This window comes from Haliotis rubra, unplaced genomic scaffold (genome assembly GCF_003918875.1).
Source record: "Haliotis rubra isolate DU_JTF1 unplaced genomic scaffold, ASM391887v1 Scf1399, whole genome shotgun sequence".
Lineage (NCBI taxonomy): Eukaryota > Metazoa > Mollusca > Gastropoda > Lepetellida > Haliotidae > Haliotis > Haliotis rubra.
In genome coordinates, this window is record NW_025765335.1 from 110,837 (window position 1) to 182,925 (window position 72,089).

At 39.1% G+C, this 72,089-nt stretch overlaps 3 protein-coding genes across 3 annotated transcripts; 1 reads left to right on the forward strand and 2 right to left on the reverse strand.

Moving 5' to 3' along the window:
* Nucleotides 1-16,547: 16,547 nt before the first annotated feature.
* LOC124268673 lies at nt 16,548-20,293 on the forward strand. Its single transcript, XM_046703644.1, has 5 exons — nt 16,548-16,667; nt 17,930-17,957; nt 18,232-18,435; nt 18,815-18,933; nt 19,993-20,293. Exons 1-5 carry the CDS (start codon nt 16,548-16,550, stop codon nt 20,122-20,124), a joined length of 603 nt encoding a protein of 200 aa, XP_046559600.1. The 3' UTR covers nt 20,125-20,293.
* A 13,690-nt stretch (nt 20,294-33,983) lies between these two features.
* On the reverse strand, nt 33,984-39,090 carry LOC124268672. The gene is made up of 6 exons (XM_046703643.1): nt 39,048-39,090; nt 38,019-38,279; nt 36,100-36,127; nt 35,633-35,836; nt 34,941-35,059; nt 33,984-34,173 (listed from the first exon to the last, which is right to left on the reverse strand). The coding sequence occupies exons 2-6, from the start codon at nt 38,220-38,222 to the stop codon at nt 34,042-34,044; spliced, it is 687 nt and encodes a 228-aa protein (XP_046559599.1). The 5' UTR covers nt 38,223-38,279; nt 39,048-39,090; the 3' UTR covers nt 33,984-34,041.
* Nucleotides 39,091-49,000: 9,910 nt separating this feature from the next.
* Nucleotides 49,001-62,224, reverse strand: LOC124268668. The gene is made up of 5 exons (XM_046703641.1): nt 61,737-62,224; nt 52,894-52,921; nt 51,228-51,431; nt 50,669-50,787; nt 49,001-49,277 (listed from the first exon to the last, which is right to left on the reverse strand). Exons 1-5 carry the CDS (start codon nt 61,938-61,940, stop codon nt 49,146-49,148), a joined length of 687 nt encoding a protein of 228 aa, XP_046559597.1. The 5' UTR covers nt 61,941-62,224; the 3' UTR covers nt 49,001-49,145.
* Between the last annotated feature and the right edge of the window lie 9,865 nt (nt 62,225-72,089).

Below are 72,089 nucleotides of genomic sequence, written 5' to 3' on the forward strand. Positions count from 1 at the left end.
CGCTGGTGATGTTGTGTCAATGAAAAGGATGCGATCTGGCTGTATCTTACTAGAATGTAAATCAGCCTTCAATCAGCTACACTATTGGCTGTCAAACATATTGTTCTCGCATACCAGTTACTGTGTCACCACACAAAACTCTCAACAGTTCCAAGGGCATTGTCAGAGATAGAGACCGTTGTCTTGCAGACATGTCTGAGGATGAGATAGCTTCTGAACTGAACGACCAGGGTGTAACGTTTGTGAAACGTTTTTACAAGCAGGCAGAATGGTCAAACTATTAAGTTGAATACTTATCTGTTTACCTTTTCTGTTCCAGTTCCACCACCATCCATCAAAGCAGGTTACTGTAATATTGGTGTTGACAAGTACATACCAAATCCACTTCGGTGTTACTCATGTCAAAGTTTGGTCATGGTGCCCAATCATGTACCAATAGCAAGAAATGTCACCGTTGTGGAGAACCTGCGCATGACACTTTAGACTGCCCAAACAGCCCTAAATGTGCTAATTGTTCTGGGGACCACGCTGCTTCATCAAAATCCTGCCCAGTCTGGCAACTACAACATCAAATTGTTAAACTGAAGCATGAAAAGAACATCTCTTTGCAGAGGCTAAACGTTTGGTAACATCTGCTAACACTCCAACTGCATCTGTATCATACTCTGCAGTAGTTACCCGTCAGCCTACTAAGACTGTTAAATCTGTAGAGTGCCAGACCGATATCACCTGGGTGAAGACTGTCAAATATTCAATACGTGAAACGAAAAATGTTGCATCTACGCAAACAAAATCACCATCGCGTCAACAATCTCGTTCACCGTCACCTGTAATAGTAAATGCCAGCAAGTCAGTCAACTATTCCAAAAATCGGATCGAGTACCGAAAGGTCAACGGGATCCGGTACAAATATTTAACAAATATCAACTTCTGGAGGACATGGATGTCACTCCACATCACCGTGTGCGTCACAATAGTCATTCGCCACGGTCCAGATCCCCCTGTACTACCACCTAATATAACATGAGTCAGGGTAATACCCTTATCCAGTGGAACTGCAGAGGACTTAGAGCCAATTTAAATGAACTACAATTATTAGTACAAGATTTTCAGCCATCAATTTTCTGTCTCCAAGAAACATACCTTAAACAGACAGATACATTTGACTTACGTCAATACAAGTCTCATCATTCTTTTCACCCCGGGTGGCAAAGCCAATGGGGCTCCTCTATCTTAGTGAGGCAGGGCATAATACACAGCCCTGTTCAACTTACAACGAATCTTCAGGCTGTTGCAGTCCGACTAACTTTACACATTGCATTTACTGTATGCTCTTTATATATCCCACCATCTTCAAACCTCCAGAAATCTGAACTTCAATCTCTATATGACCAGCTCCCTCAGCCCTGCATACTCATGGGGATTTGAATGGACATAATCCTTTATGGGGAGGTAATGGTATTAATACCAAGGGCAAAGTATTGGAGGATTTCATTTCTGACAATAGTGTTTGTATTTTTAATGATGGTACTCATACATATTTACACCCTGCAACGGGTAGCTATTCTGCCTTGGACCTTACACTCACAGATGCGACCCTTCTACATGAATTTTCGTGGTCAGTTCATGATGATTTATGTGGAAGTGACCACTTTCCTACATTTCTAACAGTAAGTAACCCGTCTGACGTTCCACCCTTATCGAGGTGGAATTTTTCAAAGGCTAACTGGTCTCACTTCAGTTCATTATGTACTGAGAAATTGAAACATGAAAAGTTCCAGAATATTGCTGACCCCATTCAGTTGTTTTCAGATGAACTGAATGCTATAGCTACCGATTCCATTCCTAAGTCCTCTGCAAATCCACACATTCGTAAGCCATGGTTTGATGGCGACTGCAAACAGGCTAGGAAAAATAGGAAAAAGCGGAAAAAAATATTTCCGCAAGCATCCAACTGTACATAATTTGAATAACGTTAAGGTAACCAGAGCTAAAGCTCGCCGTACCTTCAAACAAAATAAACGTCAATCATGGAGAACCTACGTCTCCAAGATTAATTCCCGTACACCTATATCAAAGGTGTGGAATATGGTCCAAAGGATCAAAGGCAAAGGTTCCAAACCGAGTGTTAAACATATTAAGGAAGGAGATCACTTTCTTGAAGATGCTTCTGACATTGCAAACAAACTTGGCGAAACATTAGCTCAACACTCGGCTTCATCAAACTATCTTCCCGAATTTCAGAAATATCAGAAAACTGAGGAAAAGAAAAAAATTAATTTCCACTCCGAAAACGGAGAAGATTACAACGAAGTATTTTCACTACATGAGCTACAAGCTGCCCTCTTTGGGCAGGCTCATGATACAGCAACAGGGGCTGATAATATTCATTATCAGCTCCTGAAACATTTGCCTGCATCATGTCTTGAAGTGCTTTTAGACATTTTGATGAAATTTGGACTTCAGGGAAATTCTCCTTCTTGGCGAAATGCTATTGTTGTTCCTATACCTAAGCCTGGCAAAGACCATTCAGATGCATCTAATTATCGACCTATATCCTTGACTAGCTGTGTTTGCAAAACTATGGAACGAATGGTAAATAATCGTTTAGTGTGGTATTTGGAAACCAATAATCTCATTACTAATATTCAATGTGGTTTCCGGAAAAACCGAAGTACTATCGACCATTTGGTACGATTAGAATCCTATGTAAAAAATGCAATTATAAATAAACAACACGTAGTATCAATTTTCTTCGATCTAGAGAAAGCATATGACACTACTTGGAAGCATGGCATTTTGAAAGATTTGCATGATTTCGGTTTAAGAGGTCGTTTGCCTCAATTTATCTCACAATTTTTAAAAGACAGGCACTTTCAAGTCCGAGTGGGTTCAACCCTGTCTGACCATTACAATCAGGATCAGGGTGTCCCTCAAGGCAGTATTTTGTCTGTCACTTTATTTAGCGTAAAGATCAACAGTTTATCCAAGGTTTTAAACGATTCAATTGATGGATCACTTTTTTGTGGATGATTTTAATATTTCATGTCGCGGTAAGAAAATGCATACTATTGAACGGCAACTGCAGTTGTGTTTAAACAAGATAAATAAATGGTGTCTTGAAAACGGTTTTAAATTTTCTAAATCCAAAACCAATTGTATACATTTCTGCCGTAAATACAAACCGCATAAAGACCCTGAACTCTCTCTAAATGGCACACCCATTAAAGTTGTGAAGGAGGCCAAGTTCTTGGGTATTATTTTTGACTCGCACTTAACGTTTCTGCCACATATTAAATCACTAAAAAACTAAATGCCTGAAGGCACTTGACTTGTTGAAAGTTGTTTCCAACACAAAGTGGGGAGGGGATCAAGCTACCCTCCTCCATCTATATCGCTCATTGGTCCGCTCGAAACTTGATTATGGCTCCATCGTATATGGTGGAGCTTGCAAAAGCAATCTAAAACTACTTGATTCTGTCCACCACCAAGGTCTTGGATCTTTTAGAACTTCTCCTGTTGACAGTCTCTACGTCGAAGCAGACGAGCCTTCTCTTGCCCATCGACGTATAAAATTATCTTTACAATATCTTACAAAACTATATTCTAACGAATCGAATCCTGCATTTCATTGTATCTTTAATCCTCTTTATGAGGATTTGTACAACAAGAAATCTTCTCTTGTTCCGCCCTTGGGGCTCAGAATGAAGCCACTCATTACTGCTGCCGGCATTGAGCTGGAGAATATAGCTCCTTCTCGTCTTCTTTCTTCTCCTCCTTGGCAACTGGTGAGGCCTGAAGTTGACCTAACTCTGACAAAATTTAAGAAATCTGAAACTAATGAATTACAATATAAACAAGAATATAATCAACTAAAAAACTAAATATAATACATACAAATCCTTATTTACAGATGGGTCCAAGGATGGTGGCGCGGTGGCATGTGCCACTGTCATTGGATCCAGAACAATATCTTCTAGGATACCAGATAACAGCTCCATTTTTACAGCAGAAGCAAACGCCATATTAACGGCTCTTAAATATATTCAACGACATCCTAAACATAGACAGTACATAATCTTTTCAGATTCTCTTTCGTGTCTTCAGGCTATTACAAATATTTCTTGTAAACATCCACTTTTATTGGAAATTATTGAATTGTACAATCAACTTGCCACTGGCCAATGCGACATCGTCTTTTGTTGGTTACCCAGCCACGTTGGCATTTCTGGGAACACAATGGCCGATCTTGCTGCCAAGGCAGCACTCAACAAATCTGTGACACCACTTCTTATTCCTTACTCTGACTACAAAGCGTGCATTAGAACCTACATCCGTGATCTGATGCAGAAGAAGTGGGACACCCAAGTAGGTATCAATAAATTACATGAAATAAAACCCTATATCGGTTACACTTACTTGGGTTGTCAGTCCAGATTTGAAGAGGTCATCATGCGACGATGTCGTATTGGCCATACAAGGTATACTCACAAATATTTGTTAAATGGTGAAGATCCTCCGTTTTGTATCCCTTGTGATGAGAGTCACAGTCAAGCATCTCCTGCTTGACTGTGTTGAATTCTCCATCATAAGGGATAAATATTTCAATGTTAAAACTGTTAAGGATCTTTTTAATTCTGTTCATCTTCATTTAATTCTTGGTTTTTTAAAAGAAATTGATTTCATTAATGAATTTTGATTAATATATTCTGTATAAAGCTGTGTTTTAATGATTGGTAGTTTGATTAGTAACTTAGGTTGTTAGTGGCTGTACTCTCAAGGGGGGTTGAAGTATTGTAAAATTATTGTCCCCCTGAAAGGGTACGTAAGTCCCAAAACTTCGACAGTCAATTTGAACTTACCAGGATTTTTAAACGTAGCATTTTTGTCATTTTAATTGTAGCTAACATTTCTTACAATCGCCAGCAGCTGAAGGGATGGTGTAAATCCACCTTGGGTCCATGCAGGTAGCCAAGGTACTGTAAGTCCCCATGGTCCCTAGTATGGTGATCGACCTTCAGTTGTTGGCGATCTATAGCCTGTTTTTATCTTGTATTGTCCTAATAGTGCTATTAGTTTTAACCTTCCACACTAGTTTTAAATCTAATTGTGATATTCTAGTTGTTTTACTGTCCTTCGATGACAGGTTTTATAATATATACATATTCCATTACAATGTAAGATGTTCTCGTCACGATATGGCTGAAATATTGCCGATGTGACGTTAAATTGTAACTCACTCACTCACTCACTTTTTGTGGATGATTTTAATATTTCTTGTCGCGGTAAGAATATGCATACTATTGAACGGCAACTACAGTTGTGTTTAAACAAAATAAATAAATGGTGTCTTGAAAACGGCTTTAAATTTTCTAAATCAAAAACTAATTGCATACATTTCTGCCGTAAATATAAACCACATAAAGACCCGGAACTGTTTTTAAATGGCACTCCCATCAAGGTTGTAAAAGAGGCCAAGTTCTTAGGTCTCATTTTCGACTCTCATTTAACTTTTCTTCCGCATATTAAATCTCTAAAATTAAATGCCTGAAGGCACTCGATTTATTGAAAGTCGTGTCTAATTCAAGGTGGGAGGGATCAAGCTACGCTCCTACACCTTTACAGATCACTTATCCGCTCGAAGCTTGATTATGGCTCCATCGTATATGGTGGAGCCTGTAAAGCAACCTAAAATTGCTGGATTCTATCCATCACCAAGGCCTAAGACTTTGTCTTGGTTCCTTCAGAACATCTCCTGTTGACAGTCTCTACGTCGAGGCAGATGAGCCTCCTCTTACCCAACGCCATGTATAAAACTATCATTACAGTATATTACTGAAGCTATATTCTAACGATTCTAATCCTGCGTTTCACTGCATCTTCACTCCTCTTTATGAAGATTTGTATAACAAAAAGCCTTCTCTTGTTCCGCCTCTTGGGCACAGAATTAAACCAACCCTTTCTGCTGCCGGCATTGAGCTGGAGAATATATCTCCTTCTCGTCTTCTTTCTTCTCCTCCTTGGCAATTGGTGAGGCCAGACGTTGACTTAACATTAACCACATTTAAAAAATCCGAAACTAATGATTTACGGTATAAACAAGAATTTAGTCAATTAAGAAATAAATATAATACCTATAAATCCTTATATACAGATGGATCCAAGGATGGTGGCGCGGTTGCTTGTGCCACTGTCATTGGGTCCAAAACAATATCTTCCAGACTACCCAATGACAGTTCAATTTTCACAGCAGAAGCAAACGCAATACTAACAGCTCTTAAATATATTAATAAACACCGTAAATATAAACAATATATCATCTTTTCAGATTCTCTTTCTTGTCTTCAGGCTATTAAAAATCTTTCTTGCAAACATCCACTTTTATTAGAAATTATTGAATTGTATAATGAGCTTACTACTGGCCAATGCGACATCGTCTTTGTTGGTTACCCAGCCACGTTGGCATTTCTGGGAACACAATGGCCGATATTGCTGCTAAGGCAGCACTCAACAAATCTGTGACACCACTTCTGATCCCATACTCTGATTACAAAGCTGCTATACGATCTTATATCCGTGATCTGATGCAAAAGAAGTGGGACACCCAAGTAGGTATCAATAAATTAAATGAAATAAAACCCTATATCGGTTACACTTACTTGGGTTGTCAGTCCAGATTTGAAGAGGTCATTATGCGACGATGTCGTATTGGCCACACTAGATATACGCATGAATACCTATTGAAAGGTGAGGATCCCTCGTTTTGTATCCCTTTGTGATGAACGAATCACGGTTAAGCATGTCTTGCTTGACTGTGTTGAGTACTCCATCACAAGGGATAAGTATTTTAATGTCAAAACATTGAAGGATCTTTTTTATACTGTTAATTATCATTTAATAGTTGAATTTTTAAAAGAATTAGATTTGTTAACAGATTTGTAAATAGATAAATATTTTATTATTGGTAATTTAAATTAGTCACTGAGATTGTTAGTGGCTATACCCTCAAAGGGGGTTGACGTAGCGTAAAATTATTGTCCTCCTGAGAGGGTACGTAAGACCCAAAACTTCGAAAGTCAATTTAAAATTACCAGGATTTTTAAACGTAGCATTTTTGTCATTTTAATTGTAGCTAACATTTCTTACAATCGCCAGCAGCTGAAGGGATGGTGTAAATCCAACTAGGGTCCATGCAGGTAGCCAAGGTACTGTAAGTCCCCATGGTCCCTAGTATGGTGATCGACCTTCAGTTGTTGGCGATCTATAGCCTGTTTTTATCTTGTATTGTCCTAATAGTGCTATAAGTTTTAACCTTCCACACTAGTTTTAAATCTAATTGTGATATTCTAGTTGTTTTACTGCCCTTCGTTGGCAGGTGTTTTATATTATACATATATTACATTTCAATATCAAATGTTCTCGTCACGATATGGCTGAAATATTGCCGATGTGACGTTAAATAATAACTCACTCACTCACTCACTCAAGGGGTCTTATATGTAAAGCGTTTTACAACAAGTAAAAACCCGGAAACCATTTCAACAAACACGTATCTGTTTTCACTTTCTTCTCCAACTGCTCCCAGATCACTAAAGGCAGGGTACTGTAACATTAATGTCGACACCTACATACCAAACCCACTGAGATGTTTTAAATGCCAAAAGTTTGGTCATGGTGTTCGTACTTGCACATTGTCTGTTGTGTGTGCTCACTGTAGTGAGAAGACACATACAACAGCAGATTGTGTCAGTACCTTTAAGAAGTGTACCAATTGTGCAGGTGATCACTCATCGTTCTCAAAAGACTGTCCCATTTTGAAACAGCAGATGGAGATAAATATGATAAAGTTTACTCAAAATATCAGTTTTTCTGATGCCAAAAAGCTTGTCTTGAGATCAGAAATTAAGGAAACGTATGCTTGCAAAGCCAAATCATCTTCAGAAACAAACCCAACAATAACTAAATCATTTGTAACCTGTCAGACGAATTTCACTTGGATCAAGACAGATTCTCCTTGTCACCTGCAATATCTACACACACTGCAGAACCACTTCCTGGTACGCCCCAAATCCAATCAGAACCATCTTATGACCGCGACACATCTTAGTCAACTCAAAGGTCTCAATCAATGTCAAACGTTCAACAAATCGTTAAAAACAAAGGCAAACCGAAGCCAGATTCTTTGAAGAAACAAAGTGGCACATCCCCAAAGGAGTCAGATGATAAAATCCAATTATTTAACAAATACGGATCACTTGAGGACATGGACGTATCCGAAAACGTCCATTCTAGGGCACATAGCTTGTCGCCCTCGAAAAGGTGCGGGGTAGATTCCCTATTAATCCACCTAAAAGATAGGTCTTTCTAAGCATATCATGCAGTGGAACTGTAGAGGACTACGGACAACTTCCCTCAGGTAGTTCACTATCAGATGAGCGCTCACGCGGGAGAACAGATCTTTTAGGTTTGTTGCATCATAATGTGAGTCCCTTGCAGACGATAAGTCCACGCATTCAAGCAGAATATGCTTGATGGTGAAAACCTCATCGCAAGAGACACACATGGGGGGTCCATCCCCATCCGTTTTCAGTCATGATTAAATCGACTGTGGCCAATACGACATCGTCGTAAAATTACCTCATCACGTCTTGACTGACAACCCATGTAGGTATAACCAATTGTTGGTTTCAATTCATACAGTTTATTTCTTCCTACTTGAGTGTCCCATCATTTTTGCATGAGGTCCCGAGTATAGCTTTTGACAGTGGGTTTGAAATCGCTGTACGGGATCAGCAGTGGAGATAAGGGCTTGTCAAGAGGTGCTTTTGCTGCAGCATCAGCTTTTGTGTTACCTGCTATGCCTACGTGACCCGGCAACCAGCAGAGGACGATGTCACATTGGCCAGTAGAAAGGTCGTTGTAAAGTGCTTGAAGGCAAGATAATGAATCTGTGAAAACGATGAAGTTTTTGGAATGATTCTGCTGTTTAATATAGGTCAAAGCTGAAAAGATAGCTTTGGCCTCGGCATTGAAATTGAAACTGTTGTCGGGAATCCTAGAGGAGACAGTCTTAGATCCAATGAATGCAGCACTGGCGACGTGGCCCTCATCCTTGGATCCGTCTGTGAAAATGGATCTATGGGTGTCATACTTGGAACATAACTGGATGTATTCCTGCTGGAACATCAAGGGATTTGTTTCAGACTTTTTTGAATTTAGTGAGGGTAAGATCAACCTGTGGTTACACCATCTGCCAGGGTGGTGAAGACAGGAGTCGGTAAGGTGCTATGCTATTGAGATCAATTTTAGCTGCAGATATGTGTGGTTGAATTCTGATTCCAAGTGGTGGAACCAGGCTTGGCAGTTTAGGAAACAAGTTTTCATAGAGAGGGTTGAAAACACAATTGTATGCTGGATTGGACTGATTTGAACGTAGTTTAGTGATATACTGCAGTGAAAGTTTAATGCGGCGTTGTTCAAGGGAAGGTTCGTTAGCCTCTGCATATAGACTGTCTACCGAAGAGGTCCTAAAAGCTCCCAGGCAGAGCCTCAGGCCTTGGTGGTGGATAGAATCTAATTTTTCTAAATTGCTTTTGCAGGCTCCACCATAAACAATGGAGCCGTAGTCTAGTTTAGAGCGAACCAAAGATCTGTACAAGTGAAGGAGGGTAATCCCCCCACCAAGGAGTTTATTGGTCTCCAGGTTCCAGATTTATCGATTGTTGACCATGCGCTCCATGGTTTTACAAACACAGCTAGTTAGTTATATAGGACGGTAGTTTGAGGGATCGGTATGATCCCGGCCAGGTTTTGGTATAGGGATGATAATGGCGTTGTGCCACGAAAGAGGAAAGTTGCCGGTTGTCCAAATGTCATCAAATATATTGAGTACAGTTTCCAAACTTGAATCAGGAAGGTGTTTCAGAAGCTGATAATGAATATCATCAGCACCTGCTGTAGTGTCGTGAGCCTGCCCCGGGGCAGTACGTTGTTCATGGAGAGAGAACATTTCATTGTAATCCTCACCATTATCAGAGTTAAAATTGACAGTTTTCTTTTCTTGTTGGATTTGGTAATTCTGGAACTTGGGGTTATAGTTTGACGAGGAGGAGTGGTTTGCCAAAGTTTCGCCAAGTTTGTTTGCTATTTCAACTTTATTGGTTAAAAGGGTGTCCCAACTTTGAGATGGCGAACACCAGATTTGGATCCTTTGCCCTTAATCTTTTGAATCATGTTCCACACCTTGGACATGGGTGTGTGTGAGTTGATTTTGGACTCATATTTCCTCCATGACCGGCGTTTGGTTTGTTTAAATGTACGTCTTGCCCTGGCATTTGTCATTTTAACGGCATTCAGGTTATGCACAGTAGGATGTTGACGGAAGTATTTTTCCGCCTTCTTCCTATTTTTCCTAGCTTGTTTGCAGTTTGTATCAAACCATGGTTTGCGTATGTGCGGGTTAGCAGAGGACTTAGGATAGGTTTCGTCTCCAATCGTATTTAGGATATCAGAAAATAGTTCCATGGGATCAGGAACATTCCTGAAGTTGTCCGGTATAAGCTTTTCAGAGCAGAGATTTTGGAATAATGGCCAATTGGCCTTAGTAAAATTCCAACTTGTTGAAGGTGGTTCATCCGCGGGAGTGATAGGAGTAAGAATAGTTGGGAAGTGGTCACTTCCACAAAGGTCATCGTGGACCGACCATTCAAACTCGTTTAAGACTTTAGAATCCGTAAGTGATAGATCAAGTGCAGTGTATGTTCCAGTGGCAGGATGGAGATAGGTGTTTGATCCATCGTTGAAGATGCATAGATCATTATTGGAGAGAAATTCTTCAAGGACCTTTCCCTTATTATTTGTATCAGTACTCCCCCATAGAGGGTTATGGCCGTTCAGGTCGCCCATGATTATGCAGGGCTTTGGGAGTTGATTATACAAGTTCTGAATATCTGATAGGCGGACAGTTGAGGTGGGAGGGAGATAGAGGGAACATAGTGTAAACCCTATGTTCAGAGTCATGCGGACAGCAACAGTTTGTAGGTTGGTGTTAAGTGGAACAGGGCTATGGAGGATGCCCTGCCTCACCAGGATAGAAGTGCCTCCTGTAGCTTTTACACTGGGAGGAGAAAAGGAGTGGTAGGAACTGTACCGACGGATGTCAAATTTATCAGTCCTTTTTAGGTAGGTTTCTTGGAGACAAAACGCGGATGGTTTGAAGTCTTGAATCAATAACTGTAATTCATTATAATTATTCTTAAGTCCTCTGCAATTCCAGTGGATCATGTTTTGTGGATTCATGGTGCTTCCACTGGTGACATGTCACGTGAACGTGAGAAAGCGTTTGATGAACTCCTATTGGTGTCTGGTGGAGATGGAGTTACCTCCATATCCAGAGGGCCAAAGGCGTTATGGACCTCGACGGGGACCTCTGAAGGAGAGGTGGCCTTTGGTGTTGTGTTTGGCAGTTGCTCAAGTTGCTTTAGTCTCTCTAGCCTCTTTTTTCCCTTTTTTTGCGCGCAGTTTCTGTTTCTGGTCTTGGCATTTGTTCTGGTGTTTGTGATTCAGAAGTTTTGACTTTTGGCGTTGGAGATGGAGTGGCTGAGATGGGTTGAGTTGTGTTGAGTTCAGTTGGCTGAGAAGACATGACCCATGTTAGGTCGGTCTGACATGAGATAGTTGCAGGAGTGATAGAAGGACGGGAGACAGCAGAAGAGTAAGTGATGGTTGAAGGGGCTGCAGTTAAACTTGCAACCCTCTTCTTAGCTTCATGAAAGGAGATATTTTCTTTGTGCTTGATCTTTAGGATCTCGGATTCGCGTTGCCATACTGGACAAAACTTGGAAGAGGCCATATGGTTACCACCGCAGTTTGTGCACTTCACTTCCTTAGTACAGTCATTGCCCTCATGCTTGTCACCACAGCCGTAACAAACAGCAGAGGAACGACAGGACTTGGATCCATGTCCAAACTTTTGGCAGTTGTAGCACCGGACTGGATTGGGGACATACACCTCCACACCAATGCTACAATAACCAGCTCGAATCTTTGCTCGCGCGAACGTAAAGAGATAGGTGTTTGTTGGTTGAACAACACCGTCCTTTTTGAAAGTGAATCGTTTTACGGCTGTGACGGACTGCTGAGAGAGTTCCTCGACAATTTGTTCTTCAGTCATGTCAGACAGGCATCGAGCTCTGTCCCGTACAATGCCTCTACACGAGTTAAGTGTTTTGTGCGCTGAGACAGCGACCTTGATGTTGACAAATTCTTGTATTTTGAGGAGATTCAAGGATTGTTGTTTCCGAGTACATTCTATCAGGAAAGAACCAGATCAGAGCTTTGTAACATTGGCAACCTCTCCGCAGATACCAGCGATACCTTTGGAGATTGCAAATGGGTTCAGTTGCAGAGGTTGCTTGTCACAAGCTTCAATGATCAGGAAGCGTGGCCAGTAGTCAGGTCGGAAGGGCGTACTCTCGTCAGACGAGGAGTTGTCAGAATCCATGTGTCTTCGTTTTGAACCGGGGTATTGGGAAGCCATGTCGTAGGTAATGTGGTTCGGCATCCCCTCTCCCCACCCACCGTGGAGTGAAAACAAGGACGATTAGATTTGTTAAATGATTTGTAAATAGATACATATTTCATTATTGGTAATTTGGACTAGTAACTGAGATTGTTAGTGGCTGTTCCCTCAAAAGGGGTTGAAGTATTGTAAAATTATTGTCCTCCTGAGAGGGTACGTAAGTCCTAAAACATTCAAAGTCAATTTAAATCTATCCAACCTTTTTAATCGTAGGATATGTGGGGTTTTGTAATGTATGGCTAAATGTGTCTAAACTGCTAACGGCTCAGGGATGGTGTAAATCCAGCTAGGGTCCATGCAGGACGCAAATGTACTGTAAGTCCCCATGGTCCCTAATATGGTGATCTACCTACAGTTGTTGGCAATCTTTAGCCTGTTTTTACATTGTCTTGTCATTTCTAGCTAACATGTTTTAGATTTCATCACTAGTTTCTGTGATACACTAGTAGTTTTACTTTTCTCTCGTCAACAGGTTTTAATTTTAATTTCTAATTTTACTGATATATGATATAATCATTAATTGTCCTCGTCACGATCTGGCTGAAATATTTCCGATGTGACGATAAATATTAACTCACTCACTCCTTAAATGATAAACTAACCATGAACAAGCTAAAGTGAGAAGCTATAATATAACGTTCTCGCACCGGCTGCAGAGATCACTTTGCTGATATACCAAATACATTGACAATATTCCATAACACTGTTCGAGCTGAGGGGTGGTGAAATGGTCGCGTGATTACTGGAGTTGCTTAGCCACGTACACATCGCTGTGTGTGCGCTTGTGTGTTTGTAATTGGATGATTCGGTCATTTTTATGCACAAACCCAAATAGACATCTTCCAGGGATTGGAAAATCTCGATTGTAAACACAGAGATGACATTATATTGCAAAAAAAGCTGTAATAATGATATAGATCAGTATCATATATTTGTAATTCACACTTATGAATTACCAAATGATACATTGCCTAGGATCCCAGTGTCGTTGGCTGCAGTTCGTATTTTGTGAAGGAAACAAGTCATACCGTTTTGACTTTCATTTTCGTAACATCAGTTCCTGAAATCCATGGCGTAGTGGTTTCCTTTGGGTACACGATAGATGCCATGTCTGAATCCCACTGCCCACAGTGGACATTTCACAGCTATTATACTTGTGATTGAGGATACAAAGAAAATGAAGCATGTCTATGATGAGTGAAGCAAGAATCAACTCGAATATCAATTTCCATGCCATGTGACCTTGAACAATATTGGAAAAGAGCAAAACTACTTACGAACCATAGTTAGCAGGACTTAATACATTCGAATAATGTTTTAAATAGGATCCCATCTGAGTTCAAAAGCGAAACGGGGATAGACAATTGCAACCCACTAATTTTGATCTAGCTGAAAAAAAAAGATTGAAACATGACTTGAGATATCCTTATGGCGAGGCACAGCTCTCAAATTCACTCATAAGGAAATGTAATAAATTAGGAGATAAGCGTATTTCACGTTGCCATGGTAGAATTGGTAATACATGCAGTTCCATCTGATATCACAAGACATAGAAGCGACAAAACCCTTCCACATCCATAAGAAGTTACTACTAAAAGCAGAGTCGATTGTAAAATTCTCACTATATCATGAACACAGAACACACACAATGGTTATTTGTATGTTCACTGAAACATATGTCTCATTTCCTCAAAACAATCATGCTGGCTTATATGCTACATACAATCATCATCAGATTATTTAAGATATGGTTCCTAACACATCCCCCACTAACAGAAATGTACTGGGGAATGCACCAACATATTAAACATATTTAGTCATGTCAAAGATCTTTATCGTTATTTTATTGGAGATACATATATCACTTTACTCTCTGTATGCATCAGTTAAGTTGATACCTGATGTCAGTTCAGTGCAGTGCGTCGATGAAGTCTCGGTTACCAAGTACTCAGCGTGCACAGGAAAATGCTCGTATTCAAGTGGGCCACCATATGCATTTATATTACCGAACTCTTGAATAAAATTTACCTAATATCAATATCATTTATGAGATTATGAAAGAAATGATAAATCTGAATCTGGTCATACATGCTTTCAAGGGTACGAAAACATGTGTCATTAGTGAAAAGCATTTACAATTATTGTCAGCTTTATAACTATGTGAAAATGGTGGCCATATTTACACACCTTTGTCACATTTACACATCTTTGTCATATTAACACATCTTTGTCATATTTACACACCTTTGTCATATATGCTCATTTCTATATTTCATGACGTAATGTTACATACATTTCAAACGTCGGTCATATGGGCCTCGGATGATACGTTTATTTCCTCACATGGTAAATTTGAGAATTATTGTAGGCAGGTTACATGGAGTTGAGAACCCTGCAGCTTGATGCAACTAAATAATTACAAGAACAGAACACACATCACTCCTCCTAATCAAAACCTTGCACTGGCTTCCCGTCTCCCTTCGAATTATCTTCTCCTTGAGGTAGTGCCTAGAGAGTCCGCCTGGAGAACAGAAGGTCGCTGGTTCGATCCCCTGCTGCGTCATACCAGAAAATATGGTACTTGTTCCCTGCGCTCGGCATTAATGGGTATCTTATGGATAACAATTTCTTTGTTTGTTTACCACGACGTCCATGGACTAGTTCTTGCCCCTTCTTCAAGTGGATGAAGAACCTTCTTCAAGTGGATGAAGAGAGGGGCAAGAACTCGCCCAGAAACGTCGGGGCACACAAATAAAGAAGCTGTTATTCATAAGATATTGATGCTTATCAACTGTGTGATATGAATGTTCCTTTGCACAAGAAAGCCTCTCTTATCTTATCAACATGGAGAAGAGAAGGTGTATATTGCAGGCTATGAACTTTGTTCTGTGTATCCAGCTTAGTGACGATACGTAACTACGTGCACTACGTGATGTACATGTTCACTCTGGGACGTAGATACTGCATTAGGGTTCAGCATGTCAACGCTACGTAGTGCAGAGTCTCAACTTTCCATCAGGAGTGCAATAAGTGCATGCCATAGTTTAGATCGATGCAATTTACATGGAAATAACCCTGCATTGCACCCTACTAATGGCTCTGCATTGCAAATGTATCTCATAAATATTCATATATGCATAGAATATAGGTGAACGGGTGTTCATTTGTCCTCCGCCATTATGCTGTCATGCGCAGTGGGAACTTTGATTAGAAAGACGTGTATATATTTCGCGCCAGTGAACCCACATACAATCGTCAGCAGCCAGTGTTGAGCATCACCACTGTTGAAAAGGTAACATTTCGAATATTGAATAGATATATTTTCTATGTAATATTAAACATACCCCTTGATGTAATTCATGGGAGATAATTTTACTTAACATATGGGATCCTTGTCGTTACAAACTAGATAAAGAACAGTATTATGTTGATCAATATTTTAAGCATTACAAATATATATGAATATGCCTCTTGGTGTGATTAATGGTGGGTGATTTTCTTCTCCTGCCAGGATGTTGATATTGTTTTATGATACCTGGAAGTCTTTCCTTGACGACGATATTTAATCAAAGGCCGACATGCAGTTTATGTTTCCCTGGAAACCTGAAATCAAATCACACAATATTAATAAGCAAAAGCTCTGAAATGCCTAGCAGTGTACCAGCTGTAAATCGCCTTTAGGTTGGATAACACCCAAGGCACAATACTCTTACTGCCAAATGAATTTAAGTTCGCTTCTTACGTATTAACGGTTCCCCCACAAATTTAAAGCATAATGTTCTGAAACACAGATTTCAGCATAATTTTCACAATGTTCTAAAACGTATACGCTAACACGAAGATATTCTTTTTGCAGCCAAAAGTGCAAGGATTAGTCCCTTTCTCTGTGTGGAAGGATTAGTCCCTTTCTCTGTTGTCGGTGTCTCCCCTGTCGGTGCTCTGCGCGCCTGAAGATAGAGATGCCCGTATGTACAGAGTGGACATCACCCTTCCACCGAAGGAAGGGAGGGACGAGAAGGCCGACATACTGAAGATTAAAACAACAGTGGCGGGGCTAAGTGACATCAAGGTTCTGTTTTCATTTAAGGTAAGTGAAGGCATTGCATCAATGAATCGCTGCGAAGACTTAATGATATTTGTTTCTTTTGTTTAATACCACAGTGAGCAATATCCCAGCTATATGGGGGCGGTCTGTAAATATTCGAGTCTGGGCCGGACAGCCCTGTAATAACAGCGTTAGCATTGATCTACGCAATGGGGTAGAGCCAAATGTCAGCCAAGTCGGCGAGCCTAACAACCCAATCCCGCTAGTCGCCTCTTATGACAAGCACGGGCTCCCGAAGACGAATTTTAACTCGGATCTTCACGGGTAGCTGAAAGTGATCCTGCTCTGATGCTTTTAATCCTTGATCCTCATTTGTTTGTATACTTAACAAAATTAGAAACTAGACACAGACAATATTGGCGATGATTGCGAGGAGCGTGATTCATTTTAGTTGCTTGTGCCATGCACACACCAGTGGCAAGAAGGCTGTTTGAGCATGGTTAGGGCGTCCGACGTGACACAGTTGGTAAAAAATCGTGAAACAAGTGAAAAGCTGCATTGTAATAGAAGCACCAATCAGAGACTGCTAAACAGTAAAATGCATTGAATTCCAAATTTAATCAAAACGCGAATATGTTGCGAGTCACAAATCAACAGCGTAAGCTTGGGTGGTTGTGCTTCTTAAAGCTGAACAATCTGTGGAAGCAGTTGCTCGAGACCTGGGCTGTAGTTGGGACAGAAATACATGGTTTGAGGACACATCTGCAACATGTGTCAACACAGGCCTTGGGGAATGGACTAGGCACCGCAGGTATCCGAGATACACGACCTATCATGATGCAGCTTCCTAGGACGCTCAAGCATTCGTTAGTGATGAGTCTCGTTTCCCATTGCGTTATGTCAGTGTCAAGGTATGGGTGTGGCAGAATAGGTGGGAACGTCAATCAGAAATTTGTGTTGGACAGATTTGGAGGGTTCAGGACAATGGTTTTAAGAGCAATGCCTGCCAACAATTGATTTAGATTGCCGCCAAATCATCCAGGGAAATCTCACCGCCAAACAGTGTCGGGACCAACTTTTGATGCCAGTCCTTCTGCCATTCATGCATCTACATGGCCCTGAGCAGACATTTCAACATGCGACGTAGTTCTTGTAATGCAGTTCTGACGAGCAAGTTGTTACGTAACACGGGTGGTGATTTCAACCACCAATATTAGTGTGACCATGCTATTTGTTTCAGCAGATCTTCATGGATCTTTGCCCATGGCCTTTCAGGCACTAACGAATTAATGTTTCTTTAACAGGAAATCGGGAATTCAATGGTAATTCTTGGTAAGTTCAAATACGAAACCAGTTCTGCTTTGTTCTGTCTAACAAACTAGACATTCATCTAATTGTTGCTTAACATATATTCGCTTAATACAATATGTTACCACATTACAAAACAAGGTGACTGAAAAAAAGGAAATTGAGTAAAGTGTGACTTAATGCCTAAACTTCTGGTTGTTTAAATGAGACATAAGTTTTCACGGCTTTTCAGAGTAGGACCATAAAGCTCAGTAAGAAAGTACATGTTGCTTGACAAGAAACAATATTTATCTTGCAGTTCTACGGGTTGACAAAGCGTGCAGCTGGCCACAGTTGACGAGCTTCCTGGCACGCAAGGGCTATGAGGTCAAGGTGACCCCAGTGTATTACTGCAGTGACTTCGCCCGGGAACTTGGTATGAACATGACCAGAGACTTTTATGATACGTCTCTCGCGGATGATGAGGACATACTTCTGGGCAAACAGATATTTCCTGTGAAAGGTATGCCAGGCAGAGTTTTTGTGTGTTCAGTTTTACATCTATGATTGGAACATCACTAAATGCTCCTACAGCATGATGTAATACCCGGACGGTAGACATATCCCAAGATGTTGATATGGGGTTCGAGTAAACACGGCAATCGTGACAAGGACTGTAGTCTAAATGCACCAAAGAACTGAAATTCCTCCTGCCAGAAATATACCATAGCACCTGCTCATCGTTTCTTAATTGCTTCTCAAGCGATACTTCTACCTTGATGTAACATACTAAGATTGACATAATAATTTCTCTATGATGCGGTTGACAGTAGAAGGTACACACTACAGTCAAAGGTATTATATATCTGATCAAACACTTTTCGTTCAAATATATATTTCAGGTTTGACAACAGCTCAGTATTACGAGAAGCTGAGACAAATGTTCGTGAGAGACATGGGAATTCTGAACGCAGGTCAACGGGCGGTATGTTTCAGAACTCTAGCAAGTCTTCCAGTTGAGGTAAACCTTGCACAGTTCATTACTCCCATTCTTATGTTTCTAGGTTTGTTTCTGAGTGTCTAAGTTCCCCATCATCATCGTTCCTCCCACATCCAATGTACATGCCGTTCTATGAAGGGAATCAAAGTTGAGTAAAATACATTTCACTTTACTTACTCACTCACTCACGGTGAGTTCATTGTTTAAGTTACCGTCTTTTCATTTAATTGTTGAATTCTACCACTTCTTGGATCTGCAAATAACCCAAAACGTGTAACGTCTCGTATACTAGAGCAATGTAAGTTGTACACTATGGATGCGCCAGCACATTGTGATTGTTCAATAGCACTCATGGTACATTATGATACCAGAATTCCATATACACCTGAGAATTTCCTGTAAGGGTTAAATAATTCCAAGTGTGTAATGCTTACATTGCGATCGCTTACAAACATTTGTAGAGACTGTATTTTGTCAATATTATCTTGGAACAAAGCTCTTTGAAAGAGTAATACAATCCCCCCAAACACAATTACAGTCAACTCTCGTTAATCCGACACTTGTGGTTGCAGAGAAATATGTCGGATTAACGAAAATGTCGGATTAATGAAAATGTCGGATTAATGTATTTGTGTGAAAATATCAATGTTTACTAAATGTCATGATCGTCATACTGTTGCATGCATATCAGAAATGGTAGATCTAGTTATCTTCATCGTATGTAAAAATATTCACAGAAATAATCATGGTTCCCTAATTTTTTGTCGGATTAACGTGATTGTCGGATTAATGAGTGTCGGATTAACGAGAGCTGACTGTACGTGAGTACAGTCTGTCCAACATTTTGGTACAGTGTGTAGGGTAAGTGCAATACAGTTTCCTATTTAGTGAATACCATTCCTGCGCTCGTTGGTTTTTAAACAAGGTGTCAACATATGCTGGCATGTAATTAACATTTTAAAGTGTTGTAAAAAGGTGCGTTACACCAAATTACCTCGCTATTGTGTTTTTGAAGATACCATGATGGATATCGTTCTTATGAACATTCTTAAGTGACTTCATTCTCTGCGACCATTTCAGCTGACGCACTTCGCTCCAGTTGGCCAAAAGGCAATGGAAGCTATAGAAGAAACGTTGCATGCACCTGATACCTTCAGTTTTGAAATCCTTCGAATCCAGAAGCTCGACCAATACACTGGAGGATGCAACTGAAAAGATATAATTTCCAAATACAGCCAATTATATAAAACTGGCAAAATATAGATGAAATATATTACATGTAGTTCTCTATGTACCTTCGGCCCTAAAACCAAATGAATTTAAGACACGTATGTCTAATAAATATGTAATAATGTTTCGCTGAATAAAGTATCTTCTGTTGGTTGTTCAGTTTTTCAGTTTTTGAAAACCAAAGATAAAATATAACACGTTTAAAATGTTTCTTGAGGATTAATGTGTTTCACTGTAATTTATAAATAACAATTGAATTCCTGAGTCCGGAATTCCTGGAATTCATTGAGATATGATGTCCAATACCTGACCACACAGTTACCATATCAATACTAACGGGCTCCTGGCATCCACATTTTCATACATCTTTAATTGTTGATAGTCACATTTCTCGATTTTTTTACGTCGGAATTATTTTGCTTCCATTGCTTTCTGGTTGTACCACATTAGATTGGCACTGCATTATGGCAGCCTTCATTACAACACGCACTGCATATTCCATTTAACGTGTTTTGCTGGAAATTGAAACGATGGTGTCACTTTTTTGTAAGCTCAAGTATGTGGGATTCTGTGTTAATGCAATGGAAAACAAACAGTACCTTAATTTGTATGAGCGGCATTTAGAAGTTGGAGCACTAAGAATGGATAACAATATATGGATGAACACTGTAACAAAAACGTTATTGCTCTCACTGTAATAAGACGTGGTTCATCCATATATTGTTACCCATCCTTAAAGAGTACCGTCTCTATATTCAACAAGCATAGCACGATTACTTGATACGAGGTTATGATTGACCTAAATAATCGAGCGTAACATATGTTGTTAAACTGACACCACCATAGCTTACTTTTGTACCAGGTTCCACCTTCAGATATAATTACATTTCATGTATATGCAAGCTGTGGAGCGATTTATCATTCCTTCATTGTGTTGTCATGTAAGCTGTGGAGCAATTTATCCTTCCTTCATTATGTTATTATGCAAGCTGTGGAGCGATTTATCATTCCTTCATTGTGTTGTTATGTAAGCTGTGGTGCGATTTATTATTCCTTCATTATGTTGTTATGTAAGCTGTGGAGCGATTTATCATTCCTTCGTTGTGTTGTTATTCAAGATGTGGGGCGATTTATCATTCCTTCATTATGTTGCTATGCAAGCTGTGGAGCGTTTTATCATTCCTTCATTATGTTGATATGTAAGTTGTGGAGCGATTTATCATTCCTTCATTATGTCGTTATGTAAGCTGTGGAGCAATTTATCATTCCTTCATTATGTTGTTATGCAGGCTGTGGAGCGATTTATCATTCCTTCGTTGTGTTGCTATGCAAGCTGTGGAGCGATTTATCATTCCTTCATTATGTCGTTATGTAAGCTGTGGAGCGATTTATCATTCCTTCATTGTGTTGTTATGTAAGCAGTGGAGCGATTTATCATTCCTTCATTGTGTTGTCATGTAAGCTGTGGAGCAATTTATCCTTCCTTCATTATGTTATTATGCAAGCTGTGGAGCGATTTATCATTCCTTCATTGTGTTGTTATGCAGGCTGTGGAGCGATTTATCATTCCTTTAGCTATGTTGTTATGCAAGCTGTGGAGCGATTTATCATTCCTTCATTATGTCGTTATGTAAGCTGTGGAGCAATTTATCATTCCTTCAATATGTTGTTATGTAAGTTGTGGAGCGATTTATCATTCCTTCAATATGTTGTTATGTAAGTTGTGGAGCGATTTATCATCCTTCATTATGTCGTTATGTAAGCTGTGGAGCGATTTATCATTCCTTCATTATGTTATGTAAGCTGTGGAGCGATTCATCATTCCTTCATTATGTTGTTATGCAAGCTGTGGAGCGATTTATCATTCCTTCGTCGTGTTGCTATGCAAGCTGTGGAGCGATTTATCATTCCTTCATTATTTCGTTATGTAAGCTGTGGAGCAATTTATCATTCCTTCGTTGTGTTGTTATTCAAGATGTGGGGCGATTTATCATTCCTTCATTATGTTGCTATGCAAGCTGTGGAGCGTTTTATCATTCCTTCATTATGTTGATATGTAAGTTGTGGAGCGATTTATCATTCCTTCATTATGTCGTTATGTAAGCTGTGGAGCAATTTATCATTCCTTCATTATGTTGTTATGCATGCTCTGGAGCGATTTATCATTCCTTCGTTGTGTTGCTATGCAAGCTGTGGAACGATTTATCATTCCTTCATTATGTCGTTATGTAAGCTGTGGAGCGATTTATCATTCCTTCATTGTGTTGTTATGTAAGCAGTGGAGCGATTTATCATTCCTTTATTATGTTGTTATGTAAGTTGTGGAGCGATTTATTATTCCTTCATTATGTTGTTATGTAAGCTGTGGAGCGATTCATCATTCCTTCATTATGTTGTTATGCAGGCTGTGGAGCGATTTATCATTCCTTCGTTGTGTTGCTATGCAAGCTGTGGAGCGATTTATCATTCCTTCATTATGTCGTTATGTAAGCTGTGGAGCAATTTATCATTCCTTCAATATGTTGTTATGTAAGTTGTGGAGCGATTTATCATTCCTTCATTATGTTGTTATGTAAGTTGTGGAGCGATTTATCATTCCTTCATTATGTCGTTATGTAAGCTGTGGAGCGATTTATCATTCCTTCATTATGTTATGTAAGCTGTGGAGCGATTCATCATTCCTTCATTATGTTGTTATGCAAGCTGTGGAGCGATTTATCATTCCTTCGTCGTGTTGCTATGCAAGCTGTGGAGCGATTTATCATTCCTTCATTATTTCGTTATGTAAGCTGTGGAGCAATTTACCATTCCTTCGTTGTGTTGTTATTCAAGATGTGGGGCGATTTATCATTCCTTCATTATGTTGCTATGCAAGCTTTGGAGCGTTTTATCATTCCTTCATTATGTTGATATGTAAGTTGTGGAGCGATTTATCATTCCTTCATTATGTCGTTATGTAAGCTGTGGAGCAATTTATCATTCCTTCAATATGTTGTTATGTAAGTTGTGGAGCGATTTATCATTCCTTCAATATGTTGTTATGTAAGTTGTGGAGCGATTTATCATTCCTTCATTATGTCGTTATGTAAGCTGTGGAGCGATTTATCATTCCTTCATTATGTTATGTAAGCTGTGGAGCGATTCATCATTCCTTCATTATGTTGTTATGCAAGCTGTGGAGCGATTTATCATTCCTTCGTCGTGTTGCTATGCAAGCTGTGGAGCGATTTATCATTCCTTCATTATTTCGTTATGTAAGCTGTGGAGCAATTTACCATTCCTTCGTTGTGTTGTTATTCAAGATGTGGGGCGATTTATCATTCCTTCATTATGTTGCTATGCAAGCTGTGGAGCGTTTTATCATTCCTTCATTATGTTGATATGTAAGTTGTGGAGCGATTTATCATTCCTTCATTATGTCGTTATGTAAGCTGTGGAGCAATTTATCATTCCTTCATTATGTTGTTATGCATGCTCTGGAGCGATTTATCATTCCTTCGTTGTGTTGCTATGCAAGCTGTGGAACGATTTATCATTCCTTCATTATGTCGTTATGTAAGCAGTGGAGCGATTTATCATTCCTTCATTGTGTTGTTATGTAAGCAGTGGAGCGATTTATCATTCCTTTATTATGTTGTTATGTAAGTTGTGGAGCGATTTATTATTCCTTCATTATGTTGTTATGTAAGCTGTGGAGCGATTCATCATTCCTTCATTATGTTGTTATGCAGGCTGTGGAGCGATTTATCATTCCTTCGTTGCGTTGCTATGCAAGCTGTGGAGCGATTTATCATTCCTTCATTATGTCGTTATGTAAGCTGTGGAGCAATTTATCATTCCTTCAATATGTTGTTATGTAAGTTGTGGAGCGATTTATCATTCCTTCATTATGTTATGTAAGCTGTGGAGCGATTCATCATTCCTTCATTATGTTGTTATGCAAGCTGTGGAGCGATTTATCATTCCTTCGTCGTGTTGCTATGCAAGCTGTGGAGCGATTTATCATTCCTTCATTATTTCGTTATGTAAGCTGTGGAGCAATTTACCATTCCTTCGTTGTGTTGTTATTCAAGATGTGGGGCGATTTATCATTCCTTCATTATGTTGCTATGCAAGCTTTGGAGCGTTTTATCATTCCTTCATTATGTTGATATGTAAGTTGTGGAGCGATTTATCATTCCTTCATTATGTCGTTATGTAAGCTGTGGAGCAATTTATCATTCCTTCATTATGTTGTTATGCAGGCTGTGGAGCGATTTATCATTCCTTCGTTGTGTTGCTATGCAAGCTGTGGAGCGATTTATCATTCCTTCATTATGTCGTTATGTAAGCTGTGGAGCGATTTATCATTCCTTCATTGTGTTGTTATGTAAGCAGTGGAGCGATTTATCATTCCTTTATTATGTTGTTATGTAAGTTGTGGAGCGATTTATCATTCCTTCATTATGTTGTTATGTAAGCTGTGGAGCGATTCATCATTCCTTCATTATGTTGTTATGCAGGCTGTGGAGCGATTTATCATTCCTTCGTTGTGTTGCTATGCAAGCTGTGGAGCGATTTATCATTCCTTCATTATGTCGTTATGTAAGCTGTGGAGTAATTTATCATTCCTTCATTGTGTTGTTATGTAAGTTGTGGAGCGATTTATCATTCCTTCAATATGTTGTTATGTAAGTTGTGGAGCGATTTATCATTCCTTCAATATGTTGTTATGTAAGTTGTGGAGCGATTTATCATTCCTTCATTATGTCGTTATGTAAGCTGTGGAGCGATTTATCATTCCTTCATTATGTTATGTAAGCTGTGGAGCGATTCATCATTCCTTCATTATGTTGTTATGCAAGCTGTGGAGCGATTTATCATTCCTTCGTCGTGTTGCTATGCAAGCTGTGGAGCGATTTATCATTCCTTCATTATTTCGTTATGTAAGCTGTGGAGCAATTTACCATTCCTTCATTGTGTTGTTATTCAAGATGTGGGGCGATTTATCATTCCTTCATTATGTTGCTATGCAAGCTTTGGAGCGTTTTATCATTCCTTCATTAGGTTGATATGTAAGTTGTGGAGCGATTTATCATTCCTTCATTATTTCGTTATGTAAGCTGTGGAGCAATTTATCATTCCTTCATTGTGTTGTTATGTAAGTTGTGGAGCGATTTATCATTCCTTCATTATGTTGTGTAAGGTGTGGAGCGATTTATCATTCCGTCATTGTGTTGTTATACGAGCTGTGGTGCGATTTATCATTCCTTCATTATGTTGTTATGTAAGCTGTGGAGCGATTTATCATTCCTTCATTGTGTTGTTATGTAAGCTTTGGAGCAATTTATCATTCCTTCATTATGATATAACTGAGTAAGACCAAGGATTTACTTTTGTGCCCTACCTTGTGTGATATACAGTCTTCCATACATCGATGCTGCATACATATGACAAAGATTAACAAAGTAATAATAAGCACTTGAACAGCGACATCTGGCTCGAACGGGGGGGGGGGGGGTTTAGCCTAGTGGTTAAAGCATTTACTCCATCATGATGAAGACCTGGGTTCAATTCCCCTCATGGGTACAATGTGTACGAACGAACTCATGTCTACATAGTTGTGTGAGTGAGTTTAGGTTTACTGCGCTTATAGGAACATTTAAGCAATATCATGGAGGGTTTCACTTATTGTATCAATGTGGGGGATCGAGCCCGGGTTTTGGGGGGGATGTTTACTTTAGTTTCTTTATGGATATGTGTGAATGGGTGAGTGAGTTTAGTTTTACGCAGCTTTTAGCAATGTTTAGGCAATATCACGGCGGCAGACACCAGAAACGGGCTTCACGCATCGTACCCATGTGGAGAATCTCACCCAGGTCTTCGGGGTGACGAACGGTGCTTGAACCACTAGGCTACCCCACCGCCCCTCTGCATACTAGAAGTGACGTGTAGCTGGTTATTAAAAGTTGAGGTGATTATTATCAATCATGAGGTATTATTTTCACCTCTGAATGCAACAGGCTAGGCATGTGTTAGCAAAGTATTGCTTTAGCAAACTGAGGATCACTCGTGGTAAAGATCAGTATCGATGATCACCTCATTAGGGTGAGCAACCCACCCAGACAGCTGGATTAAATCTTCACATCGCATGATTCTCGATTTATGTTTAGTCAGGGTAAAATAGGGGTAAATAAACTGCACATTCATGCGTGTAATTCTCCATTAAGTCGAACATCAGTATATCTGTATCCTAAATCAATAAATGTTTTTAACCACTTGGCTAACCCACAGTGTTGGGGGTGGGGTTGGTGGGGTGGGGGTGTACTTGACACATGTTCGGGTTGTGTCAGATTCTCAAAACTACACCATATAGATGTCTGCCATATGGATTCTGACATTATTTATCCAAGGTGAGGCAAGCGATGGATAATGAGATGACACCAAATAGATGTCTTCCATATGGATTCTGACATTAATTATCCAAGGTGAGGCAAGCAATGGATAAAGAAATGACTTCACACTACGGAAAATTTCGTGAATGTCTTGAACCAAAGTACATCATAATGAAGGGAACACATCAGCTCCTTTCCCATCTCTTCCCTTCAAAATACGTTCAAATATACGCGGCGTCATTAATGAAGGGTCTTAAAGGTTGTAAAATCTCTGTTTTTGTTTGGAATGTATACAACTGACTGTTTTTACAAACTTTCTTAACAGTATGGAAAAACACATCAGACCCTTAAAATGTTATTATTACGTCCAATATATTTTGTCACATGGAAGTCCACCCGCCACTTAATGTCAATGGTTTGCACGTGCAAGTCGCTCTGTCCATGGAAAGTAGAGGGCAATACACATACATTGATCCTTTTTCACTGTCGTTCACTGTTCAGCTACCTGTTTGAAATCGCATTTTAAGTTGGGACGTTTTCTGACACCTGCTGAAAGGGGTCAGGCTAAAGACCTTTTAGAATCTGATCAAACTCAGCGGCAGGTTGCTGTGCACTTTAATGTGACTCAGAGTGCTATTAGTAGAAATTGGCAGAGATTTCAAGACAATGGGTCCGTGGAATATGCACGTCGACCTGGTCGCTCCAGAGTCACAACAGTCCGAGATGATAGCCACATGATTAACACTGCGTTACATAACAGATTCCTTAACGCAGCAGATCTTCAGACTGAACACTTCAGTGTTAGCAATGTAAGGATATCCGGGAGCACCGTTCGTTGATGTTTAAGGGCAGCCGGACTCCGCTGCGACCTGCAGCTCGTCCACCGCTGACACCACGTCACAGGCAAGCGCTTTTGAGATGGAGTAGACATCGTAGCGGCTGGAATAAACGTCAGTGGTCTCCTTTGCTCTTCACAGATGAAACCGGATTCAATGTGTCCTTCCATGATGGTCGGCAGAGGATTTATCGTAGCAATGGAGAGCAAATCTCAGATGCAAATGTGGCCACGCATAACCGATTTGGCGGGATGTCGGTCATGGTTTGGGCAGGGGTAACTCCTACTGGATGTCCTCCACTGCACGTGGTCGACTGTAATCTTACCGGGCAGCGTTATGGGGACGAGATTCTGGCTAGTATAGCAGTACCATTCCTGCAAACTATGCATGACTTTTACATTACGACAATGCTGAGCGGATGGAGTGTCCAGCATGCTGACCAGACCTCAACCCAATTGAGCTTGCCTGGGATAAACTCTGTCGATGTGTCTACACACGTAACCCAGCACCAGTGGATGTACCAGGACTCCGCAGGGCTCTAGCAGAGAAATGGAATGCGATTACGCGAGCTTTCTTTGAGAACTTGATAAGGAGCATGAGAACAAGGTGCACTTATGTCCTAGACGCGCGAGGAGGATACAAAAGACATTGTATGACCGAGTGCTTCATGTTTGTCATTTTCATTTTGGGGAGTTGGTCTATACAAGTGATGCTTGCTAGTGTTGTTTGAACTTTTGTCTGTATGTCACGCTCTGTCATGTTTGTCAACACATTAAAAATTATGGTGACACTCCAAGTTCTATTATTACTGAGAAACTTTTATTTCTCCCTTTATTAATGATGCCTGGTATAGTTATGTGCATATTTAATGATTAAAACACGGGTGGAACCTATTGATTTATTTGTACACGAAAGGGATTTGTATACAATCTTGCTATTTACGGGTGTAATTGGGTTGTATACAAATCATTCGTCAAAAGAATGGGTAGTTTTAGAGACCTAAAGTGAGAAAGAGTCGTCATTTGGGGTTATTTGCCTAGTTTTTAATGATAACACTTGGAGTCTAGGGTTAGTGTTATCATTGAACTAACGGTGGTGGTTAGGGCTACATTGAGCCAACGGTCGTAGTTAGGGCTAGGGTCAGGGTTTTTTACAAAATACTGTTGTTTTTATTCATTGTAATTGGGTTGTATACAACTCATTCGTCAACGGTGGTGGTTAGGGCTACATTGAGCCAACGAAGGTGGTTAGGGCTAGGGTTAGGGGGTTATACAAAATACTCTTGTTTTTATTGCAACTGGGCTGTATACAATTCATTCGTCAAAAGAATAGGAACTTTTAGAGGTCTAAAGTGAGAAAGAGTCGTCCTTTTGGCTTATTTTGTCTTGTTTTTTATGGAAAACAGTTGGAGTCTAGGGTTAGTGCTGACATTGAACTAACGGTGGTGGTTAGGGCTACATTGAGCCAACGGTGTTGGTTAGGGCTACATTGATCCAACGGAGGTGGTTAGGCTAGGGTTGGGGGTTACACAAAATACTGTTGTTTTTATTGTAATTGGGTTGTATACAATTCATTCGTCAAAAGAATGGATACTTTTAGAGTTCTAAAGTGAGAAAGAGTCGTCATTTGGGGTTATTTTGCCTAGTTTTTAAAGAAAACACTTCGAGTCTAGGGTTAGTGTTAACATTGAACTAACGGTGGTGGTTAGGGCTACATTGAGCCAACGGTCGTAGTTAGGGCTAGGGTTAGGGTTTTTTACAAAATACTGTTGTTTTTATTGATTGTAATTGGGTTGTATACAACTCATTCGTCAAAAGAATGGATACTTTTAGAGGTCTAAATATGGAAACAGGGGTCATTTGGGCGTATTTTGTCTTGTTGTAAACAAAACACTTGGAGTCTAGGGTTAGTGTTAACATTGAACTAACGGTGGTGGTTAAGGCTACATTGAGCCAACGGTGGTGGTTAGGGCTAGGGTTTGGGGCTTTTACAAAACACTCTTGTTTTTTATTGTATTTGGGTTGTATACAATTCATTCGTCAAAAGAATGGGAACTTTTAGAGGTCTAAAGTGAGAAGGAGTCGTCCTTTGGCCTTATTTTGTATTGTTTTTAAGGAAAACTCTTGGAGTCTAGGATTAGTGCTGACTTTGAACTAACGGTGGTCGTTAGGGCTACATTGAGCCAACGGTGGTGGTTAGGGCTAGGTTGAGGGGGTTACACAAGATACTGTTGTTTTTATTGTAATTGGGTTGTATACAATTCATTCGTCAAAAGAATCGGTACTTTTAGAGGTCTAAATATGGAAACAGGGGTCATTTGGGATTGGGATTGGGATTTTACGGGTTTATGATTGACGTAATGCTAAGATCGGTTAGTTGAACTGCACCCAGAAAGATAACATACAGATATTTGTTTTTCTGTTTCCGTACCTGTGACCTGAAGGCATATAGTGAAACATATTGAAACTGACTTTCCAGCGCTCTCCCAGAAACATGATTTTCGTTCAAATATATATTCCAGATTTGACAACAAATGAGTATGACGAGAAAAGTTGAGACAAATGTTTGTGAGAGACATACGTATCCTGAACGCAGGTCAACGGGCGGCATGTTTCAGAACTCTAGCAAGTGTTCCAGTAGAGGTATCATTATCAGTTAAATATCGATGCCTCTTTCCTGAAACGCATGTCTGCTCACAAGTGAGAATTTGCACGAATTTCACACTTTAGCACACCTGCATATTGATTGCCAGTACATGAAAACAAATAGCATGTGAAAACTACAAACGTGTTTGTTCCTCCTCTTCTTTTACATCATCATCATCATCATCGTCATCATCTACATCATCATCATCATCATCTACATCATCATGTCTTCAGGGCGGTTGGGTAGCCAAGTGGTTAAAGCGTTGGCTCGTCACGACGAAGAGCTGGGTTCGAATCCCCACATTGGCACAATGTGTGAAGCCCATTTCTGGTGTCCCACGCCGTGATGTTGCTGGAATATTGCTTAAAGCGGCGTAAAACCAAACTCAGTCAGTCAGTCAGTCAGTCTTTTGGGGAGCTGTGGCCCAATACATCTGACAGCGATCTGATTTCGGTTAGGTCCGATCGAAATAACACAGTTGTTACAATAAAGAACACTATGGTGGATTTTGTGCCCTCATTATTCTTAAGTTTGTCACAGATGTTCAGATTTTGTTACGGTTAATAATTTTCCATGACAAAAGGTTTAAAGGTCCCCTTTGAACCAGCCAAATAGAACACAGTCTAAAATATTCAATAATATATTGAGCAAACAATGAGCAAAATACAATGCATTACAATACAGATATCTAGTACAATGCAATTGCGTCACAAATTTAAAATATTGGCTCGAAGTATAAAATATTAATTACCAGAGTCTTGACATTTACAGTGTGAGGACATATACTGATTGAAGGTGGTTTACAATGACATATGTTGAATATAAACGAGCAGTCAGTCAGACGATGGCGATGGCAGACAGATGTACACAAATCCAGTCATGTAAAAAAGTCCCGCTCCAAACACAATAACCAGCCTTTATATAGCTCTTACACAGTTCTCCAGCATTCTAGTAAAGTTAGGGTGTATCACTATCCTATATCATGACATGACGTAGTCAACACGATGAACAGCCAGCCAAGGGAGGCAACTCTGAAACGCTGTCTCAAAAGGCGTACCGCTACAAATACTACTGCCATAGAAAATATATGATGCAAGATGTAAGCCAAAACCCACACTCAAAACTTTAAACATCGTAACCCATAATAAGTATCACTCAATCAACGATATTACAAAGTAAAATAACACACACACTCTCGTAACAATATTCTTTTTAGTTTCAATAATAATCGAGGAGTAACAGGTTTTTTATACTGGACAATAGCCAATGTCAAGAATTCTATCACGCAAAGTCTCTCAGATGACTTCACACCAGTGCCTGCAAAATCACGCTTTAGATAGTCATGAATTTATAGGAAGAGGTGGGACATGGTATTAAATAACCTGCCTCCATGCGACTTGAAGCATCCCTCAAGGAGAAGAAGAAGGGGGAAATCTTAAAAGAAGAATGGTGAATTACTGGAATATCTGACAAGTGTATTTCTTATAAATGAGAACATTATCTGTTACGAATTTTTGCGGCAACATTAGTTTGTTGACGTGGAGGAAGGCATGTTGACATAAAACGGAAATAACACGGCCTTTAATTAATTCACTGGAAAATATACTTTTCAAGAATCCCTGTCTTTTACTGAAGGTAGAGAAATTATATATTATTTAATTATTACCAATCATTCCGATAAATAATTTATTTGCTGATTAACGTTTCAGATCGATATGATTTAAATACAGAACTAGTAAAATAAATAATAAATATATATACGCTTTGTTGACTGAGCAAAAGAGTGTGTTAAGATGAAGGGTTTTGACAACTTGTCCAAGATTTGGTGATGATTGCTTAAGAAATGAAATTTATGTTTACTTGAACAATCTTTTGGAGGAGACAAAAGACTTGGGGACATTTTCATTTGTTTTGGTAAGTAAGTATGTTAGAAAATTAACTAGCTGAATAGCTTTTTTTGGGTGTCTCTTTATTATTTAATAAAAAGCTATTTTAGTTAGAGTCAGATTTTAGTGTCCGGGTACGTGTCATCCAAGGTTATGGCGTTGGGTTTGTGTCAGACCACAGGACTGTTTGGTCCAGAAGCTAACTTCACATAGCAGGAATTTGTTGAGTGTGGCGATACACAACCAGGAACTAAATCAAGACGAGTCCGCATCATACGAATGTGGAGCTAGTTTCTGCGGCAACATTGTGAAGTGTCACTTCAGGTTCCCGTGGACAGGTAACTGTGTGTGTTGTCCTTTTTTGTCGAAAATTGCCGTCAAAGACTGATATAGAGGTGAACGAAACAATTTCGCCAACTCTGACCACGAGGTGCATTGATAACAAGATTAACATGGGTAAATAGTTGATAATCACAATAACACATGATTACATGCAGCTGATAGCAATGTCTGCAACTGAAGCGAGGACTCATTCGTGAACCATCATGTAATATAAAACTGTCAGGATCAATTTCATGCTATCAAGGACACCGACACATACATCGTCGTCATAGATTGATTTAAATGTTTTTGAAATAATACCACAAGCCCTGACCATGAAAATGTTCATAAAACCGTAAATTACATTATTAATGATTGATCAGCACCATAAAGACACAACAAACCTTTCGGGCGATAGAGTTATTGCAGTCGAAATTTGTAGGTCATTTATTTCCCATTTTTACCTATACCCTGCTACGTGATGTTACACTTCATGTATGATAAAACTAGGTTGCTTTACTTCTGAAAACTATCAATTCCAGAATGGATCTTCATATATATGCTTCAGCTTTGTGACATAAACGAAATCGTACAATTGTCTTTCAGAAGGGCCAGAAAATCACTCTTGAAAGTCCAGGTTATAATTAATTTTCAGCAACCCATGCTTGTCGTAAGAGGAATCTTACGGAATCGGGTGGTTCGGATCAGTGACTTGGTTGACACATGTCACCGTATCCCAACTTGTGTAGATCGATAACGATGATGTTGATTCTTGGAGTGCCTGGTCGGACTTGATTATCTACAGACCGCCGCCGCATACTGAGTGCGGAGTTGAACACAATAACATTAAATTACAAACGATATGTACAAGGTGTATGGTCACACCTTAATGTGACCTGGTTGGTCAACCCGGAAACTTGGTTGATGGGTACAATGCACGAGCCCATTTCTGTGTCCACAGTGGTGTTACTGGAATATTTTCTAAAAAGCTACCTGTAAACTAAAACTCATTAACTCACTCCCAACACCCAATTATTGCTCATATATGTACCTTTAACGGGATCCGAGGTGGTCAGGCTCGCTGACTTGGTTGCTTTATGTCATCTGTTCCCAATTGCGCAGATCAATGCTCATGCTGTTGATCACTGGATTGTCTGGTCCAGACTCGATTATTTACAGACCACCGCCATATAGCTTTGAAAATTGCTGAGTGCCGTGTAGAGCGAAACTCACTCACTCACTCATCCATATACTGTTATCCACCCTTAGTGCTCCAACTTCTAAATGCCAACAAGTTAAGATGATGTTTGTTTTCCATTGAACTATCCCAGATAATGGCCCACATACTTGAGCCAGAAAAATTGTCAGAAGTAACGCCATCGTTTCAATTTCCAGGGAAACACATTAATAACAGTTATTGAGGCTGCGGTAAGGTAGTGCCAATCTAATATGGTACAAAAAGAAGGAAATGGAAGCTAGAGAATTGTGGAAATGCTACGCTCGACAATTAAATGTATGAAGATGTATGAAAATGTTGATATCGGGTGCCCGTTTATTTATCCATTGCAGTGACACAAATCAATTCTCAAGAAACATTTCATGTTGCGCAGTTACATTTTTGGTCGTCAATAACTCAAAAACTGAACATCCCACAGAAGATAACTTTTTACACGGAAAAGCAAAGAATTCCGTACTTTATTCATCGAAATATCATTACGTATTCATTAGACATAAGTCTCTTAAATTTATCTGTTTTTAGAGTTGAACAGTAGACAGAGAACTTTTACATTTCATCTTTATTTTGCCAGTTTAACATACATTTGAAATTATATCTTTTCACTTGCATCCTCCAGTGTAGTGGTCGAGCTTCTGGATTCGAAGAATTTCAACATGGAAGGGACCAGGTGCATCCAAGGTTTCCGCTATAGCTTCCATAGCCTTTTGGCCAACTGGAGCGAAGTGCATCAGCTGAAATGGCGACAGAGAACGAAGTCTTTTCAAAATGTTCTGAAGAACGATAACCATCATAGTATTTTCAACAAACAATAGTGAGGTAATTTGTTTGTACGATCAGAATGTAAACATTCCACACCTTAGGCAAACATTAGGCAATTAGTTTACTGGTTTAGGAACCTCTCATTTGTATGGAATTCTGGTATCATAATGTGCCATGGAGTGCAAGTGAATAAGCACAATGTGCTGGCACTTTCATAGTCTACAACTTACATTGCTCTAGTATACGAGACGTTACACCTTTTGGGTTATATTTATATCCAAAAAAAGGTGTAGAATTCAACAATTAAATGCAAAGATGGTAACCTAATTAAACAATGAACTCGAGCCGTACTTAGCAATACTGCAGCTATATGGAGGCGGTCTGTAAATAATCGAGTCTGCACCAGACAATCCAGTGATCAATAGCATCAGCATCAATTTATACATCTGCTCAACTGGGAACCGATGACATGTGTCCACCAAGTCAGCGAGCCTGATCACCCAATGCCATCAGTCTTCCTTACGACAAGCATGGGTTACTGAAGATCAATTTTAACCCGGATCTTCACGGGTACTACTCGAGTTTGTAAGTAAGTGAGTAAGTAAAATGAGTTTTACTCCTCTTTGGTTTCATTTATAGCAGAACATGTGCATGGGATAAGGAAAGACGCTAATGGGGAAATTAGAAACTCAGAAACAAACCTAGAAACTAAAGTACAGGATTACTGCAGAAGGTTTACCTCCACTGGAAGACTTGCTAGGGTTCTGAAACATGCCGCCCGTTGACCTGCGTTCAGGATTCTTATGTCTCTCACAAACATTTGTCTCACCTTCTCGGCATACTCAGCTGTTGTCAAACCTGGAATAGATCTTTGAACGAAAAGCGCTGCGGGAGCGGTGGACATGTCAGTTTCAATATGTTTCACTATATGCCTTCAGGTCACAGATACGAAAACAGAAAAACAAATGTCTGTATGTTATGTTTCCGGAATAGGAGTTGGACACTAACTTATCAAAGCAGATTGAGTAGGTTGATAATTTAACGGAAGCTGTGACATTTTAATCTGCTGCGTTTGATCAAATAAATAATACCTTTGACTGTAGTTTGTACCTTCTACTGTCAAACGCATCATAAAAGAGAAGAGTATATCAATCCTCGTATGTTACATCAAGGTAGAAGTATCATTTAAGAAGCAATCAAGGAACGATGAGCAGGTGCTATGAAATATTTCTGCCAGGAGGAATTTCAGTTCTTTGGTGGCTTTGGGCCTCGACTATACTGCTTTGAACGACAGCCGTGTTTACCCCAACCCCATATCAACATCTTGGGATATGTCTACCGTCGCGGTATTACATCATGCTGTAGGAGCATTTAGTGATGCTCCAACCATAGATGTAAAAACTGAACACACAAGAACTCTACCAGGCATACCTTTCAAAGGAAATATCTGTTTGCCCAGAAGTAAGTCCTCATCATCCGCGAGAGACGTATCATAGAAATCCCTGGTCATGTTCATACCAAGTTCCCGGGCGAAGTCACTGCAGTAATACACTGGGGTCACCTTGACCTCATAGCCCTTGCGTGCCAGGAAGCTCGTCAACTGTGGCCAGCTGCACGCTTTGTCAACACGTAGAACTGCAAGATAAATATTGTTTCTTGTCAAGCAACATGTACTTTCTTACTGAGCTTTATGGTCCTACTCTAAAAACTAATGTCTCATTTAAACAGCCAGAAGTTTAGGCATTAAGTCACACTTTACTCAATTTCCTTTTTTCAGTCACCTTGTTTTGTAATGTGGTAACATATTGTATTAAGCGAATATATGTTAAGCATCGTTTAGATGTATGTCTAGTTTGTTAGACAGAATAAAGCAGAACTGGTTTCGTAATTGAACTTACCAAGAATTACCTTTGAATTCCCGATTTCCTGTTAAAAAACATTAATTCGTTAGTGCCTGAAAAGCCATGGGCAAAGATCCATGAATATCTGCTGAAACAAATAGCATGGTCACATAATGATATTGATGGCTGAAATCCCCACACGTGTTACGTAACAACTTGTGCGTCAGAACTGCATTACAAGAACTACGTCGCATGTTGAAATGTCTGCCCAGGGCCATGTAGATGCATGAATGGCAGAAGGACTGGCATCAAAAGTTGGTCCCGACACTGTTTGGCGGTGAGATTTCCCTGGACGATTTGGCGGCAATTTAAATCAATTGTTGGCAGGCATTTCTCTTCAAACCATTGTGCTGAACCCTCCAGATCTGTCCATCTCACGAACACAAATCTCGGATTGATGGTCCCACTTTTTCTGCCACACCCGTACCTTGACACTGACATAACGCAATGGGAAACGAGACTCGTCACTGACGAATGGTTGAGTTTTGGCGTGTCTGGGGACCCATCAAAAACGTTGAGATGCATCGTGATAGATTCATCAACTGCGGTGCCCAGTCATTTCACCAAGGTCTATGGTGATACTCTACCCCTCAACACATGTTGCACATTTGTCATCAAACCATGTATTGCTATCCCAACTACAGCCCAGGACTCGAGCAACTGCTTCAACGGAATCTTCAGCTAGATTTGTGAGGCGCCTTTTGATTGAATTTGGGATTCAACGCATTTTACTGTTTAGCAGTCTCTGTATCGTGCTTCCGTTACAATTTACGATTACGATTTATTACCAACTGTTTCACGTCGGACACCCAAACCATACTCAAACAGCCTTCTTGCCATTAGCGTGTGTATGACGCAAGGAAATAAAATGAAAAACCCTCCTCACAATTATCGCCAATTTTGTGGGTATCTAGTTTCTAATTTTGTTGAGTATACAAACAAGCGGGGAGCAAGGATCACTTTCAGCTACCAGTGAAGATCCGAGTTACAATTCGTCTTCGAGAACAGGTTTGTTTCTTTTGTGGGCGTTGACATTGACTGTTGTCAACCCGGACTCGGACTAAATTTAGAGAACACTGACGTGAGCCAAAACTAGGTCAACTTAAGTTTCAGCAAAATGTTGAGAAACATTCAGATTGTGTTCCGTCTTCTTATAAAAAGGTTCACAATTCCTGCGTTTTATTGTTCCCTTGCAAATTTTCACTGTTTTATAAGTTAAGGTTAAACAAAATGACAGGTATATGTTGTGTGTGTCCAGCAACAGTCACCATCTTACACGAGTCTTGGCTAGATCGACACATTTGCGATCTACGACTAAGTATTGAATATGATTGTACTCGTTGAAAATAATTTTAATCTTTACAAGGGGTGTGGTTAATAAAATCGCCATCGAACGAATTTGGAAACTGTTGAACTGTGTTGTTTTTCATACCGTTGTCTACAGTACTATATTGTGGTTCGTATACGATTCCATTAGGCTTGACCAGTTTGGTTTCGCCCGCGCATTAATACAGCGCTAGCTCAGCTGATTTACTTGTAAACACTTACATAAGAAGATGCGGCCTTGAGTTCATAAATACTGGTTTCTCGGTTTAATTACAGACTAGTTAATAAATAGAATAACCCACAAGGTATGAATAATTACGGGAAATATGTCTCTGATGAAATTCATTTTCAAATCAGTAAACATTTAATCCACTCGGGACATATTTCCCGTAATCACTCGTAACACGTTGGTTATTCTCTAAGTATCCCAACTGCGTAGATCGATGCTCATGCTGTTATCATCGGATTGTCTGGTGGTCCAGACTCGATTACTTACAGACCGCCACCATATAGCTGGAATATTGCTGAGTGCGGCTCCTAATCCACATTAAGTCTTCGCAGTGATTCATTGATTCAATGCCTTCACTTACCTTAAATGAAAACAGAACCTTGATGTCAGTAAGCCCCGCCACTGTTGTAATAAGCTCCAGTATGTCGGCCTTCTCGTCCCTCCCTTCCTTCGGTGGAAGGGTGATGTCAACTCTGTACATACGGGCATCTCTATCTTCAGGGGCGCCGAGCACCGACAGGGGGAGACACGACAGGGCGAGGAGACCAAAGAGGACCGTGAACATTGTTGTGAAATCGTAATGTTTCCACACAGAGAAAAAGACAAGGCTTCGCACTTTTGGCTGCAGAAAGAATATATTTACGTTAACTTGTATTTTTAGCAGATTGTGAAAATTATCAGAATAATTGTGTTTTATAAAATTATGCTTGAAATTTGTTGGAAAACGGAAGGCAACTAAATGTCTTGTGACAGAGTATGGTTGCCCTTAGTGTTATCCAACCTAACCGGGTTTTCACATATCATTGAGATGTGCGGCCAACACGATTTAATGTTGGTGCATTGCTGAACATTGAGCGTTTGCTTTTTAATATAGTGTGATTTGATTTCAGGTTGCCAGGGAAACAGAAACTGTATGTCGGCCTTTAATTAAATATCATCGTCAAGGAATGATTGACAGGTATAATAAAACAATATCACCATCCTGGCAGTAGAAGGACAAACACTTGTCAGAGAAACAAAAACTGCAAGTCGGCCTTAATATCGTCGTCAAGGAATGATTTACAGATCTAATAAAACAATATCACCATCCTGGCAGTAGAATCACAAACACTTGTCGGGGAAAGAGAAACTGCAAGTCGGCCTTAATATCGTCGTCAAGGAATGATTTACAGGTCTAATAAAACAATATCATCATCCTGGCAGTAGAAGGACAAACAGGTCAGGGAAACCAAAACTGCATGTCGGCCTTAATATCGTCGTCAAGGATAGATTTACAGGTCTAATAAAACAATATCACCATCTCTGGAAGTGGAAGGTCACATGAAGATGCATATTCATATATTCCATAATGCATAAAATATTGATCAACATAATATACTTAAAATTTTACCTTTTCAACAGTGGTGATGCTCAACACTGGCTGCCGACTGGTGTTTGTGGGTTGACTGCCGCGAAATATATACATGTCCTTCTAATCGAATTTCCCACTGCGCATGACAGCACAGTGGCGGAGGACGAATGAAAACGCGTTCACGTATATTCGATGCATATATGAATATTTATGAGATAAAATTTGCAAAGCAGTGCCATTTAGTAGGTAGTAATGCATGATTATTTCCATTTATTTTGAATCGGATTAACGTATGGCACTAAGTTATAGCATACGAGGGACAGTCAAAAAGTAGTCGGCCTGACCTAGTAAATGATACAAATGCAGCTGTTTTTATGTTTTATTTTTCTACATATTATCTGTCACCCTCAAGGTTCCAGCCTTACGATCCCCATTTTGTTTGAAATGTTATCTTGGTACCCCCCAAAAGCGCCAAATCTGCAATAAATGCACCACAAACTTCAGGTAACAAAATATGCAAGAAACATTTTGTGTGTTTGAGATAGGTAGACGTCCGCTAGAATCAAAACGTAGATATTAAGTGCATAAAAAGCAATTTGAAAGTACAATCGCTTGTTAAAGTGATTCCCCCTTCATGTTTACTGAAACACCTTGTTTTGGAGAAACTACCCACCCCTGTTCAGACGACGAAATCATAAGGACATAACATATTCTATTCTGATGCTAAAGGTTCAAAGTAAATACTGAATGGTCACACAAGTGTCAACTCTCAGTATATTGTAAACAGGGACAGCTTGAATATCGGGACACAATGTTTTTGAAAGGCTAAAATGGGGGCGTCCTTAAAAGAAACAGCCCCCGACTATATGTGAATCAAGCAATCCAAAGCTTTGACTCTTGATTATGACGGGAAGTCATCCAACACTATACTAACATATTTTATATGACATTATCTGAGGGCATACCATTATCCAAGAGGTACTAAAGGACGGATCGTTTTTCATTTTCTGCATTTTTTCTAGAAATATTATACCCCAATGTGTTGTGTTGACTATTATCTCGTTAATCACATAACCCACATATGTGAATTTTTTTATACGGCTTTGCTAATGATTCCTACAAACTAAAATGGAAGCTTTTCAAACATTGGACATCGAGAATATAGTTAGGCCGACTACTTTTGACCGACCCTCGTACACACGCTGTAACCTAACGCAGTATCTACGTCCTGGAGTGTACACGTATATCACACAGTCAGAATTTTACAATCGACTCTGGTTTTAGTAGAAATTTCTTGTGGATGTGGAAAGGGTTTTGTCGCTTCTATCTCTTGTGATTTCAGATGGAGCTGCATGTATTACCAATTCTACCATAACTACGTGAAATACGATCTCCTGAATGAATCATATTTCCTTATGACCGAATTTGAGAGCTGTGCTTCGCAGTAAGGATATCTTAATTTCCAGCTAGATCAAAATTAGTGGATTGCAATTATCTATCCCTGATTTGCTTTTAAACTGAGATAGTATCCTAGTTAAAACCATTATTCGAATGAAAGTCCTGCTGACTATGGTTCATAAGTAGTTTTAATCTTTCCCTGTACTGTTCAAGGGCAAGTGGCACGTAGATTGGTATTCTAGTTGATTCTTGCTTCACTCATCACAGAAAAGTTTTGTTTTTGTTTCCTTTCATCCACATTTACAAAAATACCTTATGGTACAACAACGATGATTCTTTTCATCCACAATTACAAGAATACCTTATGGTACAACAACGATGATTCTTTTCATCCACAATTACAAGAATACCTTATGGTACAACAACGATGATTCTTTTCATCCACAATTACAAGAATACCTTATGGTACAACAACGATGATTCTTTTCATCCACAATTACAAGAATACCTTATGGTACAACAACGATGATTCTTTTCATCCACAATTACAAGAATACCTTATGGTACAACAACGATGATTCTTTTCATCCACAATTACAAGACCTTATACAACAACGATGATTCTTTTTCACCAATTACAAGAATACCTTATGGTACAACAACGATGATTCTTTTCATCCACAATTACAAGAATACCTTATGGTACAACAACGATGATTCTTTTCATCCACAATTACAAGAATACCTTATGGTACAACAACGATGATTCTTTTCATCCACAATTGAATACCTGTATGGAAATGTCTTTTCATCCACAATTACAAGAATACCTTATGGTACAACAACGATTCTTTTCAGTGGCTGTGAAATGTGTAGGATACACACACACATGTATCGACTATTATCAACATTTATCAAAATGTATGGTCCTGATCTATATGATTATATTTAGTAATATAATATCACCTCAGTCTCCCTAGAAGATGTCTGTTTGGTGAGTATAAAGAGTATTAAATCCTTGGCCGAACATTTAAACGGGTTTTATGCCTAAAAATGATCAAATCCTTAACTGTTTTTAAATTGCCTGGACTGAAAGCGTTTTAGACTAATTAATTATATTAAAGCACATTCATACAATATTCAGATGATCAAGAACATTTGATGTTAAAATCACCATCACAATTACACGGACACACAGGTATGCACGCACACACAAACGCATACACACACGCAAATACGTACACACAGGGACTTGCACGTGGCTAAGCAACTCCAATAATCACGCGACCATTTCACCAACCCTTAGCTCGAACAATGTTATGGAATATCGCCAATGTATCTGGTATATCCTCAAAGGTATCTCTGCAACCGGTGCGAGAACGTAGTATAGATTCTCTCACTCTAGCGAGTTCACTGATCGTTTATTATTTACAGGGAAACGCCAAGACTTCATAGGTACGCTATGCTTTCATAGAAATACATTTTTCGATTTTATTTTTCACTTTACTGCAGGCAGTTCATTCGTCGTTGTCATTTTAATTGACTGCACAACTGTTACAATACCAGATGTTCGTGAAATTCGTTATACAACACATAATCAATATGTGATACATTTATTTACATATAGACTATACGTTTATAAGAAAATGTGTCAAACACGCTTCCTATGTACATATCTGTGTACAGGGTTCCTTAAAAGGTAGGGCAAACACTGTAGCACGCGCTCTCGCAGCGCGTAACCTTATTTCAATTGTACCACTCGATAGCAGCTGTACATGCACGGTTAGGAGTAAATCCGGCACTGTTGGAAGTATGATTGACTATGTGTTCATAAACCTTGAACTTCGCAGCAGTGTTGTAGGCTATTACGTAGATACAAGCGTCCCATAGTCTGTGTCTGATCACAGCCCTGTCTTAGTATGTTTCAGTATGGACGCTGATAACGGTGAACGTCCAAACTGGCGGAAAGCAAGTTGTACTGATTTTATGCTATATCGGTATGAAACTAAAAATTACTTTAGAAATGTACAGTTGATGTTGCCCATGTTTCATCTCCTGATAAATACATCGAGTATAGTTATATCACAGAATGTCTACATGCTGCAACTATACTTGCAATTCCTACTTCCAAATTCCAAGCACAATTAAAGCCATACTGGAGGAAGTATGAACTTAAAAACATTATGATCATATGCGTAATTGCCGCAAACATTGGATTTCTAACGACAAAAGCCACAGCTGAGATCACAATTATTTTATTGCATATAAACAAGCTAAACGTGCATTTCGAAGAAACCACCGTTCAGCTAAGCAACGTTACAGAAATGAAACATTTGATGAAATTTACCAAGCAGCTGAGGTAGACATCCAAGAGTACTTTAGAGTTACAAAAAAGTTAAAACATAAAAGAGAGCAAGTCTAACTTATAACGGTGACTCCTGTAGCACACAGGAAGGTGTATGTAATCTCTCTGCCTCAGAATGCAGAATGCTTTGATACTGGATTTACAGAGCACGTTGATAAGTTTGTAGAAGATGTTGTATATAACCCTGTAAATGACGACAGTGATTCAGTCATTCTCTCCCCGTTTACTAAAGATGAGGTACTTGATACCGTGAAACGTCTTGAAAACAACAAATCACCAGGTCCAGATGGTATTTCAAACGAGCATGTAAAATATACTGGTCGGTCTGTTATTGGCCATATTGTATCACTATTTAATGCCATTGTATCGTCTGAGTATGTACCAAATGCATTTAGCGTTGGTAATGTTTTACCAATTCACAAAGGAAATGGTAAAAGCAAGGATGATCCATGTAGTTGTAGAGGTATCACTCTTACACCTGTCCTCCCAACACTTTTTGAAAGATTACTGCTCAAAAGAATTGAAACAGCTAAAAAAGATTTCCCCCAACCTCTCCAGTTTGGATTTAGGAAGGGTGCGGGGGCGGAAACGGCAGCGCTTACTCTAACTGAAAGTATTGCCTACTGTGTTGAAAGAAATTCACCAGTTTATTGTGCCTTCCTTGATAATGAAAAAGCGTTTGACAGAGTTTGGTTGAATGGACGTTTCTATAAGCTTTACAATTTAGGAATTCGAGGTAAACTGTGTACACACCAATGAAATTATGTGTTAGCACTGGTGGCTGTATTTCTAATGTATTTGATGTAAAACAGGGGGTAGGTCAGGGTCGTGTCTTATCAGCTTGGCTCTTCGCTCCATATATAAACGACTTAGTTCACAGTAGCGCTGACTCTGTGCATGGCATATGTTTACCATCGGGTAAAACACCAGGGGTCTGTTAGACGACGACTTGTCTTTGTTAAGTGCATACCCAGGTGGCCTTCAAAGGTTGCTTGATGTTGTACATAAGTATGCGCACACATGGCACTTGTGTTTTAATGCATCAAAGAGTCTATTTCTTGTATTTGGAGATACAAAAAGGTTGTCAATCCTAAAATGTACACTGGAGAGAAGGAAATACTTTCCAATACACATTGCTGGTCTCCAAATCTATTCATCCGGTAAAACTATAGAACTCACGCAGTTTGTATGTGAAAGGCTTAGGATACTCTTTAATGCCAATAAGAACCATGGCCTGTGTTTTGGTGGCCTTAACCCACTTTGTTCTGTCCGTATTTGGGAAAGAACTATTCTGCCATGCGGTTTGTACTCTTGTAATGTATGGGCCCGTTTACCTGAAAAGGAATATGATATGCTGGAAACTGTTCAAAACCAGTTTTGTAAGAGAATCCAAGGCCTTTCTAAACGTGGATCATCCACAATAACCAGAGACAGTCTCGCCCTGGTCACATTAAGATATATGCACCAGAAGTCCTTGTTATTTCTCGGTAAACTGTGTAACAGCGATACTGAATTTGTCTTTAAGAAAAGTGTTTGTGCATAGACTTTGTCAGTACAGACAGACTTCAGTGGAGAAAGAGCGATATAGCAAGTCATCGCCATGCTTAATCTTGTAACAATGTATGACCCAGATATGCATTTGTACAACTATGTAAACCAATCTTCCTTCTTAACGAAGGCTGAGTGGTCTGTACTGGTTAAAGAAAGAATACTTAAAGCTGAGGATTCATATGTTGCTACTGTAGCGAGGTTGAGACTTAACCTTGAAAGATATCAAGCCATAAGATACCCTAAAAAATGTTCACAGACTGTGGTCTGCATGTTATAAAATGCCAGAATGTTTCAATAATATTGCTGTTCTTCTACGTATCAGCACACTTAGCATTCAGTCTCTTGAGCGTGAATGTGACATAGTTGCCTATGATATTGTAAAACATCTATTTCTACACTGTACTCTCATACAAAGTAGTAGAAACCCTTTGACTGAGTCACTAGTTGACATGCTTGATGTTGACACTTTTGTCAGTTTATGGAAGGACGAAAACCTATTTGTCTCATTTATGCTCTATGGTCTACCAAATGTAAATGCTCAAGAGCTTGAACAAGAAATATGGTTTAAATGTATAAAACTAATATAAACTCTATAAACCCTGGCTGCATCAACTAAAATACCTGTTCTAATTTCGATTGTCACACTCTGTAACCTGTATATACATATGTACATGTATAACATATGTTACAACCTGCTGTATCTTTTCCTTCAGGAAATAAAGATCATCTGTCTATCTATCTATCTATCTATCTATCTATCTATCTATCTATCTATCTATCTATCTATCTATCTATCTATCTATCTATCTATCTATCTATCTATCTATCTATCTGCCTGTCATTACTATTGGATGTCGAAAGGGTACAATCATGTTGTATATGAAGATGATATTGACAAAGTTTGGACATTTCCGCACATAGAACACAATCATGTTGTATGTGAAGATGATATTGACAAAGCCTGGACATTTCCACACATAGAACACAATCATGTTGTTATGAAGATGATATTGACAAAGCTTGGACATATATGAAGATGATATTGACAAAGCTTGGACATTTCCACACATGGAACACAATCATGTTGTATATGAAGATGATATTGACAAAGCTTGGACATTTCCACACATGGAACACAATCATGTTGTATATGAAGATGATATTGACAAAGCTAATATTTTCAACTACAACTTAGTGAGCATGGCAACGGTTAGCAATGCTTCTGATGACGTAATAGATAACTGTTCTGACAGGGAAGTCAACCAATGCCTCTATGACATAAGTTTACAAAGTGATGAAGTAAGACATATTTTACTGTCGCTTGATGTCACAAAAGCAACTGGGCTAGATCATCTTAGTAATCGTGTCCTGAAATGTTTATCTGATTCCTCTTTGTGCTCTTTTTAATGTTTCTTTATCAACTTCACAATTACCAATACATACGAAAAATGCCGTGCATCATTTTACTAATTACCGACTGTCTCAGTTGCTAGTTGCTTGTCAAAAGTATTTGAGAAGTATGCTTTCAAGCATGCATTAAATTTCTTTTTAGATAATGGAACTATCACCACAATACAATCAGGTTTCAGGACTGGTGTTTTACATCATACCAGCTACCCCATTCACTTGATTATATAGCTAAGGCAATGGATAGTGGAAAGGATGTACGTGCTGTCTTTGCGACATTAGTAAAGCGTTTGATAGGGTACAGCACAAGGGTCTTTGTATAAATCATGGGCTAATGGAATACGCGGTTCCCTTTCATCATGGTTTGAAAGTTATTTGAATAATCGAAAACAATATACAGTAATTAGTGGATCAAAATCAAATATCGCCTTCAGAGAAAAAGCCTACAAACACAGCATAACTCATCTATTCTACCAATATTTGACTATTGTGATTATATTTGGAATAATTGTTCAAATGCATAAGAGTTCTTATTAGAAAAAGTTCATTTAAATGCCTTAGGAAACGCATGTGGATCTATAAGAGGAGTACGTCATTCCAAACTTGATCTTGAAACTGTTTTTTTTCATCATTAAGCGATCAACGCAAGCTTTACAAGATGAGTGTTTTCTTAAAATGTTCTATAAAAAAAGGCCGAAACACCTATCAGATTTAATTCCATTAAATATATCCTCTGTATCCACATATGAATCTAGGTCATCCAACATTCTTTTAAAAACATCCTCTTTGTCTCCACGAACATATAAAAATAATTTATTCCGTCATGCATGCGTGAGTGTTACCTTGTTTAAGAAACATTTTGATCGAACCTTGCCTTGAAATGCGCATCATACTATTAAAAACACCGGTATAAGACACAATCCAATTATTCCCTGCAAGATAAGTCTGGGCTGTAGTGACCTATATGCCCACAAATTTGACCGTTTCCTTCAAAACATTTCCACTTGTAATGGGAAATATGTCCAAGTTCGATCAAGATGTTTCTTCTATCAAAATGGCTTTGATCTACAATCACTTTTGTATGGAAATTATTTATTTTCTGATACAATTAATCAGCATATTGTCAACTTTGTACACAACTATTTTACCCCGACAAAACGTTTCTTTGGCATATTTCCTTGTATAGCATGTATATTAAGGGTGGGTATTGCAGAGAATTTTCATATTGCGATATATTGCGATGCGAAAGCATGTATTGCGATATGTATTGCAATATATTGCATGAAGTATTTCTAAACAAAAACTACTTATAATCCAGTTAATGCTTGATTTATAGAGGAAAAACACAATAAAATCACTATGCTTGATCAAGCTTTAATAACAACTTTTAATCATGATAAAATATAAATGTGAATAATATTTGGCACAAACGAAACAAGGAAATGTCCGAAGATTTCCGAGTGTTACGAAGTTTTCCGAATGCAAGTCAAAATACCGGTTTTCGATCAGCGTATCGCAATACGCATCGTTCTCACGTCTGAACCGGTAAATACCGGTAAACCGGTTATATTGCGCAGCCCTAATGTATATATTAATTTCATATCATACTATTACTTATTACTGTAGACCCGTGAAGATCCGGGATAGAATAGGTCTTCAGCAACCCATACTTGTCATAAAAGGCGATTATGCTTGTCGTAAAAGACAACTAACGGGATCGGGTGGTCAGGTTTCGTTGACTTGGTTGACACATGTCATCGGTTCCCAATTGCGCTGATCGATGCTCATGCTGTTGATCACTGGATTGTCTGGTCCAGACTCGATTACTCACAGACTGCCGCCATATAGCTGGGATATTGCTGAGTGCGGTGTAAAACTAAACTCACTCACTCACTTATTACTGTAGGTTCAAAGTGTGTTTTCCAGTGTCGATAAATGAACGTTGCATTACTATTATGCATTACTTTTGTATCGGAAAATTATTCATGTAGGCGTAATGCCCCTTTACCGATCCATTCATTTATTGAATAAACTTTTGTTTAAATGAAAACGTCAATCTTTAAATATTGGCCGTAGCGGGTGACCTCGGCTGCTGTCGTTCATTGTCCGACGAACTTTGTCGATGTAGGGTATGGTTATGGAACAGTCAATTTTTCGCGCATCATGGAATTTGCTCACGTGAGGTACTGGTTTCATTATGTGACAAACGCCCAAAAAGACAATGCCAATCTTTATATTTTAGATAGTAGCGGGTGGCCTCACGTAGATGGACATTACCAAGCCAGCTGCCGTTCATTACCCGATGAAGGTCAGTGTGTGATTAAGTTGTAGTCGAGCTGTGGATATTTCTCGAACCATGGAATTACTGGGACGTTGTCATCTTACGACCTTTAGATAAATCGTGTTTACATGAAGGAAAATAAAAAACGGATTGTTTATTTACAGTTACAGATATTGCACTATTTATCTGACGCATCGAAAACTGTAATCGTGCCGCATCAAGCCTTTTCTGATTATCGACTTATTAGGCTCTAAGTACAGCTGAAGAAACATTTAATAACTCGCCACAAGTTAAAGAAAGATTATAGCAATAGCTTTTATTTTATCAGACTGCAGTGTCATGCAGACACATTTCCCAGAGGGTCTGTCAATGTAGACAACGCTGCACCTTAACAATGATAAGCATTGAAATCGTCTCCAGTCAGTTCTCCAATTGTCATTTTCCTTCCATCTTTTTTCTCTTTTCTGATTATCGCATTACGTTCGAATGAAACTCTTTTTCATAGGACTTTGATATTCTATGTGTGTCAATACCAGTGGTTGGTATCATAAGGAACTACAGTCAACAGGTATAGTGGCCTACATCCAGACATCTGCAGGTAACACAATAAACCCAAGATCGATATTTTCCATATCGGAATAGTCATACAGTTGGCACTGTGTTGGCAAGTACGTAGTGAACAGCTCTGCGTGAACGGAGCCCCAGCTCTGCGTTCGTCTGAAGATCCCATCCTTGTAGTTGGTCACACAGAGTAGTCTGACTTATTGGACAGCCAATCTCGTATTCTCAATTCGATCTTACAGAGTTATATGAGAATGTCTTCTACCTGTTTACACAAAAGGGGTTTTCAACAGGAACTTTGTAAAAGCATTCTCCAATTAAATGTGCTATTCGCATACAGTGCACAGTCACAGAATGTAACCACAAATGTCACACTACATTTATTGATTTACAAGAGGAGTCATGGAATGCTGTAGTTTATTCACTGAAAGATGACTACATATTATTTACTTGACATACGTGTATTCCTTTAATTCATCTGCTTTTATGGTGGAACAACAGATGGATGACTATTATATTTAATCTTTGTTTTCTCAGTTTAACATACATGTCTGCATTCGGAAGTTATATCTTTCTACTCGCAACCTCCAGTGTACTGGTCGAGTTTCTGGATTCGAAGGATTTCAAGATCAAAGTGACCAGGTGCATTCATAGTTTCCGCTATAGCCTCCATTTTCTTTTGGCCAACCGGAGCGAAGTGTATCAGCTGAAATGGTGGCAGAGAATGAAGTCGTTATGAAACGTTCTCAGGAACGATAAACATCACAGTATCTTCAACAAACAATAGCAAGGGAGATTGCCTTTGGACAATACTTTAATATTGTAGATCAGATTGAATTGATGATTACGACTTTGGTCAAACCCGTGAGCATAGGAATGATACTGAAGAAAAACAAAACTGTATGAGACTAACCCTCCAGACTGAAACAAACGTGTGTTATCCTCACTTGATCGTGGCCTTTGGGTATTCTATTACTCTATCAAAGCATTTTGCTACAACATTATACTTAATACGAAAACTCCTCAACAAATGTTTCTAAACGATAGCAATGTCAAAGGGGAGGCCGAGGAAGAGTAGACAGTGGCGATGGAGAACTTAGAAACACAAAAATGGGAGTAATGAACTGTGCAAGGTTTACTTCAAATGGAAGACCTGCTATAATAACGTTAGTCAACTGATGTAGACTAACAGTTCAAAAGTAGGGAATTTTCGTTTCATAAATTGCGAGCAGTGCTATTACATAATCAAAATATATTGGCGTATTTATCATATACAAAATACCTTCGCTTGCTGTAGCATACGAGACACATACTGGTATTATATTATGACCAATGTTTCCACTCAAAGAGGTGTAGAGGTCTCTAGCCATACGGATAGAATGTGACATGTTAATAACTGAGTAAGTGAGATGAAATTTACTTCACTTTCATTTCATTTATACCACGGCTACTAGTCCATACATCTTCTTGAATGCCCCCAAAAAAAAAAAACAAAACAACAAAACCAAAAAAAAAAACAACCCAACAACAACAAAACAAACAACTTCAAAAACAAACAAAACTTCGATTTTCGTTTCTAAAAGGTCACGATGTAGCCATTAAACACATTAGACACATTAGACAAAACAATTCAATCAATTGGTCCCTACATCCTCTTTCGAAATAAGACTGAATGCCAAAACACAACTTCGATTTTGGTTTCTAAAAAGGTCACAATGTAACCATTTAAACACATTAGACACATTAGAAAAACAATTCAATCAACTGGTATAAAATCACATGGATGTCAATAATAACCTCCATTGCTCATACATACGAAAAGCTACAAAATTACAATATATGACTTATTTTATAGGCACGAACCAACGCTTTAAAGACATATAGACTTCAGTATTTAAATAAGAAGAAGGATGCATGATTTGACAATGAATATGAACATAACGTTGACTCCACTTTGCCAGGCATTTGTATTGACTCTACTTTGTTCGGTGTCTGTATTCGATGTGGAAGGGAAGAGAAGGGCGATTGGGAATTCAGAAACACAAACACAAACCTAGAAACATAAGAATGGGAGTAATGAACCGTGCAAGGTTTTACCTCAACTGGAAGACTTGCTAGAGTTCTGAAACATGCCGACCGTTGACCTCCGTTCAAGATGCTCATTTCTCTCTCAAACATCTCTTTCAGCATATCATCATACTGAGTTGTTGTCAAATCTGGAATATAAGAATGATTTAAACGAAAACATGTTTCTGGGATAGCACTGCAAATGTATAGAAAATCCGTGTGTACGTGTTCCTCTGAATAGGTTTGACATGTTTCTGGAATAGGTTTGACATGTTTCTGGAATAGGTTTTGACATGTTTCCAGGAATAGGTCTTAGACGCTAATTTCACAACACGTTCAAAGGATGTGCCTTCAGGTGTAGTGTTAATGTATCATTTTCAAAGCAACTGAATGTCAGTTCTTCTTTTGTGAATTTGGACTTATACTACACTCCTTTGGATGACTGCCGTGTTTACCCAAATCCCATATCAGCATCTTGGGATATTTCAACAGTTGGGGTATCACATCAGGCTGCATGTGCATTTAGTGAAGCTCCAACCATAGACGTATAACTACATACACATAAACTGAGTATAACTTTCAGGCTTACCCTTGACAGGAAATATCTGTTTGCCGATGATTAAGTCCTCGTCATCCTCCAGAGACGTATCATAAAAGTCTCTGGTCATGTTCAGACCAAGTTCCTGGGCGAAGTCACTGCAGTAATACACTGGGGTCACCTTGACCTCATAGCCCCTGCGTGCCAGAAAGCTCGTCAACTGTGGCCAGCTGCACGCTTTGTCAACACGTAGAACTGCAAGTAATAGGTAGTAGTTGTTTCAAGTCAAAGTACCGTGTACTTTCTTACTGACCTTCAGGTTCCTGCTCTGAAAATGTCTTATTTAAACAGACAGAAATTCAAGCAATAGATCACACTGAATTTCATTGTTTAAGATAAATACTGTATTTTCTCATTACATAGTAAACTAGAAAACATACACACATAACACAATCTGCGCTAATTTTGCATTGCTACCTCGTTTTGTAATACAGTAACATATAGTACTCGGCGATTATATGTTGAGCAACAATTAGATTTGTCTGTTAAAGGGCAAGTTTACAGGAAAATTAACCTTTTTATCTTGCACTTTTTCAGCATAAAATGTGTTTGTTAATTAGTTTCATAGCTAAAACAGTACAGGCATCATAAGTAATGAATTTATTTTTTGCATTATATTGATTTCTATTTCGTACATTTACCGAGAGTTCTATGCCCACAATAAACACATCATGGCTTACGTCCCTTGCAATATGACGTCAATGGTTCCATACTGATAAACCAATGACGTCATTAGAACTTATTAGACCAATTTCACGTGGTGTAGGTACAGGTGTGTGGTGGTTTAACCCTCGTGTTACCCGGCTGTCAGCTGGCCTTGTCATTTCCACACTCTGATGATGTTGCGGTTTGACAAATTGTATAACATTCAACTGAGTCGGTCGTCTTTCCTACAGCATCTTCGTACAGCGAAATTAAACGTATGTGCACCTCATCTAGCTAGCTATCGGTGAATGTGCCGGGATTCTGGGTTTGCTAGTTGCTCCATTATACGTACAATATGTGACCCTCCTCTTGGATCAGTCATCACTTTCATGTCGAAACCATATCCAAATACATCACGACGATAAATGCACAGTTTTGAATTCTGCTTGAAATTCGCTCTTCTAAAATATCCTCATTGCAGGGGAGGACAAATTTATTGAAAATTACATACATCGTACATTTCGTCAGTTTGAAAAAGTACTAAATCACCATTCACGGCGTTTTGTGTAGTTTAGTGTATGTCTTAATTTAAATATCAAATTTAGAAATATAACGTATCATTGCAATCAACGGTATTTTTTGTTGTTGTTGCTGCTGTTGTCAATCCCTGATACAGTTAAAAATATAATTACAAATAGTCAGATAAAATACACATGATCAATCTATACTGCTGCTTGAATTTTCACTTAGAATGCTTCTTTCGTATTTGTCCATACTTTTTCATCAGATTAATTTCATTCTGAATGTCTTTTGCTTTGGGACTAAATACAAGACCAGACTAAATGAATTGGCACCTTTATAATCAAAGGTTTGTAACTTTGGCCTTTTAGTTTGCCAAATAAAGGTCTCATAATGGCATAACATTTCAGGAGTTATATTCTGTTACACTTCCCCTTTAAAACCACATGTGTCTGAAGGAATCAAACAGAAACAGGTTCATAATTGAACTTACCAAGAATTACCACAGAGTTCCCGAGTTCCTGTTAAAGAAACATCAATTTGTTAGTGTGAGAGACAGAGCGAGAAGAGGGGCAGAGTCAGTGTCTGCACACTGTGTGTGTCTGACTGACTGAGTTTGGTTTCACGCCACTTTTAGCAAAACTCCAGCAATATCACGGCGAGGGACATAAGAAATGGGCTTCACTCACTCTGTGTGTGTGTGTGTGTGTGTGTGTGTGTGTTGTGTGCATGTGTGCATGTATTCCAATGCACGTTTCACGCTTATTACCAATTTTTTCACGTCGGAGGCTCAAACCATGTGCACAGCTTCTTGTCACTGGTGTATGCATGGCACAAGCAACTAAAATGCATCACCCTCCTCAGAATTATCGCCAATATTGCGGGTGCCTAAGTGTGGACAAAGGATAAAAAGGAACATGATTGTATGTTCTAGAGTGCACAAACTCAGTTTCTTGTTATAATTTCTTTATTCTTGTGATTTTCTTTCTTTATTATTGCATTCCTTCTTCATTCTTAACCTTGCATCCTTACAGTTCAGTTTCACTGTTACAGATTCAGATTGACTGAAAAAGCATAACAAAATTCTTAATTACTAACATGAGCAATAATAGTAACTTATAGTATGTCATAAAAACAAAAGCGTTTATATCCAGTCACATGAGAACATAGCCTGAAACAGCCTTAGACAATAATGAATGATAATTCCTACAACTGCCTTATGCAATTAGGAAAAAGAACATAATTGCCTTATGCAATGAGATATTGTAAATAAAATATCAATGGCCTTATGCCAAAGCTATTTGGAAAAATGTCTTCAACTTATAAACAAAGAAAAGCCCAAAATAAAATGTATTTCTTAGAAAATAAATTGATGCAAATATTTAGGGCATTTACGGTAGTTCTTACAAAAAAGGCAAAACAAAGTTTCCTTCACTGAAAATATTCACACCAAATATAACTAGCACTACCACTACATTACAGTTGAAATTACACAAACATAATTTGTAAGTTTGCGGTAATTGCCTATAAATTGTTATGAAAAATAGCATAAAACAATGCTAACACATGTCCAGTTCAAATACAAAATGAAAGCTAAAATGAATGAAGTTTACTTCTAACTTTCCCTACTTTTATGAAAGATTAACAAAGAAAACATTGGTGATAAAATAGTTACCGTTTGTTTGCGGTGGCATTTTCAACTTGTCTCATCGAAACTTGTCGTGCTAATGACCATGTGCGCTGCCAGATTTGAAAAGTCCGTGCTCAAGGCAGGTTACTCCAAACTCAAAGGTTAAAATGCATACCGCTAAAGAAAAAAGCACTAACACAGCTGTTAATGTAAAAGTAATGTGATTTTGGCCGTTACATACTGGCTCCCTAATTGTAAAATACTTATTTTACGATAACTATCCTTATAAAATTCTAATGGCCAAATAAACCAAAACGAAACAATGAAATACAATCTTATTTGAGATTACATTATGTCAAAAATTTAAACAAAAGTTCCATGGAAAACCTTAGCTCTCAAACACCAATAAAACATTATGCACTAATGTCAGCAATATTGTCAATAGTTCAGTTCGAAGCAGAGCGTTCAACATTTATAGTCTCTGCTTATGTGTCTGCCTCCAACAGCATGCAGAGTTTGTCTAGAGGTCTAACAAGCTCAGACAGGCAAGTCCTGACTTTTACACTCCGAATGAGTCCCTTCTTATCTGGAAAAACCTCAATGATTTTGCCCATTTTCCATGAGCTCCGAGGGGCGCTGTCGATCAACAGCACTATATCGCCAACAGCGACATGTCTTTTCTTCTGAGTCCATTTTTGTCGCAACTGCAGCATGGGTAAGTACTCTCTGATCCACCTGTGCCAAAATACATCGGCAAGATACTGCACATGTCTCCATCGCCGCTTTGTGTAGTTGTCGTCTGGCGAGAAAAGACCAGGTGCCCTGTTGTCACATCCATGGAGATGGAGTAGGTGATTTGGTGTAAGGGGAGATAAGTCACTTGGGTTGCTTGGATAGCTGGTTATCGGTCTTGAGTTTAGTATGGCTTCCACTTCACAAAACAATGTGAATAGACTGTCATCATCAAGATTGTGTATTTGTTGATGAAGTAAACCATTCAACACTTTCCTTACACTCCTTATCAAACGCTCCCAAATGCCACCATGGTGAGATCCATAAGGTGGGTTAAACATCCAGACGATATTTCTTTGTGACAGCTCTTTGTGAATATGGGCTTGATTCCACCTGTCTATCTCTTGACGCATCTCTTTCTCACATCCGATCAGATTCGTGCCGTTATCTGACCATATCACTTTAGGGTTGCCCCTCCTGGCGATGAATCGACGTAAACAGTTGATACAAGAATCTGTTGTCAGAGAGCTTGCTACTTCCAAATGGACAGCACGTGATGCCATACATGTGAAAATTACGCCATAGCGCTTAACTTCAGTCCTAAAGCGCTTCACGAAAAAAGGTCCAAAATAGTCCATACCTGTACGAGAAAATGGGGGCTCGTTTGGAACCAGTCGATCACTTGGTAGATCAGCCATCTTTTGACTCATTTGGCTAGCCTTGTACTTGCGGCACACCACACATCTGGACACCATCTGCTTGATAAGCGTTCCAGCTCCAGGAATCCAGTACTTTTGTCGCAAGACACACAGCATAGAGTTCTTACCGAGATGGCCTACCAACTTGTGAATGTCCATGAGAATCAGCTTTGAGATTAGGTTGTCTTTGGGTATAAGCACTGGGTGTTTGGAGTCAAATGAAATGTCTGCTCTTTGTAGACGACCACCAACTCTGATCACTCCTTGTACCAGAATAGGGTCAAGTCGATACACTGTGCTTCGATTTCTTGATCTTTGGGTTCTTAGAATGAAGTGTTTCAAGCTCTGTACTGTAATGCTTTCTTTGAACATAGCTGATCAAGGCATTTTCAGCATCTTCCAACATTTCAACAGACAGATTAGGAAGTTGTTTTACTTCAGTTTTTCTTGTCTGGACGTATTTCTGACTTGATTGTCCGTTTGATTTTTGTTTGAGATTTTCTTTAGCTAAGACAATCCATGCTACTATTCTCTTGAGCTTGGTCCAGCTTGAAAAGTAATTCAGGAGTCTTGACATGATATCTGTCTCACTCATGAGAGACACATTCACAACCCTTTTACTTCGATGTCGGCATCATCAAGACGTAGCAGATTCTCATCAACTTGATGCCATTCCTGTTGAGGTTTGTACAAGAACATTGGCCCATAAAACCAGCAATCAGCAGATAGAAATTGATCAATGTTCATACCTCTAGACGCTGCATCCGCTGGATTCAGCTTTGATTCAACATATCTCCATTGGCTTGCTTTGGATCCATCTCGTATCACAGCAACACGGTTTTGCGACGAATGTCTGAAACCTTGATTTCTCATTTTTATATATTTCAACACTGCCATGCTGTCAGTCCAAAATATTACATCAGTCACCTCATATTCCAGTTCAGCTGTTATGAACTTGTACAACTTGACAGAGATCGACGCTGCTGTTAATTCCATTCTTGGAATTGTAATTTTCTTCAATGGGGCGACGCGTGATTTTGACATCACCAAACAGCAATAAACTTGGTTTAAAGAGTTCGTAACACGCACATATGCTGCAATTCCATATCCAACATCTGAGGCATCAGAAAACATATGAAGTTGACAGTGGATAACTTTACCAAAGTTCGAAGGCTTGTAGCATCGAGGAATGCTTATGTTTTCAAGATATGGTAAATCATGCAGCCACTTTTCCCAAGCTAGTTGGTGCTTTTCTGGCAGAGGATCATCCCAAACCTAACTTTAGCTGACAAAGCTCCTGTTGAAGAATCTTGGCTTTCAGAATGAAAGGGGATGCTAACCCGAGAGGGTCGTACACTGAACTGGTTACAGACAACAATCCTCTTCTTGTAATTGGATTTGTCTCCTGCTTGTATCTTGAATCCAATTTTGTCATTTTCTACCGACCAGTAGATCCCTAATGCTCTCTCGGAGGGAAGTAGGTCACTTGTCAGATCTAATTCTTTTATCCCTTTAGCTCTTTCATCTTGTGGGATGTGACTCAGAACTTCGTGACTATTGCTCGTCCACTTCGTGACGTGAAACCCACCTCTACCACACATCTCGCTGATTCCATCAATCAAAGACACTGCTTCCTTTACTGTTGGTACTGATGATAAACAGTCGTCCACATAGAAGTCGTTCATCACTGTCTTGGTTACACTGGGATTGTACGCATCTTTATTGTCTATGGCACTTTGTCGCAGAGCAATGTTTGAGCATGTTGGAGAGGAAATTGCGCCGAACATGTGAACTAGCATTCGATAGGCTTCTGGGTCCTTAGTTATGTCACCATCTGGCCACCAGTAGAACCGCATGAAGTTACAATCTTCTGGTGGTACTCGAACCTGGTAGTACATTGTTTCAATGTCAGCCATAACAGCTACTTCTTCTTGTCTGAACCTTTAACAATATTCCAAGTAAACCGTTTAGTAGATTCGGTCCAGACAGAAGTTCAGTGTTGAGTGAAACTCCATTACAGATTGCAGAACAGTCAAAGACGACTCGTATCTTGTCTTGTTTGTGTGGGTGGTAGACCGCATGGTGGGGGATATACCACTCTTTTCCATCTTCACATTCAAGTTCATTGTCTGGGATCTTTTCAGCATAGTTCTTGTCCAGGAGATTCTGCATGAAAACTTTGTAGTCCTCATAAAACTTCTCATTCTTAGCTAGTTTTCTTTTAAGACTTGCAAGACGCTGTAACGCCATCCTGCTGTTGTCAGGGAAGTAAATAGCATCCTTCCGGAATGGCAAATTTATGTAATAATGTCCATCAAGTAGCCGAATTGACTTTTCAACCTTTTCTGTGAATTTCTTGTCTTCCACTGACGGCTGCTTCTTGTCATCAGACAATGACTCAGGAAAATCAAAATCTATTGATTGTCTTACAATCTTCTCTAGGCTCTGTGAGTCCTCTAATTCTTGAAATGCAGTCACCTCAGCTCTGTTGACATAACATGTTCTATTTCCTTGGTAGAGATTTCCATCAGTAGGTCTGATGACATTCCACATTACCCAGCCTAGTCTAGTTTTCACTGCATGTGGACTGCCACTTGGTCCTGTCTTGATATCCAAAGGAGTGTACGCGTCTGGCACATTGTTTCCTATCAATACACCAATGTCAGATTCCAAATGCTGTAATGTAATACTGTTCAGGTCGGGCCAACGAGACAAGTCCATCTCATTTGGGATATGATCTTTAGTCACTGGCATCTTGTCTTTGGTGTATACTCTTGGCATGGGAATAACATTTTGTTGATCAAGGTCACTAATTTCCAAACCATCAATAGCACAGGTCTTCATGGAATGTTTAGTGCCCATAGTTTCCAGGGTTATCTTCATTCTTCTACCCGAGGCACCAATCTGACGCATCACCTTGTCTGTGCAAAAGGAAACGCTGCTTCCCGGGTCAAGAAATGCATAAGTTTGTACGGCTTGAGCTCTGTTCTTATTTCTTACAATGATAGGAATAATTGCCATAGCACAGTCTATCTCCCTGGCTCCCATCTCACTATCACACTCAAGCTCATGACTGCAATCTGAACATGCACTGGCAATGTTCTTGTCTTCACTTGAAACCTTTACATGTGGTTTTGTCTGTTTCCAGTCTTCGTATTCAGAGCGGTTCATATGGAGAAATGTTTGATGCCTATTCTTGCAATGTCCACACACAACATTAGCGCTGCACTCTCTACTCATATGTCCCCTTGTCAAACATTTGATGCAGAGTCCATTTACCTTTAAGAATTGCAATCTGTCAGCGTAGGGAGTAGCCGCTATCTCTTTCACAACACTCTATGGTATGATTGTATGAATTACAGAACAGACATGTCTTGTGCTTAGTTTCATTTCTTCTTTCTTGAGTTTTGGAAGACGTGTAACTTTTGTCCATGTTACTAGTTCTCTTTACCATCCTTCTATGGTCCACCTTATCAGCCTCAGTTGCAAATGCATACTTTGATTTGGTTGGTTGTGGCCGTTTCCTGTACCTATCATCTCTGACGTCTTTTCTTAGTGCTTCTTTTCCAAAGATTGGGTCATTGGCCTTCTTGGACTCTTTCTTTACAAAGTCTACCAGATGCCGGAACCTGACCTCTTGACCTGTTTCTTTCACTGCCTGTGCAACACTTCTAAATCTCTCTTGGTATTGGTATGGCAGTTTTCCTAGAAGACGCTTGATATTTTCTGTGTAATCGAGAACACTAACAGCAGGCACACACTGGACTGCATTGTGACATTCACTTAGGAATATGGAGAAGTCGTCAAGTCCTTTTGGGTTGTCCGCCTTGATCATTGGCCAGTCGAGCGCACGCTGTACAAAGGCATTAACTACAGTGTGCTCATTACCATAGCGCTCTTCTAACTCCTTCATAGCTGCAACATAGCCCACTTCTGCATCTAGATAACCAAACCCCTTCAGCGATTTTATTTGCCTCACCCCAAGTAAATTGTTCCAAATAATTCATGTTTTCATCAGCGCTGTCAGAGTTTGCCAGAATCTTGGATCTGAACTGACGGATGAACTTTCGAATTCCAAAGGGTCACCTCCAAAATACTTGATTTGGGGAAGAGGTTTTCTCATCTGCTTAACTACTGTAAGAATGAGGTCATCAACTGTATTTGCATGATTTACATCTTTACTTGCTTGACGTAAGACTTCGTCACGTTTACTAGAGTCCACTTTCATTGGCTTCGTAAGGTCGGCTTCATGTTGCACAGAACGCTCACCTCTCACACTTGGAAAATGTTTCTTCTCTTCAAATTCATCCAAAATCTTCACTTTAGCAGCAGCGATAGCAAGTTCCGTGTCTAGCTCTAGTCTTTCTTCTTCCATCTTTAGTTTCAGTCTCTTCATATCTAGTTCCTGTTTTTCTCTCCAATGCAGCCGCCCTTGCCATGATTTCTGCTTTCCTCTGTTCTTCCTCCATTCTCGCAGACGAATGACTTAAAGTAGAACCACGCTGACTTGATCTTGAGGCGTTGTCTGCAAAGCGTGAGTTTCTTTCAGGTGAGTTATTCAGTTTCTTTCTTGTATCTTCTTGACTACTGATCCATTCTTGGGTTTCTATTTTGAACTGGAGAAATGTATCAGACAAAGCATCTAAAGTGATCATGAATTGTGTGGCTTCACCTTGTATGGCTAGTTTGATATACTGATCTTGACAGTCAAGAAATTCTTCTTCATATACTATGAGCCAGTCCTTATAACCATGCCTGACGCGCATTCATATTCTTTCTCTTCTTTGATATTAAACATAATGTCTGCTTGTAGGCTTGACAGTCTTTGACATATCTTGCGTACATTCTTTTCTTTGATTTCTAATTGATATGCAAGTCCTTTACTTGTGGGTTTCTACTTTTACTAGTCCCTGTACTTATGACATCATCTACCATTTCTGTGTCCATGGCCACAGCCTGCGCACCCTGATCCTTATGATCCTCAGATGCCATCCTCAAACGTCAATGCTGTATGTTCTAGAGTGCACAAACTCAGTTTCTTGTTATAATTTCTTTATTCTTGTGGATTTTCTTTCTTTATTATTGCATTCCTTCTTCATTCTTAACCTTGCATCCTTACAGTTCAGTTTCACTGTTACAGATTCAGATTGACTGAAAAGCATAACAAAATTCTTAATTACTAACATGAGCAATAATAGTAACTTATAGTATGTCATAAAACAAAAGCGTTTATATCCAGTCACATGAGAACATAGCCTGAAACAGCCTTAGACAATAATGAATGATAATTCCTACAACTGCCTTATGCAATTAGGAAAAGAACATAATTGCCTTATGCAATGAGATATTGTAAATAAAATATCAATGGCCTTATGCCAAAGCTATTTGGAAAATGTCTTCAACTTATAAACAAAGAAAAGCCCAAAATAAAATGTATTTCTTAGAAAATAAATTGATGCAAATATTTAGGGCATTTACGGTAGTTCTTACAAAAAGGCAAAACAAAGTTTCCTTCACTGAAAATATTCACACCAAATATAACTAGCACTACCACTACATTACAGTTGAAATTACACAAACATAATTTGTAAGTTTGCGGTAATTGCCTATAAATTGTTATGAAAAATAGCATAAAACAATGCTAACACATGTCCAGTTCAAATACAAAATGAAAGCTAAAATGAATGAAGTTTACTTCTAACTTTCCCTACTTTTATGAAAGATTAACAAAGAAAACATTGGTGATAAAATAGTTACCGTTTGTTTGCGGTGGCATTTTCAACTTGTCTCATCGAAACTTGTCGTGCTAATGACCATGTGCGCTGCCAGATTTGAAAAGTCCGTGCTCAAGGCAGGTTACTCCAAACTCAAAGGTTAAAATGCATACCGCTAAAGAAAAAAGCACTAACACAGCTGTTAATGTAAAAGTAATGTGATTTTGGCCGTTACAATGATCTCTTTCAGATTTCCTTTGAAGATCCGGGTTAGAATTGGTCTTTAGGAACCCATGCTTGTCATAAGAGGCGACTAGCGGAATCGGCTTTTCAGCCTCGCTGACTTGGCTGACACATGGTTGTATGTCAATTGCGTACATCGACGCACACTTTGTTAATCACTGGATTGGCTGGTCAAGACTCGTTTATTTACAGGCCGCCGCCATACAGCTCGCATATTGCTGACTGTTAAACAAACAATACAAAATCTCTTTCAGTATAGGCTCCAGATCCACATTAAGGCTAGGCAGTATCTGTTCAATAACACAATGACTTCACTTACCTTAAATGAAAACAGAACCTTGATGTCAGTAAGCCCCGCCAGTGTTGTTTTTATCTCCAGTATGTCGGCCTTCTCGTCCCTCCCTTCCTTCGGTGGAAGGGTGATGTCCACTCTGTACATACGGGCGTCAGCATCTTCAGGGGCACCGAGCACCGACAGGGGGAGACACGACAGGGCGAGGAGACCAAAGAGGACCGTGAACATTGTTGTGAAATCGTAATGTTTCCACACAGACAGAAAGACTAGGCTTTGCTATCTTGGCTGCAGAAAGAATATACACTCTTCACAACAAAAAAAGAGAAACGCAAAATGAAATTTGAAAGTTTGTACGCATATATGTCAAATTAGACATGTTTTGAGGGTGGAATATTGTTGTTGGTATGGTTTAAAAGAACATGCGTGAGCGAAAGCAAATATAAACGACTGTCATGGAACACAACCAAAACCCGCAATTATTGTTTTCACGTGCAAAACCTAGTAAACCCTATGATTTTTAAAAGACCCAAGCGATATCGCAAAATTCATCCAAGATCTTTGTATGGGATGAGAAAATGGCGCGTATCAACGCTGCCGACCGAAATATTACTATAAAGACAAAAAGACCAGGCTTCGCGCTCAGGTTTTCGCTGCTTAAAAATATAGGTAGCAGAATATAGCAGATTTTCAAATGTTGAGGACTACTGGACTTTTACTTTGAAATATTGCGAGATTTGACTTCCAGTAGTCAGGGAAACAAAACTGCACGTTAATCTTTGGTCGAACATTGTCGTCAAAGAACTATTTACAGGTATAATAAAACAATATTACATTCTCTGGAAACGGAAGGTGACAGAGTTCCCAGGACCAAAGTAACTGTTCTTTATCTAGTTTGTAACGACAATGCCCCCATATGTTAAGTAAAGTTATATCCCATTAATTACATCAAGGGGCATATTCAATTTTACATAAAAAAAATATATCTATGAAATATTTGAATTTTTACCTTTCAACAGTGGTGATGTTGAACGATGGCTGTTGACTGGTGTTTGTGGGTTGACTGCCGCAACATATATACACGTCTTTCTAAACGAAGTTCCCACTGCGCATGTCAGCATAACGCAAGGCGGGAAAATGTGAACACGTGCTCAATTTCACAATTTGCATATATATGAATATTTATGAGATAATCTTTGTAATGTAGGGCTTGCTTAGAGGCAGTTTGCACCGAACTGAACTGTAGCTTGTACTGATTGCACTCCTGAGGGAAGTTGATGTGTTAACGTGATGTATTTGAATACTATCACTCATCGTCTTTCTTCTATTACCCTTCACGCATAACAGAAAATGCTTCGTTGTTTACCCTCCGTTGCATGCACATCTTATATTGGAACAAAGCTGATTCTTTTCAATGTTTGTGGAATATCAACCAAAGGTACTTGATAGTGAAATACCATTTACTGAGTACCTGAACGAACTCACTACGTCGTGCACTCCATGAACTAATCTTCCAAAACAAATTAAGTCCAAACGGTATAACTTGTCCAATTACTCCCTGAAATGAGTGTTTACTGCAGCCATTGAAGCTAGGTTTCCTGACTCTGTATCAGTAAGTTATTCAGAGCTTTGAGTTTTAATCATTTCATGGCTTTGACCTTTGACCATTATCATAGCTGTGTGTTTTAATCATTCCATGACTTGATCTTGACCATTGTCAGAGCTGTGTGTTTTAATCATTTCATGGCTTGACCGTGACCATTATCAGAGCTGTGTGTTTTAATCATTTCATGGCTTGACCTTTGACCATTATCATAGCTGTGTGTTTTAATCATTCCATGACGTGATCTTGACCATTGTCAGAGCTGTGTGTTTTAATCATTTCATGGCTTGACCTTGACCATTATCATAACTGTGTGTTTTAATCATTCCATGACTTGATCTTGACCATTGTCAGAGCTGTGTGTGTTTTAATCATTTCATGGCTTGACCTTGACCATTATCAGAGCTGTGTGTTTTAATCATTCCATGACGTGATCTTTAACCATTGTCAGAGCTGTGTGTGTTTTAATCATTTCATGACTTGATCTTTTTACCATTGTCAGAGCTGTGAGTGTTATTCTTTTCATGACTTGATCTTAAAATTATCAGAGCTGTGAGTTTTAATTTGTTCATGATATGATCTTCACCATTGCCATAGTTATTCGTTAGATATTATATTAATATCATCCCGATCTTATATTAAAAATGACACTTCCACTCCTTGGACGACATAATTAGGTACCTACACTAATAAAGCAATCCTGGACCAATAATTTTATATGCATTTTGATGACTAAATTCTTGAATCCTACACTTCTTTGGAATTGTTTATATTGACAATGATTACGATGATCACAGCAAAGCGATACATTATTCAGATAATCAAGTACATTCTAAATGTCTAAATGTGTTAGGTGATCCCCGTGAACTAATAGTTTAAGAGTCTTTTCCTTTCTGTTACTCCTAGTTGTTATGTTTTATATCTCCTGATGTATTACCAAGCAGCGATAGCATCATTCTGTTACTCCTAGTTGTTATGTTTTATATCTCCTGATGTATTACTAAGCAGCGATAGCATCATTCTGTTTCTCCTAGTTGTTATGTGTGTTATATCTCCTGATGTATTACCAAGCAGCGATAGCATCATTCTGTTACTCCTAGTTGTTATGTGTTTTATATCTCCTGATGTATTACCAAGCAGCGATAGCATCATTCTGTTACTCCTAGTTGTTATGTTTTATATCTCCTGATGTATTACCAAGCAGCGATAGCATCATTCTGTTACCCTAGTTGTTATGTTTATATCTCCTGATGTATTACCAAGCAGCGATAGCATCATTCTGTTTCTCCTAGTTGTTATGTGTTATATCTCCTGATGTATTACCAAGCAGCGATAGCATCATTCTGTTACTCCTAGTTGTTATGTGTTATATCTCCTGATGTATTACCAAGCAGCGATAGCATCATTCTGTTACCCTAGTTGTTATGTGTTATATCTCCTGATGTATTACCAAGCAGCGATAGCATCCTTTCTGTTACTTCTAGTTGTTATGTGTTATATCTCCTGATGTATTACCAAGCAGCGATAGCATCATTCTGTTACTCCTAGTTGTTATGTGTTATATCTCCTGATGTATTACCAAGCAGCGATAGCATCATTCTGTTACTCCTAGTTGTTATGTGTTATATCTCCTGATGTATTACTAAGCAGCGATAGCATCATTCTGTTACTCCTAGTTGGTATGTGTTATATCTCCTGATGTATTACCAAGCAGCGATAGCATCATTCTGTTACTCCTAGTTGTTATGTGTGTTATATCTCCTGATGTATTACTACCAAGCAGCGATAGCATCATTCTGTTACTCCTAGTTGGTATGTGTTATATCTCCTGATGTATTACCAAGCAGCGATAGCATCATTCTGTTACTCCCTAGTTGGTATGTGTTATATCTCCTGATGTATTACTAAGCAGCGATAGCATCATTCTGTTACTCCTAGTTGGTATGTGTTATATCTCCTGATGTATTACCAAGCAGCGATAGCATCATTCTGTTACTTCTAGTTGTTTATGTGTTTATATCTCCTGATGTATTTACCAAGCAGCGATAGCATCATTCTGTTACTCCTAGTTGTTATGTGTTATATCTCCTGATGTATTACCAAGCAGCGATAGCATCATTCTGTTACTCCTAGTTGGTATGTGTTATATCTCCTGATGTATTACCAAGCAGCGATAGCATCATTCTATTACTCCTAGTTGGTATGTTTTTATATCTCCTGATGTATTACCAAGCAGCGATAGCATCATTCTGTTACTCCTAGTTGTTATGTGTTATATCTCCTGATGTATTACCAAGCAGCGATAGCATCATTCTATTACTCCTAGTTGTTATGTGTTATATCTCCTGATGTATTACCAAGCAGCGATAGCATCATTCTGTTACTCCTAGTTGGTATGTGTTATATCTCCTGATGTATTACCAAGCAGCGATAGTATCGTTTCTATTACTCCTAGTTGGTATGTGTTATATCTCCTGATGTATTACCAAGCAGCTGATAGCATCATTCTATTACTCCTAGTTATTTATGTTTATATCTCCTGATGTATTACCAAGCAGCGATAGCATCCATTCTGTTACTCCTAGTTGGTATGTTTTATATCTCCTGATGTATTACCAAGCAGCGATAGCATCCATTCTGTTACTCCTAGTTGTTATGTGTTTATATCTCTGATGTATTACCAAGCAGCGATAGCATCATTCTGTTACTCCTAGTTGTTATGTTTTATATCTCCTGATGTATTACCAAGCAGCGATAGCATCATTCTGTTACTCCTGGTTGTTATGTACTTTATATCTCCTGATGTATTACCAAGCAGCGATAGCATCATTCTGTTACTACCTAGTTGTTATGTTTTATATCTCCTGATGTATTACCAAGCAGCAGCGATAGCATCATTCTTGTTACTCCTAGTTGGTATGTGTTATATCTCCCGATGATGTATTACCAAGCAGCGATAGCATCATTCTATGTTACTCCTAGTTGTTATGTTTTATATCTCCTGATGTATTACCAAACAGCGATAGCATCCATTCTGACATTACTCCTAGTTGGTATGTGTTATATCTCCTGATGTATTTTACCAAGCAGCGATAGCATCATTCTGTTACTCCTAGTTGTTATGTGTTATATCTCCTGATGTATTACCAAACGGCGATAGCATCATTCTGTTACTCCTAGTTGTTTATGTTTTATATCTCCTGATGTATTACCAAGCAGCGATAGCATCATTCTGTTACTCCTAGTTGGTATGTGTTATATCTCCTGATGTATTACCAAGCATGGCGATAGCATCATTCTGTTACTCCTAGTTGTTATGTTTTATATCTCCTGATGTATTACCAAGCAGCGATAGCATCCATTTTCTATTACTCCTAGTTGGTATTGTATGTTATATCTCCTGATGTATTACCAAGCAGCGATAGCATCTATTCTATGTTACTCCTAGTTGTTATGTGTTATATCTCCTCATGTATTTACCAAGCAGCGATAGCATCATTCTGTTACTCCTAGTTGGTATGTGTTATATATCTGATGTATTACCAAGCAGCGATAGCATCATTCTGTTACTCCTAGTTGTTATGTTTTATATCTCCTCATGTATTACCAAGCGGCGATGATAGCATCTATTCTGTTACTCCCTAGTTGGTATGTGTTATATCTCCTGATGTATTACCAAGCAGCGATAGCATATTTCTGTTACTCCTAGTTGTTATGTGTTATATCTCCTGATGTATTACCAAGCGGCGATAGCATCATTCTGTTACTCCTGGTTGGTATGTGTTTATATCTCCTGATGTATTACCAAGCGGCGATAGCATCACTCTTTCTAATTACTCCTGTTAGGTTAGCATCGTTCTGTTATGTTTTATGTCTCCTGATGTATTACCAAGCTGCGATAGCATCATTCTGTTACTTTCCTGGTTGGTATGTTTTATATCTCCTGATGTATTACCAAGCAGCGATAGCATCGTTCTGTTACTCCTAGTTGGTACATGTTTTATATCTCCTGATGTATGACACCAAGCGGCGATAGCATCGTTCTGTTACTCCTGGTTGGTATGTGTTATATCTCCTCATGTATTACAAAGCGGCGATAGCATCGTTCTGTTACTCCTGGTTGGTATGTTTTATATCTCTGATGTATTGCCAAGCAGCGATAGCATCGTTCTGTTACTCCTAGTTGGTATGTGTTATATCTCCTCATGTATTACAGAAACTGACGGTAAGCATCGTTCTTTACTGGTTGATTTGTGGTGTATTTATATCTCCTGACGATGCTTGTTACCAAAGCAGCGATATCATTCTATTCGCTCCTAGTTGGTGTATGTGTTATATCTCCTCATGTATTACCAAGCAGCGATAGCATCGATTTCTTTTACTCCTAGTTGGTATGTGTTATATCTCCTGATGTATTGCCAAGCAGCGATAGCATCATTCTGTTACTCTAGTTGGTATGTTTATATCTCTGATGTATTACCAAGCGGCGAGCGGTATCATTCTGTTACTCTAGTTGTGGTGGTGTTTATAATATACGAGTGTATTACCAAGCGGCGATGGCATCATTCTGTTACTCCTAGTTGGTATTATTATTTATATCTCCTGATGTATTACAAAGCAGCGATAGCATCATTCTGTTACTCCTGGTTGGTATGTGTTATATCTCCTGATGTATTACCAAGCAGCGATAGCATCATTCTGTTACTCCTAGTTGGTATGTGTTATATCTCCTGATGTATTACCAAGAAGCAGCGATAGCATCATTCTGTTACTCCTGGTTGGTATGTGTTATATCTCCTGATGTATTACCAAGCGGCGATAGCATCATTCTAACATTACTCCTAGTTGGTATGTTTTATATCTCCTGATGTATTTCCAAGCGAAGCGATAGCATCATTCTGTTACTCCTAAGTTGGTATGTGATATATCTCCTGATGTATTGCCAAACTGGCGATAATAACGTTCTGTTACTCCTGGATTGTTATGTTTTATATCTCTGATGTATTACCAGGCGGCGATAGCATCATTACGTTATATAAGTTATATCTCCTCATGTATTACAAAGGCGGCGGGCCAGCACATCATTCTATTGCTCCTGGTTGGTATGTGGTACATATCTCTGATGTATTACCAAGCAGCGCGTTTCATACTGTTACTCCCTAGTTGGTATGGTTTATATCTCCTGATGTATTACCAAGCAGCGATAGCATCATTCTAGTTACCTCCTGGATTTGTTATGTGTTATATCTCCTGATGTATTACCAAGCAGTGATAGCATCATTCCGTTACTCTAGTTGTTATGTTTTATATCTCCTGATGTATTACCAAGCAGCGATAGCATCATTCTGTTACTCCTAGTTGGTATGTGTTGCATATCTCCTGATGTATTACCAAGCAGCGATAGCATCATTCTGTTACTTTCCTAAAGTTGGTATGTGTTATATCTCCTGATGTATTACCAAGCAGCGATAGCATCCATTCTGTTACTCCTAGGTTGGTGTATGTGTTATATCTCTGATGTATTACCAAGCGGCGATAAGCATCGATTTCTATTACTCCTAGTTGTTGTGTGTTATATCTCCTGATGTATTACCAAGCAGCGATAGCATCATTCTGTTACTCCTAGTTGGTATGTGTTATATCTCCATGATGTAGTACCAAGCGGCGATGGCATCGTTTCTCATTACTCCCTGGTTGGTATGTGTTATATCCTGATGTTATTACCAAGCGGCGATAGCATCATTCTGTTACTCCCTGGTTGTTGTGTGTTATATCTCCTGATGTATTACCAAGCGGCGATAGCATCGATTTCTGTTACTCCTGGTTGGTATGTGTTATATCTCCTGATGTATTGCCAAGCGGCGATGGCATCATTCTGTTACTCCTAGTTGTTGTGTGTTATATCTCCTGATGTATTACCAAGCAGCGATGGCATCGATTTCTGTTACTCCTGGTTGGTATGTTTTACATATCTCCTGATGTATTACCAAGCTGCGATAGCGCATCGTTTCATATTGTTATCTCTATGTTGGTTGTAGTTTGTTTTATATCTCCTGATGTATTACCAAGCAGCGATGGCATCGATTCTGTTACTCCTAGTTGGTACATGTGTTATATCTCCTGATGTATTACCAAGCAGCGATAGCATCATTCTGTTACTCCTAGATTGTTATGTGTTATATCTCCTGATGTATTACCGAAAGCGGCGATAGCATCATTCTGTTACTCCTAGTTGGTATGTGTTATATCCTCCTGATGTATTACCAAGCAGCGATAGCATCGATTCTGTTACTCCCTAGTTGGTATGTGTTTTATGCACTCATAGTGACACCGGCGGCGATAAGCATCTATTCTGTTACTTACTGTTATGTATTTTATCTGACATTACCGAACGGCGATAGCATCATTCTGTTACTCCTGGTTGGTATGTGTTATATCTCCTGATGTATTACCAAGCGGCGATAGCATCATTCTGTTACTCCTGGTTGTTATGTTTTATATCTCCTGATGTATTACCAAGCAGCGATAGCATCATTCGCATTGCTCCTAGTTGGTATGTGTTTATATCTCTGATGTATTACCAGGCAGCGATATTCTCATCATTCTCGGATATCATCTCCTAGTTGGTATGTTGTTATATCTCCTGATGTATTACCAAGCGGCGATAGCATCATTCTGTTACTCCTAGTTGGTATTATGTGTTATATCTCCTCATGTATTACCAAGCGGCGATAGCATCGAGTTTCTTTTACTCCTAGTTGGTGCATGTGTTATATCTCCTGATGTATTACCAAGCGGCGATAGCATCATTCTGTTACTCCCTGGTTTGTTATGTTTTATATCTCCTGATGTATTACCAAGCAGCGATAGCATCATTCTGTTACTCCTAGTTGTTATGTATTTATATCTCTGATGTATTACCAAGCAGCGGCGATATGTTCTGTTACTCCTAGTTGTATGTTTATATATCTCACGATGTATTACCAAGGCAGCGATGGCATCGATTGTTGCTCCTAGTTGGTATGTTGTTATATCTGCTGATGTATTACCAAGCGATAGCATCATTCTGTTACTCCTAGTTGGTGGTGTGTTATATCTCCTCATGTATTACAAAGCGGCGATAGCATCGATTCTTTACTCCCTGGTTGGTACGTAATGTTATATATCCTCATGTGTATTTTGAAGCGGCGATAGCATCATTCTGTTACTCCTAGTTGTTATGTTTCACTAATATACTCTGATGTGTTACCAAGCAGCGATAGCATAATTCTTTTACTCCCTGGTTGGTATGTGTTATATCTCCTGATGTATTGCCAAGCAGCGATAGCATCATTCTGTTACTCCTAATAGTTGGTATGTATTTATATCTCCTGATGTATTGCCAAGCGGCGATAGCATCTATTCTATTACTCCTAGTTGTTATGTTGTTATATCTCCTCATGTATTGCCAAGCGGCGATATCGTTCTATTACTCCTGGTTGGTATGTGTTATATCTCCTGATGTATTACCAAGCAGCGATAGCATCATTCTGTTACTCCTAGTTGTTATGTTTTATATCTCCTCATGTATTACCAAGCAGCGATAGCATCGTTCTGTTACTCCTAGTTGGTATGTTGACATTATACTGATGTATTCAGTCAGCGATGGCATATTCCTGTTACTCCAAGCATGACGGTAGCATCATTCGCACGCGTTGCATGCTCCATAGCTGATTGGTTGAATGTTTTGCATATCTCCTGATGTATTACCAAGCTGCGATAGCATCGTTCTGTTACTCCTAGTTGGTATGTTTTATATCTCCTGATGTATTACCAAGCGGCGATAGCATCATTCTGTTACTCCTAGTTGGTATGTTTTATATCTCTGATGTATTACCAAGCGGCGATAGCATCATTCTGTTACTCTAGTTGGTATGTGTTATATCTCCTCATGTATTACAAAGCGGCGATAGCATCATTCTTTTACTCCTAGTTGGTATGTGTTATATCTCCTGATGTATTACCAAGCAGCGATAGCATCATTCTGTTACTCCTAGTTGGTATGTGTTATATCTCCTCATGTATTACAAAGCAGCGATAGCATCATTCTTTTTACTCCTAGTTGGTATGTGTTATATCTCCTGATGTATTACCAAGCAGCGATAGCATCATTCTGTTACTCCTAGTTGTTATGTTTTATATCTCCTGATGTATTACCAAGCAGCGATAGCATCATTCTGTTACTCCTAGTTGTTATGTGTTATATCTCCTGATGTATTACCAAGCAGCGATAGCATCATTCTGTTACTCTAGTTGGTATGTTTTATATCTCCTGATGTATTACCAAGCAGCGATAGCATCATTCTGTTACTCCTAGTTGTTTATGTTTTATATCTCCTGATGTATTACCAAGCAGCGATAGCATCATTCTGTTACTCCTAGTTGGTATGTGTTATATCTCCTCATGTATTACAAAGCAGCGATAGCATCATTCTTTTACTCCTAGTTGGTATGTGTTATATCTCCTGATGTATTACCAAGCAGCGATAGCATCATTCTGTTACTCCTGGTTGGTATGTTTTATATCTCCTGATGTATTACCAAGCAGCGATAGCATCATTCTTTTACTCCCTAGTTGGTATGTGTTATATCTCCTGATGTATTACCAAGCAGCGATAGCATCATTCTGTTACTCCTAGTTGGTATGTGTTATATCTCCTGATGTATTACCAAGCAGCGATAGCATCATTCTGTTACTCCTAGTTGGTATGTGTTATATCTCCTGATGTATTACCAAG

Bases quoted from the DNA above. Each gene is read 5' to 3' on its own strand.
- LOC124268668 (XM_046703641.1), bottom strand. From the start codon at position 61,940: ATGTTCACGGTCCTCTTTGGTCTCCTCGCCCTGTCGTGTCTCCCCCTG. The intron at 51,432-52,893 runs GTAAGTTCAATT...TATTACTTGCAG, and splicing joins GAACTCTGTGGTAATTCTTG to TTCTACGTGTTGACAAAGCG. The intron at 49,278-50,668 runs GTAAAACCTTGC...CCACCATTTCAG, and splicing joins TAGCAAGTCTTCCAGTTGAG to CTGATACACTTCGCTCCGGT.
- LOC124268673 (XM_046703644.1), top strand. From the start codon at position 16,548: ATGTACAGAGTGGACATCACCCTTCCACCGAAGGAAGGGAGGGACGAG. The intron at 18,436-18,814 runs GTATGCCAGGCA...TATATATTTCAG, and splicing joins ACAGATATTTCCTGTGAAAG to GTTTGACAACAGCTCAGTAT. The intron at 18,934-19,992 runs GTAAACCTTGCA...CGACCATTTCAG, and splicing joins TAGCAAGTCTTCCAGTTGAG to CTGACGCACTTCGCTCCAGT.
- LOC124268672 (XM_046703643.1), bottom strand. From the start codon at position 38,222: ATGTTCACGGTCCTCTTTGGTCTCCTCGCCCTGTCGTGTCTCCCCCTG. The intron at 36,128-38,018 runs GTAAGTGAAGGC...GTTTTTTAACAG, and splicing joins AGGTTCTGTTTTCATTTAAG to GAAATCGGGAATTCAAAGGT. The intron at 34,174-34,940 runs GTAAACCTTCTG...TCGCCATTTCAG, and splicing joins TAGCAAGTCTTCCAGTGGAG to CTGATGCACTTCGCTCCAGT.